Source organism: Scyliorhinus canicula, chromosome 15 (assembly GCF_902713615.1).
Source record: "Scyliorhinus canicula chromosome 15, sScyCan1.1, whole genome shotgun sequence".
In the NCBI taxonomy this organism is placed as follows: Eukaryota; Metazoa; Chordata; class Chondrichthyes; order Carcharhiniformes; family Scyliorhinidae; genus Scyliorhinus; species Scyliorhinus canicula.
The window spans coordinates 75,941,855-76,013,943 of record NC_052160.1 but is presented as its reverse complement, the minus strand read 5'-3'; positions in this window follow the sequence as shown (position 1 = coordinate 76,013,943).

Genomic DNA, 72,089 nt, shown 5'->3' with positions numbered 1-72,089 from the left:
GTTCTGAGCCGAGGAAGATGGCAGCGCCCACGGGCCGCACGTGGTCTGAGGCGAGGAAGATGGCGGCGCCCATGGGCCGCACGAGGTCTGGGGCGAGAAAGATGGCGGCGCCCACGGGTCGCATGTGTGGAGTGCAGGGACTATGGGTCTGGTTACAGCGGCGATCGAGGGGGCCTGGCGCACAACAGCAAAATGTCCTTTCTTCTCTCAAGCCTTGCAGAGCGTGCTCCGTGCTGGGCAGCGCTGCCGGGGGTGCTTTGTCTGTCCACAGAAGTAGCACTTGGGTCCCATCAGGTTGGTTGGCGGCCGTGTGGCACAGGCCTGTGGTTGGCTGGGGGCGGTCGCTGGTGGGGTCCACGATGGAGTGTTCGCTGGCGGGGTTCATGATGTCCAGGAGGGGGCGCCGTGCGGTCGGGGGCGCACACCTGTACATTGCGGGAGGCGACTGTGAGTGAGATCGCCAGTTTCTTGGTTGCCGCGAGTCGAGGGTCGCCCCTTCTAAGAGGCTCTGGCGGATGTACGTTGACTCTATGCCCGTAACAAAAGCATCCCTAATTAGGAGTTCAGAATGTTCAACGGCCGAAACTGCCTGCCAATCGGAGTCCCTTGCCAGGGCATGCAGGACATGCCAAAAATCTTTCACAGACTCACCGGAGAGTTGATGCCGCGTGGACAGGAGGTGCCTGGCATAGATTTTGTTGGTCTGCTGAGTGTAGTTCTCCTTCAGTAGCACCAATGCCTCAGCATAGATTGGCGCGTCCCGGATGAGTCGAAAGATATCGGAGCTCAGACGCGTATACAGGATCTGGAACTTCTGTGCCTCTGAGGGTGGTTCTGTTGCAGATCCGATGTAGGCTTCAAAGCAAGCTAGCCAATGTGCAAAGGCCGCCTTGGCATTGTCTGCTTGAGGGTGCAGCTGCAGGTGATCAGGCTTGATGCAGAGATCCATCGTTGTAAAATCTCTGCTTAATAAATTGATGCACTATCAATTACGACGAGACGAGAGTTGAGTGTAATCGAGGCTTTATTACGCTGAGATGTGTAGCCTCCCGCAGCTGCTGCCGAAATGGCTGCAGCTCGGAGAGCCCACACATTTATACTCCACCTACTGGGCGGAGCCAGCAGGCAGGGATTAACCCCCTACCTGTAGTACACCTCATATGCGATACATATACAACAGTGGTGACAACCACAATACGCTAACCACTCTATGAGTAAAGAACCTACCTCGCCCCTGCGCCGCAGCCCCCATCCCAGCAGCATCCGTCCCCTCACTGGATCCATTGCTGGGTGATGAACGAGATGACAACACGCTCCCGGAGTCGCAGGTGACCACATCGGCTCCCACACCACCACCAGGACTGAGGCGATCGCGGCGGAAGGTCAAAGCCCCCGACAGACTCAATCTGTAACGTTGTTCTTCACCCCCGCTGGACTTTTTTTTAAACAAGGGGTGAATGTGGTAAACACCACTGGTAACACACTACGCGTATTACAGTACTGCCACTGTACTACAGGTAACACAGTAAATCCCAGCCTGCTGGCTCCTCCCAGCAGGCGCTGTATAAAAGTGTATACTCTCCTGAGCTGCTTCCATTCTGGTTCCAGCTGCAGGAGGCTCAACATCTAGTGCAATAAACCCTCAATAGTTTCACCATTTACGTCTCGTGGTCATTGATGGCACATCAGTTATGCAGCCTGCTGCTGAAGCAGGAGACTGGGACCCGACCTGTAATGCTTCCTGTTTGCTGACAGCTCACGCCAAACCCTAAACCCAACCCGGCATACTTAGCTGTTTTGTCCTGTCCGGGACTCCTCGCTGTCCCTCTGATGGCTGACTATGACCTGCTCATCCTCAGACATAAACGATATTGGGAAGCAGTAGATCTAAAGTGCTCTTTCCAAGCTCCTGCCTTGGGAGATCAGGAAAATTGGATTTCCAGGAAGAATACAAATGGGGAGTAGGACAGCAGGGCAAATTCTGGGAAATTCTGCGATGGTCTGTGTCAGGGGCTGTACAGTGGCTCGGCCCCAGACCTAGGAACAGACACAGGGCTGTGGGGCCTAGGCTCATGCAGCTGCCCCACCCCAAGCCCCCGGACCTGTCCATGGCGAAGTGTCCAATATTGGTCACCCTGATGCCACCACTCCAGTCATTGGGCCTTTGGAGTGGGGGGCGACTTTCCTGTGATTAGTTGACCCTGTGATTGATTTTTCAAGTCTTTTTTTGGGAGCTGTTTTGAACATTGAACTAAATTTAAAACATGGAAAATGTTCACTTAAGTAACTCCACGTGCATCATTACTTTAGCTGCAGTGCAGTTTCTCTGTGTAGAATGGAATGAGAAATTCTAAGCTGCTTCTACATTTTTCTGATTCAGTTACAGATGTGGGTGTTTCTGGCTCGACCACTCACTCACACATAGGAATTGGAAAATGACTTTACACTACATACCGGATTATTTTTCTTATTTGTGGAGATATTAACTGGCTCCATATCCACTGCAGCACCATCTTTCTGTAAAGATAAAAAATGTTGTTATGGCCTGAATGTTAACATGCAGTAAATCCCTCCTGAAGTAAGGAGACCAAAACACCGCACAGAACTGTAGTTTTTTTCTTCATTCATTTTTACAGGATGTAGGCATGGCTGGTTAGGGCAGCATTTATTGCCCATATCTAATTGCCCTTGAGAAGGTGATGGTGAGCTGCCTTCTTGAGCTGCTACAGACCCTGTGGTGTAGGTACACCCACAGTGCTGTTAGGGAGGAAATTCCAGGACATTCATCAAGCAGCAATGAAGGAACATCTTGGGATATCTTTGTACAGAATTCCTTATTAGTGAGGAGAGCTGCATCCAGCCTCCATGGGGGCTGTGTTGGGGCTTCCCCTTCTCCATGCGAGTCGGCTGTGTGCACGTGAGAGAAGAAGGAGAATTATTTTCCGCTCAAGTGATTGAACCTACAAGGGTCTACCTACCCCCATCAGCTCCATAAAGGCGCATCCATTTCTCATGGCATGCCTGACACGGCTCCTGTGCTGGGGTTAGATCAGTCCATTGTCCATTGTGAAGGACCACCCCTCCATGATAGTTTGGTGGGTGACCAGATCCGGGATTTCAGCAACCTTTTTTGTGACAAATTCAGCATTTTCCCAGTTCGTATACATATTTACCTAGACAACCAGTATCCAACTGACCAAAATGTATCATCTCCACATGTTGTCTGCTGCAACCAGTACTCTACCCTCCCTGCTCTTCCCTCCCTTCCCCCTATGGTTCACCTCCTGTACCCCCTACCCTTGTGCACCCGACTTGTATTGTCCCCCTCCTCCCTTGGCTTAATCTGCTCCTCTACCTCCCCTGACATCACACCCTTTTTCGGCCTCTGTTTTCCCTTGAAGTTTTGACTTTCCCTTCCTCATGGGAGGCTCCCGTGGCCTCTCCCTTCGCTGTACTTCAGTACACGAGCCTATTCACTAGTGTAGCGGCTCTCCTAATATTAGATTCCACTATTTAACCGCTATCTACCTCTCTCCCCCCCCCCCCCCCCCAACTTACATATCTCTGCCTGTGGTGGCCCCTGCGCCTCTCAAACTCTTGCAGCCCGCATTCTGGCCGTTGCCGTCTGTTGTTGGTTGCCCAGTCCATTTTTCTGGATCTATCTGTTGGCCTCCTCAGGAGTGTCGAAGTAGTGATCTTTACCCTGCTACGTGTCCCATAGATTGGTAGGGTAGAGCATGCCAAACTATACCACACTTTTGTACAGCGCCGATCTGGCACCGTTGAATTCTACCCAGCCCTTGGCCAGGTCGGCACTAATGTCTGCACCCTCTTGCGCTCTTCGCCCACATCAGGATACGCTCTTCGTCCTGGTATCTGTGGAGCATCACGATTATCATCTGTGGTGGTTCCCCAGCCCTGAACCACTGCCAAAGCAACCTGTGGGTGTGGTCTACCCCCAGGGGCTTGACAAAGCCTTCCTCACTGCCCTTTATCGCTGCTACATTTTGTGTAGGGTTTCACCCCTCCTTTCCTTCCGGCAACCCCGCAATTCTTAAGTTTTGCCGTCGCGATCGGTTCTCCTGGTCGTTGACTTTATACTTCAACCCCTTCTGGGCCTTGCCCAGGCTCTGTACCTCGGCCTCATGTGCCGTAATCCGGTCCCCTTGCTTTTTGGCGGCTTTTTCGAGGTCTTATGTTGTATTTTCCTGTGACGTTTAAGGGGCTTCATGAATAGAATGGGATTAACATAGAACATAGAACAGTACAGCACAGAACAGGCCCTTCGGCCCTCAATGTTGTGCCGAGCAATGATCACCCAACTCAAACCCAAGTAACCCGTATACCCGTAACCCAACAATCCCCCCATTAACCTTACACTACGGGCAATTTAGCATGGCCAATCCACCTAACCCGCACATCTTTGGACTGTGGGAGGAAACCGGAGCACCCGGAGGAAACCCACGCACACACGGGGAGGACGTGCAGACTCCACACAGACAGTGACCCAGCCGGGAATCGAACCTGGGACCACTGGAGCTGTGAAGCATTGATGCTAACCACCATGCTACCGTGATTAGAGAGATACTGAACCCGGAAATGCAGAAGGTTTTAGGTTAGACGGGGAGCATGGTTGGCGCAGGCTTGGAGAGCCAATGTGCTATACTTCTCCTTGTTCTTTGTTCTCTAACCTCCACTCCACATTTTCCATTGCCTCCCTCATGGGGGCGGTCGCAGCTTCCACTGCTGCCTTGACGACTGCCAGGAGGTTTTTTCTCATCGACCCCCTATGTCTCTGGAGTTTGCCAATTTGTTCATCAGCACTTGGGTCTGTGCTGGGTGCTCTGCAGGATCTTCACTGGTTCTGTGCCTCTACATGTGGATCACTACTCTGGGGCTAAGGTTTCCCTCCCCTTGTCCTTACTGGCTTTTTGGCTGGGCAGCTGATTCTTTACCATCCTGCTTAGCAGTGCAGTCGTGGGGGGTTAGTCTGGGGGATTATGAGTACTTTTGGTGCCTGGTTGTTGGAGTTAAAAGGCCTTGGTCAAGGTTCTTAGAGGAGAGCCACCATTCATGCGACCGCTCCTGGTCATGGCTGCCATCGGAAGTCATCCTGGTTTTATTTACACGGTGTTTAAGGGGGGCATACTAAAGTTGCACTGGGGAACCCTCCCCTCCTTATGTTTCCAGGTGAGCTTTGCATGGTCATTCTCTCGCAAATGCAATCTTCCAATGGGTAATAGACCAGAACAAAGAACAAAGACCAAACCCTTCAGCCCTCCAAGCCTGTGCCGACCATGCTGCCCATCTGAACTAAAATCTTCTACACTTCTGAGGTTCGTATCCCTCTATTCCCATCCTATTCATGTATTTGTCAAGCCGCCCCTTAAACGTCACTATCGTTCCTGCTTCCACCACCTCCTCCATGAGTGAGTTCCAAGCACCCACTACCCTCTGTGTAAAAACATTGCTCGCACATCTCCTCTAAACTTTGCCCCTCGCACCTTAAACTTGTGCCCCCTAGTAATTGACCCCTCTACCCTGGGAAAAAGCTTCTGACTTTAGGGCAACACGGTAGCACAGTGATTAGCACTGTGGCTTCACAGTGCCAGGATCCCAGGTTCGATTCCCCGCTGGTCACTGTCTGTGCGGAGTCTGCACGTTCTCACCGTGTCTGCATGGGCTTCCTTTGGGTGCTCCGGTTTCCTCCCAAAGTCCAAAGACGTGCAGGTTAGGTGGATTGGCCGTGCTAAATTGCACTTAGTGTCCAAAGAGAGTAGATGGAGTTATTAGGTTACGGGGATCGGGTGGAAGTGACAGCTTAAGTGGGTCGGTGCAGACTCGATGGGCCAAATGGCCTCCTTCTGCACTGTATGTTCTATGTTCTATCAACTCTGTCCATGTCCCTCATAATTTTGTAGACTTCTATCGGGTCGCCGCTGAACCTCCATGTTCCTGTGAGAACAAACCGAGTTTAACCAACCTCTCCTCATATCTGATGCCCTTCATAACAGGCAACATCCCGTGTGGCCAGCACCGGCCCTAGGGTTGCTGGCGCCCCGGGCAAGCTGAACATCGGCGCCCTTCGGGGGGGCGGGGCCGGGGGGGGTGGGGGCGGAGCCGTGGGGGCGGGGCCGGGGGGGCCGGAGGGGGGGAGGCCAGGGGGGAGGGGGCCCGAGGGGGGGGGGTCGGAGTGACCACCGGCGAGCCTGGATCCATCCGCCATATTTGTGCGGGGCGGCCTGAGGGAGGGCGGCCATGCACTGGTTGGCACCGGCCCAACTGCGCATGCGCGGGACCCGCACTCCTTGATGGCGCCCCCTAGCACTTGGCGCCCCGGGCGACTGCCCGAGTTGCCGGTACCTTGAGCCGGCCCTGCGTGTGGCGACCAGAATTGAACACTATATTCTAAGCGTAGCCTAACTAAAGTTCTATACAGGTGCAGCACGACTTGCCAATTTTTATACTCAGTGCCCTGGCCGATGAATCAAGCATGCCGTATGCCTTCTTGGCAACCTTCTCTACCTGCATAGCCACTTTCAGTGACCTGTGGCCCTGTACACCCAGATCTTATTCTTAAGGGTTCAGCCAATTACTGTATATTTCCCCCATCTGTATTGGACCTTCCAAAATGCATTACCTATATTCTATAATAGTGTAGGTCAGATAGGCTTCAGCTGGTTTCACGGGTCGGCGCAACATCGAGGGCCGAAGGGCCCGTACTGCGCTGTAATGTTCTATCTTCTACCTCACATTTGTCTGGATTAAACTCCATCTGCCATCTCACCGCCCAAGTCCAAACGATCTAAATCCTGCTGTATCCTCTGACAGTCCTCATCGCTATCCGCAATTCCACTAACCTTTGGAGGTGTCAATTACAAGGGGTCACGATTTCAAGGTGAGAGCGGGGAAAGTTTAAGGGAGATGTGCGTGGAAAGTTTTTTAAGCAGAGGGTGGTGGGTGCCTGGAATGCTTTGACAGCGGAGGTGGTAGAGGTGGGTACGATAGCATCATTTAAGATGCATCTGGACAGATATATGAACGGGTGGGGAACAGAGAGAAGTAGACCTTGGAAAATAGGCAACAGGTTTAGATAAAGGATCTGGATCAGCGCAGGCTGGGAGGGCCGAAGGGCCTGTTCCTGTGCTGTAATTTTCTTTGTTCTTTTGTGTCATCTGCAAACTTACTAATCAGACCTGTTACATTTTCCTCCAAATCATTTATATATACCTGCACTGGGAACCATCCGAAAATGTGATTTAAATTTTTGATGGTTCTGGGAACCCCTTCCTGTTGATGAAGGGTACTCCCTGATACCCCGGTGCATGCAAGGAGCCATGCGTGCCATCTATTATCCCCTGGACCTGGGGCATCCAGGCAATGGCGAAGAATCCTGCTGCCCCAGTATCTTGATGGGCTCTGTCCAGCTTAAAGTTGATACAGTCAGCTGCAAACAGGTCTGGTCTGCAGTGTGTGCGGTAGCCCCTGCACATGGGGTGCCGCCTCGAGCCTGCGCAGAAGCTATTTCCTTCTCCAGCATCTAACTGCCTGAGGTGCCATCACCATCGTGAAGGCTGCTGATGTGGCATCAACAATACCATCCATAGTTTATCTGTAAGGAATTGGAGAAAGAGAGAGAGCGACAATCAGTTAGTGATTCCACCCCGGGGCTCCCATGTTCCCCAAGCCTCTCCCACCCTTGCGTGTCCCCTTTCTCTCAGCGTGCCATTCACCAAAACAGTTGTCCTGGAAAACCTCACTTTGCAAACTCAATCACAGCTGCAGCAGGGGCCCCTAGACCCCAGACCCCTGCCGGGAACATTAGGGAGATCATGCTCAGGTGCCTTCCCGTGATCCACACACTTACACTATGGTCATGTGGATATCCCGTGTTGAAGTTGAGCTCCTGAGTGTCTGACTGTTGACCACTGCCTCTGTGATGCTGGTGCCTCCAATATTCAGCAAAGATTCTCAACCTCACAGTTTGATTAGAATGCTCAGCAATAACACTCGTCTGACACATGACACGTACCAACGAGAACGCACTTGGGTATATTTTAGTTTAATAGTAGTTTACATATCATAATAGCCATAAAAGTACAAAGAAACGGCACCATGCTATATACATAGACACCCATGCATAACAAAACATCAGTAAGGGTGCAAAACCTTAACAGTGTAATTACTAAAAAAAACAAATACACATTAAACAAGAACCAAACAACAGTACAAAAAAGATACCGGCATCCGAATCAGTGTGCCGGTCCTTCCCCCTACCGCAGCTCCCAGCAGCAGAGCAGACGGAAAGTCACACTGACACGGAGCATGGTGGAAGAAAGGGAGAGGACCCCATTCCAGTAAGCCGCAAAGCAAACTGCATATCTTCAGCAAGTCACTCAGGTCAAACGGCTGCCACCCTTTCCCCTTCCTTCCTCACTTCAGGCAACAAAAGTAAAGAGGTGACAGCAAACAGACTCACAGCAACCAGCAGTAGTCCTCCAAGCAAACAGGCAGCGAGGGAGGCTGTTTTTAAATCCAGCCTCAGGCTGAGGCCCAGGCCTTACCTGCGGAATGTCCTGTTCCCTCCTTTCTCTCTCCTATAGATCACCGAAGAAGTCTCTCAGCTGGAACTGAGAGCAAGGAGAAAGGATTGGCTCACTCAAAGACAAAAGAGGGAATTTATGCGTGGAGTCAGAGGAAATGAGTGAGCTTCTTAATGAGTACTTTGCATCGATATTCACCAAGGAGAGGGACATGGTGGATGTTGAGGCTAGGGATGGATGTTTAAATACTCTAGGTCATGTCGGCATAAGGAAGGGGGAGGTTTTGGGTATTCTAAAAGATATTAAGGTAGACAAGTCCCCAGGACCGGATGCGATCTATCCCAGGTTTCTGAGGGAAGCGAGGGACGAAATAGCTGGGGCATTAACAGATATCTTTGCAGCATCCTTGAGCACGGGTGAGGTCCCGGAGGACTGGAGAATTGCTAATGTTGTCCCTTTGTTTAAGAAGGGTAGCAGGGATAATCCAGGGAATTATACACCTGTGAGCTTGACGTCAGTGGTAGGTAAACTGTTGGAGAAGATACTGAGGGATAGGATCTATTCACATCTGGAAGAAAATAGACTTATCAGTGATAGGCAGCATGGTTCTGTGCAGGGAAGGTCATGTCATAAGAACATAAGAACATAAGAACTAGGAGCAGGAGTAGGCCATCTGGCCCCTTGAGCCTGCTCCGCCATTCAATGAGATCATGGCTGATCTTTTGTGGACTCAGCTCCACTTTCTGGCCCGAACACCATAACCCTTAATCCCTTTATTCTTCAAAAAACTATCTATCTTTACCTTAAAAACATGTAATGAAGGAGCCTCAACTGCTTCACTGGGCAAGGAATTCCATAGATTCACAACCCTTTGGGTGAAGAAGTTCCTCCTAAACTCAGTTCTAAATCTACTTCCCCTTATTTTGAGGCTATGTCCCCTAGTTCTGCTTTCACCCGCCAGTGGAAACAACCTGCCCGCATCTATCCTATCTATTCCCTTCATAATTTTAAATGTTTCTATACATATGTCTTACAAACCTAATACAATTCTTTGAGGAAGTGACAAAGTTCATTGATGAGGGAAGGGCTATTGATTTCATATACATGGACTTCAGTAAAGCATTTGATAAAGTTTCCCATGGCATTTTGATGGAAAAAGTGAAGTTGTATGTGGTTCAGGGGGTACTAGCTAGATGGATAAAGAACTGGCTGGACAACAGGAAACAGAGAGTAGTGGTAGAAGGGAGTGTCTCAAAATGGAGAAAGGTGACTAGTGGTGTTCCACAGGGATCCGTGCTCGGACCACTGTTGTTTATGATATACATAAATGATCTGGACGAAGGTATAAGTGGTCTGATGAGCAAGTTTGCAGATGATACTAAGATTGGTGGAGTTGCAGATAGCAAGGCGGACTTTCAGAGAATACAGCAAAATATAGATAGATTGGAGAGTTGGGCAGAGAAATGGCAGATGGAGTTCAATCCAGGCAAATGCGAGGTGATGCATTTTGGAAGATCTAACTCAAGAGCAGACTATATGGTCAATGCAAGAGTCCTGGGGAAAATTGATGTCCAGAGAGATCTGGGAGTTCAGGTCCATTGTACCCTGAAAGTGGCAACGCAGGTCGATAGAGTGGTCAAGAAGGCATACAGCATGCTTGCCTTCATCGGACGGGGTATTGAGTACAAGAGTCGGCAGGTCATGTTACAGTTGTATCGGACTTTGGTTAGGCCACATTTGGAATACTGCGTGCAGTTCTGGTCGCCACATTACCAGAAGGATGTGGATGCTTTAGAGAGGGTGCAGAGGAGGTTCACCAGGATGTTACCTGGTATGGAGGGTGCTAGATATGGAGAAAGGTTGAGTAGATTAGGATTGGTTTCGTTGGAAAGACGGAGGTTGAGGGGAGACCTGATTGAGGTCTACAAAATTATGAGAGGTATGGACAGGGTGGATAGCAACAAGCTTTTTCCAAGAGTGGGGGTGTTAATTACAAGGGGTAACGATTTCAAGGTGAGAGGGGGAAAGTTTAAGGGAGATAGAACATAGAACAGTACAGCACAGAACAGGCCCTTCAGCCCTCGATGTTGTGCCGAACAATGATCACCCTACTTAAACCCACGTAACCCGTAGACCCATAACCCAACAATCCCCCCATTAACCTTACACTACGGTAAGATGTGCGTGGAAAGTTTTTTACGCAGAGGGTGGTGGGTGCCTGGAATGCTTTTCCAGCGGAGGTGGTAGAGGCGGGTACGATAGCATCATTTAAGATGCATCTGGACAGATATATGAACGAGTGGGGAACAGAGAGAAGTAGACCTTCGTAAATAGGCAACAGGTTTAGATAAAGGATCTGGATCGGCGCAGGCTGGGAGGGCCGAAGGGCCTGTTCCTGTGCTGTAATTTTCTTTGTTCTTTGTTGTTCTCCTTGTTCAAAAAAACGCAGCAGAAAATCTCTCCTTTCTTCCCCATCTGTTTTCCAGGCCGTAGAAAACAGCAGCCTGCAAACAGTTTGCAATCCACAGGCAGGGGCTATCAGGAATTACACCCTAAACAGCCACTTAGGAGTTGAGGTGACCTTCAGCATATAACCAAGAACAAGGCTCTATCCTGTAAGTATTTGGTAGGACAGACAGGCAGCAGCTGTAGTTGCCCCTGTTAAATGAAATGAAAATTGCTTATTGTCACGGGTAGGCTTCAATGAAGTTACTGTGAAAAGCTCCTAGTTGCCACATTCCGGCGTCTGTCCGGCGAGGCTGGTACGGGAATCGAACCGTGCTGTTGGCCTGCTTGGTCTGTTTTAAAAGCCAGCTATTTAGCCCAGTGAGCTAAACCATCCCCTTATGGGGATACGCAATATTAGAGGATGGTTTGCAGGCTCCGCGGACACTAAGCCCCTGAACCCCCAGCCCAGGGTCAACCCCCACTTACATTGCCCAGCAATTGACCAGGCCCATGACCCAGGGGGGCCGTTTCTTCCTCCCGCCCTCCGAGCACTGGGCAGCAGCTGTGGGGTGCATGCCATAAAATGGAAATGGCTACTCACCTATTCAGATCCTCTGAGCAGCCATTGTGCAGCCTCATGTTTTTAAATAGAAGTGCTAAATGATGCTCAAGTGATCTCCTGCTGGGGAGTTGGCTAGTTCCCCAGAGGCTATTTCACTGGACTTCCATCTCGCTAATGAGATGGACATTGGTCTTAATTGGTGTCAATGATCTTCTTGCCACGTTTGGGTGGGATCCGGAACCCACCACTGGGAGCGGGTCAGTTAGATAGCGAAGCAATTCGCACATGACATGGACCCAATTTTTGCCCCTCCCACTAGTTTTTTTTTTTTTTTATAAATTTAGATTACCCAATTATTTTTTCCAATTAAGGGGCAATTTAGCGTGGCCAATCCACCTACTCTGCACATTTTTGGGTTGTGGGGGCGAAACCCACGCAGACACGGGGAGAATGTGCAAACTCCACACGGACAGTGACCCAGAGCCGGGATCGAACCTGGGACCTCAGCGCCGTGAGGCGGTTGTGCTAACCACTAGGCCACCGTGCTGCCCTACCCCTCCCACTAGTTAACCGCCGCAGTTGGATTTGCGCCAGGCGCAACTCGGTGATTAAATCATACCTACATCTCTTTATACTCCCCCCATGGTGTTGTGATCAGTTACATGATCCTCCCTGCAATCTCTTAAAACGATACTGGACCAGACCCCAACAGTTGCTAGGATACCAGACAGAAACTCCAATACCCTGTATTTTATTTAATTTGTAAAACTTTGAGGAAAGGATACTTCACTCTGGGAGTGATTCCAAGGACAAATAGGGATATGTTTTATTAAAACTAACTTTATATTTATAACTACACAGTATTATGAACTTTAATATCCTAAAGATAATAACTCACAATTACCCATTAAACAATACTTAATAATGACAATGAAACATTCATTCCGAACTGCTATCTTTATCTCCACTCAAAAAAAACCCATCTCAGGTCAAAATCCACTTTTAAATACAGTTAGCAGACCCAGGAATACTTGTTGTAAAGAGATGTATTGGATAAACCACTTTGAGGGAGAGATCCTTCAGGAAACCAGTTTGCAGAATTTTGCCTCTGTCAAGCTACTGTTTAGCCTGCCAGCTTTTTCAGAAACCTGTATTCTGTTCACAAGTAAAATCTTTTCAACTAAACCGCTTTGAGAAAAGCTGCTGGTCTGTACACAGTCAAATCTTTAACTGAACTGCAATCCAAAACTTAAGCTCAACACCTGACCACTTCAATCCCTTGCCCCTCCCATTAACGACATCAGCTTACTAAGGCTAAGCAAAAAAGTCTAATTATCTACTCCCCAGGGAACCTTCCTCAAATAAACAAAATTCCATTCGACAAACTTTCACGATGCTTTAGTTATCACTTGCAGCCAAAGTCTATGTCTTTTAAACCAGGACTATTAAAAAGATTACTGCGGCACTCGTACATTCACTAACCCAGGCTTTTAACTCTTATTGCACCAAATACCTAGAATACAATCCAGCTGAAATTCCTATATTTATCACACTCTGCTCTTGCCCACACAAGCTGCAAGAACATTGGGCTGGATTTTCCGATTCTGAGGCTGTGTCCCCAAGCCGGCGTGGGAATGGAGTGTTACATGGCACTGGCCGCTCATGGACCGACCCCGCAAAACAGCTTGCGTGCCCCGAACCACCCACCTCACAGTGCCTCCGGCGCCAGATAATGTCCCCCCCTGCCCGCGGATGTGGCACTGCTGGACTGAGTCTGCAGCCACCACGCCGAGTTCCTGACGACTGACACCATACGTGTCCCACTCTGTCGGGAACTCGGCCGGTCGGGGTGGAGCATCGGGAGCTTGGCCTCAGGCATCGCAAAAGCAGCGCTGTCCCTATTTGGTCGGCAACTCGGATTCTCCGGCTGGTCGCCGAACGCGATTTTGGCATCGGCGACCGGAGAATCTAGTCCATCAAATCTGTTAGACAATTGTAAGAGCTGAATCTCCTTCATTGCCGCACTTTGGATCTCAGATTGAGTCACACCTCCTGCTCTGACCTCTGGCCAAACCAGGAGTATGTAGGCTGAGGGATGTGACTACCTCCTGGAACTGATTGTTCCAGTGAATGTCCTTCTCTCTGTTGCACCACAGTGTTTGAAGCTTGGAGGCAAAGTTCATCGAGTTCAACTTACTGTAGATGTGGTTTCCATGGATCACATTGGTACCTCGAAGCCCCCACAATGCTTCAGCTGAAACACATTACCTGCCCTGCCATCTGCCATCTTTATTTTGTTGAGTTGAACTAACTGGATTTCAAGTATAAAAATACCACTCAACTGGTGTCTAGAACATAGAACATAGAACGATACAGCGCAGTACAGGCCCTTCGGCCCTCGATGTTGCACCGACATGGAAAAAAAAAACTAAAGGCCATCTAACCTACACTATGCCCTTATCATCCATATGCTTATCCAATAAATTTTTAAATGCCCTCAATGTTGGCGAGTTCACTACTGTTGCAGGTAGGGCATTCCACGGCCTCACCACTCTTTGCGTAAAAAACCCACCTCTGACCTCTGTCCTATATCTATTACCCCTCAATTTAAGGCTATGTCCCCTCGTGCTAGCCACCTCCATCCGCGGGAGAAGGCTCTCGCTGTCCACCCTATCTAACCCTCTGATCATTTTGTATGCCTCTATTAAGTCACCTCTTAACCTTCTTCTCTCTAACGAAAACAACCTCAAGTCCATCAGCCTTTCCTCATAAGATTTTCCCTCCATACCAGGCAACATCCTGGTAAATCTCCTCTGCACCCGTTCCAAAGCTTGTCTAGTTGTACCAAGTTGTTTAACTAGTTAAGCTGTAAACCTAATGCAATACTTATATCTCCCCAGTCCCCAGTTTAAGCCCCATTTTGAGGAATCAGATAGAACAAACAAAAGAACAAAGAACAAAGAATAGTACAGCCTCTCCAAGCCCGTGGTGACCATGCTGCCCGACTAAACTAAAATCTTCAACAGTTCCTGGGTCCGCATCCCTCTATTCCCATCCTATTCATGTATTTGTCAAGATGCCCCTTAAATGTCACTATCGTCCCAGCTTCCACCACTTCCTCCGGCAGCGGGTTCCAGGCACCCACTACCCTCTGTGTAAAAAGCTTGCCTCGTACATCTCCTCTAAACCTTGCCCCTCGCACCTTAAACCTATGCCCCCCAGTAATTGAGCCCTCTACCCTGGGGAAAAGCCTCTGACTACCCACTCTGTCTATGCCACTCATAATTTTGGAGACCTCCATCAGGTCGCCCCTCAATCTCCGTCATTCCAGTGAGAACAAACCAAGTTTATTCAACCGCTCCTCATATCTAATGCCCTCCATACCAGGCAACAGCCTGGTAAATCTCTTCTGCACCCTCTCTAAAGCCTCCACATCCTTCTGGTAGTATGGCGACCAGAATTGGACACTATACTCCAAGTGTGGCCGAACTAAGGTTCTATACAGTTGCAACATGACTTGCCAATTCTTATACTCAATGCCCCGGCCAATGAAGGCAAGCATGCCGTATGCCTTCTTAGTAAGAAGTCTTACAACACCAGGTTAAAGTCCAACAGGTTTGTTTCAAACACGAGCTTTCGGAGCACGGCTCCTTCTTCAGGTGAATTCACCATTCACCTGAAGAAGGAGCCGTGCTCCGAAAGCTCGTGTTTGAAACAAACCTGTTGGACTTTAACCTGGTGTTGTAAGACTTCTTACTGTGCTCACCCCAGTCCAACGCCGGCATCTCCACATCATGTATGCCTTCTTGACTACCTTCTCCACCTGTGTTGCCCCTTTCAGTGACCTGTGGACCTGGATCTCTCTGACTTTCAATACTCTTGAGGGTTCTACCATTCACTGTATATTCCCTACCGACATTAGACCTTCCAAAATGCATTACCTTACATTTGTCCGGATTAAACTCCATCTGCCATCTCTCCACCCAAGTCTCCAAACGATCTAAATCCTGCTGTATCCTCTGACAGTCCTCATCGCTATCCGCAATTCCACTAACCTTGGTGTCGTCTGCAAACTTACTAATCAGACCAGTTACATTTTCCTCCAAATCATTTATATATACTACGAACAGCAAAGGTCCCAGCACTGATCCCTGCGGAACACGAGTCAGAGTCCTCCAATTAGAAAAGCAACCTTCGAATGCTACTCTCTGCCTTCTATGACCTAGCCAGTTCTGTATCCACCTTGCCAGTTCCCCCCCATGATCCCGTGTGACTTCACCTTTGTACCAGTCTACCATGAGGGACATTGTCAAAGGCCTTACTGAAGTCCACATAGACAACATCCACTGCCCTACTTGCATCAATCATCTTTGTGACCTCTTCGAAAAACTCTATCAAGTTAGTGAGACACGACCTCCCCTTCACAAAACCATGCTGCCTCTCACTAATATGTTCATTTGCTTCCAAATGGGAGTAGATTCTGTCTCGAAGAATTCTCTCCAGTAATTTCCCTACCACTGACGTAAGGCTCAATGGCCTGTAGTTCCCTGGATTATCCTTGCTACCCTTCTTAAACAAAGGAACAACATTGGCTATTCTCCAGTCCTCCGGGACATCACCTGAAGACAGTGAGGATCTAAAGAGATCTTGAAACTCACCTACCTGCTCACCTAATTAATATTTTTGAACATTCGCTGGGCATTGAACACCAGGTAAAGAGAGAGAACTGCTGGCTGACTTGCCCCAGATCATGACTGCATGGGAGGGATTTGTTGAAGATAAAGAGAGTTTCACTTTCCTTGACCGTAAGCAATGAAGTAAGCCAAGTCTCCCACAATTAAATACTAATTGATGAAACACTCGATCATATTGACTTCATTTCATAGTGAAACATTAGCATCTTCAATTGCAACATTCTTACCTCGTTAAGGCAAATTCATCATCACTTTGGTTTCTTGACAGGCTCTGTGCATACAATAGCAGTCAGTGGAGTTTGCTGATGGCAGTTCCTCAGAGGAGTTTCTGAGTGTGCGGCATTACAGGACATCCTTCGAAGCCCTCATTTATTAAAATGACAAACAGCAGTGGCCCCAAAACAGATCCTTGTGGTACACCACTAGTAACTGAACTCCAGGCTGAACATTTGCCATCAACCACCACCCTCTGTCTTCTTACAGCAAGCCAATTTCTGATCCAAGCTGCTAAATCACCCTGTTCCCTCCCTATTTTCTGCAATAGACTACCGTGGGGAACCTTATAAAAACGCTTTATTGAAATCCATATACACCACATCAACTGCTTTACCCACGTCCACCTGTTTGGTCACCTTCTCAAAGAACTCAATAAGGTTTGTGAGGCACGACCTACCCTTCACAAAACCGTGTTGACTACCCCTAATCAAATTATCCCTTTCTAGATGATTATAAATCCTATCTCTTATAAACCTTTCCAAGACTTTGCCCGCAACAAAAGTAAGGCTCACTGGTCTATATTTACCGGGGTTGTCTCTACTACCCTTCTTGAACAAGGGGACAACATTTGTCTCCTGGCACTATTCCTGCAGACAATGACAACATAAAGATCAAAGCCAAATGTTCTGCAATCTCCGCCCTAGCTTCCCAGAGAATCTTAGGATAAATCCCATCCGGCCCAGGGGATTTGTCTATTTTCAGACTTTCCAGAATTGCTGACACCTCCTCCTTATGAACCTCAAGCCCTTCTAGTCTAGTAGCCTGTACCTCAATATTCTCCTCGATAACATTGTCTTTTTCCTGTGTGAATACTGATGAAAAATATTCATTTAGCAACTCTCCTATCTCCTCGGACTCCATGCACAACTTCACACTACTGTCCTTGACTGGCCCTCCTCTTACCCTGGTCATTCTTTTATTCCTGTCATACCTAACGAAAGTTTTAGGGTTATCCTTGATCCTACTTGCCAAAGACTTCTCATGTCCCCCTTTGGCTCTTCTTAGCTCTCTCTTTAGGTCCTTCTTGGCTAACCTGTAACTCTCGAGCGCCCCAACTGAACCTTCACGTCTCATCTTTACATAAGCCTCCTTATTCTCTTGACAAGTGATTCAACTAATTTAGTAAACCACGGTTCCCTCGCTCGACCACTTCCTCCCTGCCTGACAGGTACTTACTTATCAAGGACACGCAGTAGCTGTTCCTTGAACGAGCTCCAGATTTCAATTGTGCCCATCCCCTGCAGTTTCCTTCCCCATCCTATGCATCCTATGTCTTGCCTCATCGCATCATAATTGCCTTTCCCCCAGCTATAACTCTTGCCCTGCGGTATATACCTATCCCTTTCCATCGCTAAAGTAAACGTAACTGAATTCTGGTCACTATCACCAAAGTGCTCACCTACGTCCAAATCTAACACCTGTCCTGGTTCATTACCCAGTACCAAATATAATGTGGCCTCGCCTCTTGTTGGCCTATCTACATACTGTGTCAGGAAACCCTCCTGCACACATTGGACCAAAACGGACCCATCTAAAGTACTCGATCTATAGCATTTCCAGTCAATATTTGGAAAGTTAAAGTCCCCCATAACAACTACCCTGTTTCTTTCGCTCTTATCCAGAATCATCTTTGCAATCCTTTCCTCTAGATCTCTGGAACATTTCGGAGGCCTATAGAAAACTCCCAACAGGGTGACCTCTCCTTTCCTGTCAGTAGACAAGTCCTCATCAAACGTCCTTTCTGCCACCGTAATACTACCCTTGACTAACAATGCCACCCCTCCACCTCTTTTACCACCTTCCCTGAGCTTACTGAAATATCTAAACCCCGGAACCTGCAACAACCATTCCTGTCCCTGCTCTAGCCATGTCTCCGAAATGGCCACAACATCGAAGTCCCAGGTCCCAACCCATGCTGCAAGTTCACCCACCTTATTCCGGAAGCTTCTGGCGTTGAAGTAGACACACTTTAAACCACCTTCCTGCCTGCCGATACACTCCTGCAACCATGAAACCTTACTCATGACCTCACTACTCTCAACCTCCTGTATACTGGAGCTAGAATTCAGATTCCCAACCCCCTGCTGAATTAGTTTAAACCCTCCTGAAGAGCATTAGCAAATTTCCCCCCCAGGATATTGGTACCCCTCTGGTCCAGGAGTAGATCATCCCGTTTGTAGAGGTCCCATCTATCCCAGAATGAGCCCCAATTATCCAGGTATCAGAAACCCTCTCTTCTGCACCATCCCTGTAGCCACGTGTCCAACTGCTCTCTCTCCCTATTCCTCGTCTCACTAGCACGTGGCACGGGTAACAATCCAGAGATAATAACTCTTTTTGTTCTAGCTCTAAGTTTCCACCATAGCTCCCTGAATTCCTGCCTTACATCCCTATCCCTTTTCCTATCTATGTCGTTGGTGCCTATGTGGACCACGACTTGGGGCTGCTCCCCCTCCGCTTAAGGATCACAAAAACACGATCCGAGACAAAAATCCGAGATCTGTGCCAAACAGGTACGGCACAGGACAAATGAAGGTGAAAGTGCATATAATAACAATCTTTATTAGTGTCACAAGAAGGCTGGTTAACACTGCAATGAAGTTACTGTGAAAATCCACTCGTCGCCACATTCCAGAGCCTGTTCGGGTACACGGAGGGAGAATTCAGAATGTCCAATTCACCGAATAAGCATGTCTTTCAGGATTTGTGGGAGGAAACCAGAGCTCCCGGAGGAAACACACGCAGTCATGGGGAGAACGTACAGACTCCGCACAGACAGTGACCCAAACGGGAATCGTACCTGGGACCCTACCGTACCACCCTAAAAAGGTAGATATCTCTGGAAAAAGACTTTTATCTTGTTTTGAAGAAAACCCAAGTGTGTGGGACACCAATATCTTTTCTCTTTGTGGCAAGTTCAGAAGATAACCAGCTTCAAAACACAATGGACCTGACTACAGAAATAATAAATTAGCTCACTTCAAGCAGGAGTGAGTTGATTTTTCAGACCTATCTATCCTGAGATAATCAGGCAGCAGATAAACGGAGCAGGAAATTAGGCAGAAAAGCAGGCAGCAGACAATCAGGGATCAGGTAACCAGAGAGTAGACAACCAGGCAACAGTTAACCAGGGAGCATATAACCAGGTAAACGATGACAAGCAGCAGATAATCAGGGAGCAAGTAAAAACACAGCAGGTAGCCAGGGAGCAGAAAAGTAGGCAGAAGATAAACCAGGGAGCAGGTACCCAGGAATCAGATATCTAGGGAGCAGGTAACCAGGGAGCAAGTAGCCTGGCACATATAACCAGGGGTCAGATACACATGGAGTAGATAACAAGGGAGTGATCAGATATATAGGGAGCAGATAACCAGGGAGGAGATAACTAGGGAGCAGAGAACCAGTGAGCAGATAATCATGGAAACGATAACCAGGGAGCAGGTAACCTGGTAGCAGGCAACCAGGGTGCAGATAATCATGGAACAGATAAACAGGGAGCAGATAACCAGGGAGCTGATAACCGGGAAGCAGATAATCATGGAACAGATAAACATGGAACAGATAAACAGGGAACAGATAACCAGAGAGCAGGTAACCAGGGTGCGGTTAAACATGGAGCAGATAAACATGGAATAGGTAATCAGGGAGCATACATCAAAATGGAGCAGGTAAACATGGAATAGGTAACCAGGGAGCGTACATAAACATGGAGCAGAGAAACATGAACGAAATAAGCAGGGATCAGAGCAGCATGGTACAGATAACCAGGGAGCAGGTAAACTGGGAGTAGGTAACCAGATAACCAGGAACAGGATAACCAGGCAGCAGGTAACCAAGCTCAATGTAACCAGGCAACAGGTAACCTGGCACCAGGGAACAGGTAACCATGGAGCATTTAACCAGGTAGCAGATGAGCAGGGGGCACACAGCCAGACAGCAGATAAACATGGAGCAGATAACCACAGAGCAGAGAGAACCATGGAGCAGATACGCAGGGAACAGATGATCATTGAGCAGATAACAGTGGAGCAGATAATCATGGAAGAGAGAACCAGGGAGCAGAGAACCATGGAGTAGATAATCTGGGTGTAGGTAACCTGGGAGCAGATAACCACAGAGCAGATAACCTGGGAGCAGATAACCATGGAGCATATAACCACAGAGCAGATAAACATGCAGCAGATAACCTGGGAGCAGATAACCTGGGAGCAGATAACCATGGAGCATATTACCACAGAGCAGATAACCATGGAGCAGATAACCATGGAGCAGATAACCATGGAGCAGATAACCATGGAGCAGATAACCATGGAGCAGATAAACATAGAGCAGATAACCATGGAGCAGATAACCATGGAGCAGATAACCATGGAGCAGATAACCATGGAGCAGATAAACATAGAGCAGATAACCATGGAGCAGATAACCATGGAGCAGATAACCATGGAGCAGAGAACCATGGAGCAGAGAACCATGGAGCAGATAAACATAGAGCAGATAACCATGGAGCAGAGAACCATGGAGCAGATAACCATGGAGCAGATAAACATAGAGCAGATAAACATAGAGCAGATAACCATGGAGCAGATAACCACGGAGCAGATAACCATGGAGCAGATAACCATGGAGCAGATAACCACGGAGCAGATAACCATGGAGCAGATAACCATGGAGCAGATAACCATGGAGGAGATAACCATGGAGCAGATAAACATAGAGCAGATAAACATAGAGCAGATAACCATGGAGCAGATAACCATGGAGCAGATAAACATAGAGCAGATAAACATAGAGCAGATAACCATGGAGCAGATAACCATGGAGCAGATAAACATAGAGCAGATAAACATAGAGCAGATAACCATGGAGCAGATACCCATGGAGCAGATAAACATAGAGCAGATAAACATAGAGCAGATAACCATGGAGCAGATAACCATGGAGCAGATAACCATGGAGCAGATAACCATGGAGCAGATAACCATGGAGCAGATAAACATAGAGCAGATAAACATGGAGCAGAGAACCATGGAGTGGATAACCTAGGAGCAGATTATCAGGGAGCAGACAAGAGGCTGCAGGTAACATGTAACCAGGCAGCAGGTACTCAAGGAGCAGGCAATCAGTCAGGAGGTAACCAGGCAGCAGGCAATCAAGGGGCAGGTAACCGGGCAGCAGGTAACCAGGCAGCAGGTCATCTAGGAGCAGTTAACCAGGCAGCAGGTAATCAAGGAGCAGGTAACCAGTCAGCAGGTAACCAGGTTGTAGGTAATCAAGGGCAGCAGGTAACCAGGCAGAAGGTAATCAAGGGGCAGGTAACCAGGCAGCAGGTAACCAGGCAGCAGGTAACCAGTCAGCAGGTAAACAAGAAGCAGGTAACTGGGCAGCAGGTAGCAGGTAATCAGGGAGCCTATTCTCAGGTTAACCTGGGAATAGACAACCAGGGAGCAGTTAGCCAGGGAGCAGGTAAGCAGGTACGATGTAACCAGGCAGCAGATGAACCAGTGAGCAGGTAATGAGGGAGCAGGTAAGCAGCGAACAGTAACCTTGGAGCTTATAAAGAGGGCTCTAATATACAAGGAGCAGATAACTATGGAGCAGATAAACATGGATGAGATGAGCATGGAGCAGATAATCAGGGAGCAGGGAACCAGGCAGCAGGTAAACATGGAGCAAATAATAATAGAAGAGATAACCAGGGAGCAGGTTAACATGGAACAGTTAACCAGGGAGTGGGTAAACATAGAGTGAGAAACCATGGAGCAGGTAATCAGGGAGCAGGTAAACATGGAGCAGGTAAACATAGAGCGGGTAACCAGGGAGCAGGTAAAAATAGAGCAAGTAAACTTTGAACAGATAAACATGGGGCAGATAAACATGGAACAGTTAACCAGGGAGTGGGTAAACATAGAGTGAGAAACCATGGAGCAGGTAAACATGGAGCAGGTAAACATAGAGCGGGTAACCAGGGAGCAGGTAAACATAGAGCAAGTAAACTTTGAACAGATAAACATGGGGCAGATAAACATGGAACAGTTAACCAGGGAGTGGGTAAACATAGAGTGAGAAACCATGGAGCAGGTAAACATGGAGCAGGTAAACATAGAGCGGGTAACCAGGGAGCAGGTACACATAGAGCAAGTAAACTTTGAACAGATAAACATGGGGCAGATAAACATGGAACAGTTAACCAGGGAGTGGGTAAACATAGAGTGGGAAACCATGGAGCAGGTAATCAGGGAGCAGGTAAACATGGAGCAGGTAAACATAGAGCGGGTAACCAGGGAGCAGGTAAACATAGAGCAAGTAAACTTTGAACAGATAAACATGGGGCAGATAAACATGGAACAGTTAACCAGGGAGTGGGTAAACATAGAGTGAGAAACCATGGAGCAGGTAATCAGGGAGCAGGTAAACATGGAGCAGGTAAACATAGAGCGGGTAACCAGGGAGCAGGTAAACATAGAGCAAGTAAACTTTGAACAGATAAACATGGGGCAGATAAACATGGAACAGTTAACCAGGGAGTGGGTAAACATAGAGTGAGAAACCATGGAGCAGGTAATCAGGGAGCAGGTAAACATGGAGCAGGTAAACATAGAGCGGGTAACCAGGGAGCAGGTAAACATAGAGCAAGTAAACTTTGAACAGATAAACATGGGGCAGATAAACATGGAACAGTTAACCAGGGAGTGGGTAAACATAGAGCGGGTAACCAGGGAGCAGATAACCAGGGAGCAGGTAAACATACAGCGGGTAACCAGGAAGTAGGTAAATATTGAGCAAGTAAACGTGGAGCAGGTAAACATGGAGCAGGTAAACATGGAGCAAAAATCAGGGAGCAGATACCCATGGAGCAGATAAACATGGAGCAGATAACCAGGGAGCAGATAACCATGGAGCAGATAAACATGGAGCAGATAAACATGGAGCAGGTAAACATGGAGCAGATAAACATGGAGCAGATAAACATGGAGCAGATAACCATGGAGCAGATAACCATGGAGCAGATAACCATGGAGCAGATAAACATGGAGCAGATAAACATGGAGCAGGTAAACATGGAGCAAAAATCAGGGAGCAGATACCCATGGAGCAGATAAACATGGAGCAGATAACCATGGAGCAGATAACCATGGAGCAGATAAACATGGAGCAGATAAACATGGAGCAGGTAAACATGGAGCAGGTAACCATTGAGCAGATAAACATGGAGCAGATAAATATGGAGCAGAAAAACACGGAGCAGATAAACATGGAGCAGATAATCATGGAGCAGATACACATGGAGCAGGTAAACATGGAGCAGGTAACCATTGAGCAGATAAACATGGAAGCAGAAAAACACGGAGCAGATAAACATGGAGCAGATACACCTGGAGCAGGTAAACACGGAGCAGATAAACATGGAGCAGGTATATTTAAGGTATATAAGTCACCAGGGCCTGATAGGATCTACCCCAGAATACTGGAGGAGGCTAGAGAACATAAGAACATAAGAACTAGGAGCAGAAGTAGGCCACCTGGCCCCTCGAGCCTGCTCCGCCATTCAATGCGATCATGGCTGATCTTTTTTGGACTCAGTTCCACTTTCTGGCTCAAACACCATAACCCTTAATCCCTTTATGGTTCAAAAAACTATCCATCTTTATCTGAAAATCATTTAATGAAGGAGCCTCAACTGCTTCACTGGGCAAGGAATTCCATAGATTGACAACCCTTTGTGTGAAGAAGTTCCTCCTAAACTCAGTCCTAAATCTACTTCCCCTTATTTTGAGGCTATGCCCCCTTTTTGTGACTCATGCACTAGCACACCCAAGTCTCTCTGCACAGCAGCATGTTTTAATATTTTATCATTTAAATAATAATCCCTTTTGCTGTTATTCCTACCAAAATGGATAACCTCACATTTGTCAACATTGTATTCCATCTGCCAGACCCTAACCCATTCACTTAACCTATCCAAATCCCTCTGCAGACTTCCAGTAACCTCTGCACTTTTTGCTTTATCACTCACCTTAGTGTCGTCTGCAAACTTGGACACATTGCCCTTGGTCCCCAACTCCAAATCATCTGTGTAAATTGTGAACAATTGTGGGTCCAACACTGATCTCTGAGGGACACCACTATCTACTGATTGCCAACCAGAGAAACACTCATTAATCCCCACTCTTTGCTTTCTATTAATTAACCAATCCTCTATCCATGCTACTACTTTACACTTAATTCCATGCATCTTTATCTTATAGAACATAGAACATAGAACGATACAGCGCAGTACAGGCCCTTCGGCCCTCGATGTTGCACCGACATGGAAAAAAACTAAAGGCCATCTAACCTACACTATGCGCTTATCATCCATATGCTTATCCAATAAACTTTTAAATGCCCTCAATGTTGGCGAGTTCACTACTGTTGCAGGTAGGGCATTCCACGGCCTCACCACTCTTTGCATAAAAAACCCACCTCTGACCTCTGTCCTATATCTATTACCCCTCAATTTAAGGCTATGTCCCCTCATGCTAGCCACCTCCATCTGCGGGAGAAGGCTCTCGCTGTCCACCCTATCTAACCCTCTGATCATTTTGTATGCCTCTATTAAGTCACCTCTTAACCTTCTTCTCTCTAACGAAAACAACCTCAAGTCCATCAGCCTTTCCTCATAAGATTTTCCCTCCATACCAGGCAACATCCTGGTAAATCTCCTCTGCACCCGTTCCAAAGCTTCCACGTCCTTCCTATAATGAGGCGACCAGAACTGTACGCAATACTCCAAATGCGGCCGTACTAGAGGTTTGTACAACTGCAACATGACCTCATGGCTCCGGAACTCAATCCCTCTACCAATAAAGGCCAACACACCATAGGCCTTCTTCACAACCCTATCAACCTGGGTGGCAACTTTCAGGGATCTATGTACATGGACACCGAGATCCCTCTTCTCATCCACACTACCAAGGATTTTACCATTAGCCAAATATTCTGCATTCCTGTTATTCTTTCCAAAGTGAATCACCTCACACTTCTCCACATTAAACTCCATTTGCCACCTCTCAGCCCAGCTCTGCAGCTTATCTATGTCCCTCTGTAACCTGCAACATCCTTCCGCAGTCTACAACTCCACCGACTTTAGTGTCGTCTGCAAATTTACTCACCCATCCTTCTGCGCCCTCCTCTAGGTCATTTATAAAAATGACAAACAGCAACGGCCCCAGAACAGATCCTTGTGGTACGCCACTCGTAACTGAACTCCATTCTGAACATTTCCCATCAACTACCACTCTCTGTCTTCTTTCAACTAGCCAATTTCTGATCCACATCTCTAAATCAGCAACCTCTTATGCAGCAACCTTTTGTGTGGCACCTTGTCAAAGGCTTTCTGGAAATCTAGATAGGGTTAGGATTGGTGTCCATTCACTCCCCATTATCTACAGCACTGGTAATGACCTCAAAAAATTCCACTAAAGTAGTTAGGTATGACCTTCCCTTTATGAACCCATGCTGCATCTGCCCAATGGGACAATTTCCATCCAGATGCTTCGCTATTTCTTCAGCCATGTGTCTCTCAGTGGGTGGGGCAGCGGGGAGGAGACAGAGCGCCATTGGTTGGGGGTGGGATTCTCTGCTCCAACCATTGTCAATGGGATTTCCCATTCAAGCCACCCCATGCCACCGGAAAACCAGGAAGTTGGATTTGATGTAAAGTCCTAATTGAGTGAAAGAAATTCTCAGTGAGCAGCAAGACCTCCTGATACTGCTAATTCATATACCAGTTATTAAAAACGCGAAACATTTATTCATTTCAAACAGATCCATAGAATCCTAACAGTGCAGAAGGAGGCCATTCACCCCATCGACTCTGCACCGACCCTCTGAAAGAGCCCCGCCCTATTCCCAGAACCACACATAACCTTAACATTTTTGGACATGAAGGGCCAATTTGGCATGCCTCATCCATCTAACCTGCACATCTTTGGACTTATTGTAAACTTATTATTGGAAAAACTCAAGGATGAAATTCTCTTTCAATGAGAAAATGCCAGTTGTCCCTGTAATTAATAATCCACAAATGAACCAAAGTTAAGCAATTTCTGAGACTGTGACTTTGTCAGCAGATTTTCAATTAAGGAGAAAAAGGAGGCATTCTATTTTTAGCTTTGGTTGTATGTATCAACATTGATTCCTGTTTGTTCTTGAAATGGAAGATTAACAAAACAGATAAGTGGAAGATGATTAAGGTGCATAGAACATAGAAAATAGAAAATACAGCACAGAACAGGCCCTTCAGCCCACGATGTTGTGCAGAACTTTTGTCCAAGATTAAGAACAAATTAATCTACACCCCATCATTCTACCGTAATCCATGTACCTATCCAATAGCCACTTGAAGGTACCTAATGTTTCCGACTCAACTACTTCCAGAGGCAGTGCATTCCATGCCCCCACTATTCTCTGGGTAAAGAACTGACATCCCCCTATATATTTCACCATTCACCTTAAATTTATGTCCCCTTGTAATGGTTTGTTCCACCCGGGGAAAAAGTCTCTGACTGTCTACTCTATCTATTCCCCTGATCATCTTATAAACCTCTATCAAGTCGCCCCTTATCCCTCTCCATTCTAATGAGAAAAGACCTAGCACCCTCAACTTTTCCTCATAAGACCTACTCTCCATTCCAGACAACATCCTGGTAAATATCCTTTGCACCTTTTCCAAAGCTTCCACATCCATCCTAAAATGAGGCGACCAGAACTGCACACAGTACTCCAAACGAAATGAAAATCGCTTATTGTCACGAGTAGGCTTCAATGAAGTTACTGTGAAAAGCCCCTAGTCGCCACATTCCGGCGCCTGTCCGGGGAGGCTGGTACAGGAATCGAACCATGCTGCTGGCCTGCTTGGTCTGCTTTAAAAGCCAGCGATTTAGCTGCGTGAGCTAAACCAGCCCCTACCAAGGTTTTGTACAGCTGCATCATCACCTCACGGCTCTGAAATTCAATCCCCACTGAGCATTTCCAGTACTATTGTTCTAATGTAGAATAAAGTTTGAAAAGACACTGCAACCACAGGATTTCTCACTGTATCCAAATCTTGCTTGGAAAATCTTGTCCCTTTCTGAGTGTTGTCCTATTTTTCTTTTTGATGAAACAATCAGAGGAGACTCAGGTACAGAATGATCATTTATTAGCCATGCTCGAAGAAGGATCTTTGGAGCTGACTCTGACCAACTTCAGAAATTAAGTAACATTTATATATTACAGGTTACGTGGGCAAAGATATGTTTACATTTGAACATTGTCTGGTTCAAACTTTACATTAAACAGGTTGCAGGTGTGAATCCAGGCAGAGTGAATATTATCTATCTTTAACTATCCTTCAACTTTCTGTGGACCTCTCTAACCTCCTTCCTTGATATATGTGTCAGTCCACAGGTTGATTTCAGACAGCATGTTGTTAATCTTCACCCTGAATCCTTGCAGATGGTGTCTCAAAAAACAAGTTGTTCAGGTCACTACAGACTGAAAACATGTTGTTGACCCTTATCTTGACTCTGCAGGTGGTGCTGTGTCATAATTCAGTTAGTATCTTTTGTGCCAATTTTGTCACATCAGCATATTAATACTTGACATCTTTGTGGAATTATCCTTTCCAACTCTTCTATATGGTACCAAACTATATAAGTTCAAAAGCACGTTGAATAATTGTTCATTGCCCTAATAAATTGTTGTTAGAAAATAATATAGAACATAAGAACATAAGAACTAGGAGCAGGAGCAGGCCGTCTGGCCCCTCGAGCCTGCTCCGCCATTCAATTAGATCATGGCTGATCTTTTGTGGACTCAGCTCCACTTTCCGGCCCGAACACCATAACCCTTAATCCCTTTATTCTTCAAAAAACTATCTATCTTTAACTTAAAAACATGTAATGAAGGAGCCTCAACTGCTTCACTGGGCAAGGAATTCCATAGATTCACAACCCTTTGGGTGAAGAAGTTCCTCCTAAACTCAGTCCTAAATCTACTTCCCCTTATTTTGAGGCTATGCCCCCTAGTTCTGCTGTCACCTGTCAAGGGTTTATTAACTGCCAAACTGAAATACAAGTAAAAATAAAACACTTAACCAACAACCACTGCACCCCGCAGAAGAACAGCAATCAGCTGTTATGGGTCTGCGCAAACAATTTAAATCTTTACTATTTACCCAGCAGTCACTCTGTCCTCACTCCGACCGGATTCAGCTGGAAACTCCCAACAGTAAGTTTTTTTTAAATTTACTCTCCTCAGCAAGCACTCACTCAGCAACCACTGCGCCCCGCACGATAACACCTCAGCGAAAAGAAAAACTACTTACCAGTCACCAGCCAGTAAACCCTATATATTTTCCCTATATATTAGTAAACCCTATATATTTTCCTCCCCACAACATGGGTTAACAAGCTATAGATCTGAATAAAGCTGACCACTCCATCTGGTATTAACGACAGGACAAATAGTTAATCACAAAAAACATTTCCTTTTTACATGCAAATCAGAAATGGAGCTGATCAATATATTTTATTTATGCCTGTGTGTTATATTGCTGGCGTGCTGATATTGAAACTAAACCTCTCTTCACAAAATTGCCGTGTTTTTGTTTTACAGTGTAAAATTACTTTCCTTCAGCCATTATTCACTTTGTTCAATCTTTATGAATCATGCCTCAACAAAACTGTTATTTCTTGTGTGCTGATGCAGAGTTCATTTTTGTTGGGCAGTCCAATGGAAATTTGAATCATAACATAATGTGAACATCTCAGTATTGAAGGAATTGTACATTGATTTTTCCATTTCGTTATCACCCTTTTCAGAAGTGATGGAATGTGTTGTAACAATGTTTGTCAGGCAGAAAGGATTTATAAAAAATGTTTCTCACCTTGTAACAGTTAAGGCCCTTGCTCTGCATTTTTAATGATTCCCCACCCGGGTTCAATTCCGGCCTTGGGTGATTGCTTGGTGTTTGCACGTTCTCCCCATGTCTGCGTGGGTTTCCTCCCACAGTCCAAAGATCTGCAGGTTAGGTGGATTGGCCATGCTAAAAAAATGCTCTTTAATAGGGCAGCACGGTAGCATTGTGGATAGCACAAATGCTTCACAGCTCCAGGGTCCCAGATTCGATTCCGGCATGGGTCACTGTCTGTTTGGAGTCTGCACATCCTCCCCGTGTGTGCGTGGGTTTCCTCCGGGTGCTCCGGTTTCCTCCCACAGTCCAAAGATGTGCGGGTTAGGTGGATTGGCCATGATATATTGCCCTTAGTGTCCAAAATTGCCCTTAGTGTTGGGTGGGGTTACTGGGTTATGGGGATAGGGTGGAGGTGTTGATCTTGGGTAGGGTGCTCTTTCCAAGAGCCAGTGCAGACTTGATGGGCTGAATGGCCTCCTTCTGCACTGTAAATTCTATGTAAATGTACAGGAATGTGCGGGTTAGGTGGGATTATGGGGTTAGGACAGGGGAGTGGGGGTCGGTAGAGTGCTTTTTCAGAAGGGTGGTGCAGACTCGATGGCCCAAATGGCCTCCTTTTACACTGTAGGGATTCTATGATTCTCAATGATTCTCACTCTCTATGAAAGCCACAGATATGAATACATGCACAGAAAATAAAAGCAGGAGGAGCCCATTCGACCCTTCGAGCCTGCTCCGCCATTCATGATGATCATAGCTGATCATCAAGTTCAATACCCTGATCCTGCCTTCCCCCCATATCCCTTGATCCCTTTGGACCCAAAAGCTATACCTAATTTGTTTTTGTAATTCCACAATGTTTTCGCTTCAACTACTTTCTGTGGTTACGAATTCCCCAGATTCACCATTCTCTGGGTGAAGAAATTTCTCCTCACCTCAGTCCCAAAAGGTTTACCCTTTATCCTCAAACTATGAGCCCTAGTTCTGGATTCCCCCACCATCGGAAACATGCTTTCTGAATCTACCCTGTCTAATCCTGATGGGATTTTATATGTTTCTATGAGGTCCCCTCTCACTCTTCTAAACTCCAATGAATATAATCCTAGGGTCACGACGTCAAGGTGATAGGGGAAAAGTTTAAGGGAGATATTAGAATTAGAATTAGAACAGTACAGCACAGAACAGGCCCTTCGGCCCTCAATGTTGTGCCGAGCAATGATCACCCTACTCAAGCCCACGTATCCACCCTATACCAGTAAGCCAACAACCCCCATTAACATTATTTTTTTAGGACACTAAGGGCAATTTAGCCTGGCCAATCCACCTAACCCGCACATCTTTGGACTGTGGGAGGAAACCGGAGCACCCGGAGGAAACCCACGCACACACGGGGAGAACGTGCAGGCTCCACATAGACAATGACCCAGCCGGGAATCGAACCTGGGACCCTGGAGCTATGCGTGGAAAGTTCTTTACTCAGAGGGGTGGGTGCCTGGAACGCATTGCCGGCGGAGGTGGTAGAGGTGGGCACGATAGCGTCATTTAAGATGTATCTTGACAGATACATGAATTGTCAGGGAGCAGAGGGATGCAGATCTTTAGAAAATAGGCGATTGTTGTAGATAGAGGAGCTGGATCGGCACAGGCTTGGAGGGCCGAAGGGCCTGTTCCTGTGCTGTAATTTTTCTTTGTTCTTTGCTTTTCTAACCGATTTAGTATCTCCTCATATGGCAGTCCTGTCATCCGAGGAATCAGCCTGGTAAACCTTTGCTGCACTTCCTCCAGAACAAGAACATCCTTCCTCAGATAAGGATACCAAAACTGCACACAATACTCCAGGTGTGGCCTCACCCATGCCCAATACATTTGCAGGAAAACATCTCAATTCCTTTCCTCAATCCTCTCGCTATGAAGGTCAACATAGCATTTGCCTTCTTTACTGCCTGCTGTATCTGCATGCTTACTTTCAGCGACTGATGGACAAGGGCACCGGGGTCTCACTGAGTATCCCTCTCTCTCAATTTAAACCCATTCAAATAATAATCTGCCTTTCTATTTTTGCTACTGATGTGGAATACATTTATATTTTTTAATATTATTTTTAGAAATTGTTTATTTGAAATTTATTCTCCGGATATGAATGTTTACTGCCCATTCCTAGCTGCAGGAACAGCTTCTTGAACAGCTGCAGTCAATGTAGTGTTAGGGAGGGAGTTCCAGGATTTTGAGGAGATAAACAATTAGGGAGTGATTGAAATAGATAGAAGCACAGGTTTAAATGTGTACAGCACAAGAATTTGTCAGTGTTGCAAGGTGCATATGGAAATGCAAGGAGTAAAGCAAATAAGGCTGATGAACTGAGGGCATAAGTGAACTCCTAAAGGTGTTCTTTATTATGGTTTCTATTTTTTCTATGGTTATGTAACTTAAAATTGTGTTAATTTAAGTTGTTGTTAATATGTTTTGTCGTTCATTGAGGATGGGCGAATGTTTATGATTGCTATCATTATTGTTATCGTTAGTATTTTATTGCGGTTTGTTGTTATATAAATACAAAATTTTTCAATAAAAATTATTTAAAAAAAATAAAAATAAGTGAACTCCTGATATTACCGCTGTAAGGAAATTGGTTCAAAGGGGCAAAATGGCAGCTCAACATTCCTGTTTATAAAGGTTACAGGCAGGATAGGAAGTGGGATAAAGAAGGTAGAGTTGCAGCATAAACATTCAAGTTTTTTCTTCTAATTGCTACTAGCGGCCTATAATAAGTTTCAACCAAGAATGTTGGTAAACCATATACAGAATTGTGAAATTTTTCTAAGCCATCAATCAGACCTAAACATTTTTTCTCTATCTGAGCATATCTACGTTCTGTGTCAGTCATTGAGTGAGAAGCATAGGCAATTGGAAGCCAAGTTTCATCACTGTCTTGCTGCAATAACACTGCTCCCAACCCATCTTTCAACCCATCTGTCGATATTTTTGTCTTCCTTGTAGGGTCAAAAAATGTCAGCACTGGAGCTGTTGTCAATCCTTCCTGTAAAATTCACCACTCTTGCTCATGTCTTTCAGACCAATCAGACCTTTTTGCTTTTTGATTATTGCCCGCAAGCATGTCGTTTTTGCTGATAAATTAGGAATGAATTTATCTATGAAATTTATCATACTTGATGCACAATCAATGAACATGAAACATAGATGAAGTCTGAACAATAGGCTTTAATGCACAAGAAGTGTGCCCATCAACAGACGTACAGAAGAAAGGCCGACTGCTGGGAAGTGCGGGTTCTTATATCCCGCTTCATAGGCGGAGCTACCGACCTCTCAGCCAATCGGCTGAGAGGCACACAACTTACCCGGGCCAATGGACAGCAAGTACTCTGCACCAATAGCAGCTCACTTCCACGTACCGTAATACCCTTAGTCAGACTACCACATTCACCCCTTGTTGAAAAAGAACCGGGGGGGGATGGTACGGGAAACGCAGACATGAGGGGGGGGGGGCGTGTCCCGTGAGTACGTAAGAGACTGGTAGTATGACTAGAGATGTTTAGGTTGTACCATTGCATTGATGGCCGCCCACTGGCCCGCAATTATGTGCAAAGTACAACAACTATGTACAGTGTATAAAATTGGGGGGGGGGGGGGAAACAAAAAAATGGAGAACAGACAAGGAAAACAAGAGTCCATTCGCAGGCAAGAGTCCACCAGTAGGTCACATCAATTCAATTAGTCGATTGGGCGCCTTTGATGTCCTGCTTGACCTGCGTAGCAGTGCCGGCAACGTTGGAGCGGAGGTCGTCCGTGACTTCGGGAGCGATGATCCTGTTCCTGTGTCCATAACCCTGGTCGGAGCTAGCGGGGGCCAGGCCGGGGGAGGGGCATCTGCTGGGCTTTGGGAGGGTCGGGGGTGGGGGGGGGTTTCTGGGGGCAGTTGGGGTTGGGCAGGGGGTGCTGGCGCTGGGGGGTGTGGCCGAGATCCGGCGGGTGCCAGGTCCCGAAGGGAGACCGGGTCCTGTCGGCCGTTGGGATAGTCCACATACGCGTATTGCGGATTTGCGTGGCGTAGCAGGACTCTTTCGACCAACGGGTCCGACTTGTGCACCCGCACGTGTTTCCGGAGCAGATGGACCCGGGGGTAGCCAGCCAGGTCGAGAGCGAGGTCCCTGAGGAAGACATCCTGGGAAAAACAAGAAGGCGTTTGTGAGGCGTTTCGTTAGTGGAGGTACAGAGAAGTGACCAGATAGAATGGAGGGCGTCTGGGAGGACCTCTTGCCAGTGGGAGACTGGGAGATTTCTGGACCGTAGGGCCAGAAGGACGGTCTTCCAGACCGTACCGTTCTCCCTCTTGACCTGTCCGTTACCCCAGGGGTTGTAACTGGTCGTCCTGCTGGAAGCTATGCCCCTGCTGAGCAGGAATTGACGCAGCTCGTCACTCATAAATGAGGACCCCCGATCACTATGGATGTAAGCGGGGTAACCAAACAGGGAGAAGATGGTGTGTAGGGCTTTGATAATGGTTTTATGAAGGGTAGGTCATGCCTCACAAACCTTATCGAGTTCTTTGAGAAGGTGACTGAACAGGTAGACGAGGGTAGAGCAGTTGATGTGGTGTATATGGATTTCAGTAAAGCGTTTGATAAGGTTCCCCACGGTCGGCTATTGCAGAAAATACGGAGGCTGGGGATTGAGGGTGATTTAGAGATGTGGATCAGAAATTGGCTAGTTGAAAGAAGACAGAGAGTGGTGGTTGATGGGAAATGTTCAGACTGGTGTCCAGTTACAAGTGGCATACCACAAGGATCTGTTCTGGGGCCGTTGCTGTTTGTCATTTTTATAAATGACCTAGAGGAGGGCGCAGAAGGATGGGTGAGTAAATTTGCAGACGACACTAAAGTCGGTGGAGTTGTAGACAGTGCGGAAGGATGTTGCAGGTTACAAAGGGACATAGATAAGCTGCAGAGCTGGGCTGAGAGGTGGCAAATGGAGTTTAATGTGGAGAAGTGTGAGGTGATTCACTTTGGAAAGAATAACAGGAATGCGGAATATTTGGCTGATGGTAAAATTCTTGGTAGTGTGGATGAGCAGATGGATCTCGGTGTCCATGTTCATAGATCCCTGAAAGTTGCCACCCAGGTTGATAGGGTTGTGAAGAAGGCCTATGGTGTGTTGGCCTTTATTAGTAGAGGGATTGAGTTCCGGAGCCATGAGGTCATGTTGCAGTTGTACAAAACTCTAGTACGGCCGCTTTGGAGTATTGCGTACAGTTCTGGTCGCCTCATTATAGGAAGGACGTGGAAGCTTTGAAGCGGGTGCAGAGGATGTTTACCAGGATGTTGCCTGGTATGGAGGGAAAATCTTATGAGGAAAGGCTGATGGACTTGAGGTTGTTTTCGTTAGAGAGAAGAAGGTTAAGAGGTGACTTAATAGAGGCATACAAAATGATCAGAGGGTTAGATAGGGTGGACAGTGAGAGCCTTCTCCCGCGGATGGAGGTGGCTAGCACGAGGGGACATAGCCTTAAATTGAGGGGTAATAGATATAGGACAGAGGTCAGAGGTGGGTTTTTTACACAAAGAGTGGTGAGGCCGTGGAATGCCCTACCTGCAACAGTAGTGAACTCGCCAACATTGTGGGCATTTAAAAGTTTATTGGATAAGCATATGGATGATAATGGCATAGTGTAGGTTAGATGGCCTTTAGTTTTTGGACTTCCCATGTCGGTGCAACATCGAGGGCCGAAGGGCCTGTACTGCGCTGTATCGTTCTTTGTTCTATGTTCTATGTTCTAATGGTGGTCGTGGTCATGTTGGGGCAGGGTATGGTGAAAGGGAAGCGGGAGTACTCGTCAATCACGTTGAGGAAGTACGTGTTGCGGTTGTTGGAGGGGAGGGGACCTTTGAAGTCCATGCTGAGACGTTCAAATGAGCGGGAAGCCTTTATCAGATGCACTTGTTCAGGGCGGTAGAAGTGCGGCCTGCTCTCCGCGCAGATGTGGCATTCCCTGGTCACTGTCCTGACTTCCTCGATGGTCTTTATGAAGTGGAAAAAGCGGGTGGCCCCCCGGTGACAGAGGTCCGCGTGGAGGGTTCGGAGGCGGTCCACTTGTGCGTTGGCACAGGTGCCGCGGGACAGGGCATCGGGAGGCTCATTTAGCTTCCCAGGACGATACAAGATGTCATAGTTGTACGTGGACAACTCGATCCTCCACCGCAAGATCTTATCGTTCTTTATCTTGCCCCTCTGTGCGTTACCGAACATGAAAGCCACTGACCGTTGGTCTGTGAGGAGGGTAAACCTCCTGCCGGCCAGATAGTGCCTCCAATGGTGCACAGCTTCGACTATGGCCTGTGCTTCCTTCTCGACCGAGGAATGGCGGATTTCGGAAGCATGGAGGGTACGGGAGAAGAAGGCCATGGGTCTGCCCGCTTGATTGAGGGTGGCTGCCAGAGCTACATCGGACGCGTCGCTCTCGACTTGGAAGGGGAGGGACTTGTCGATAGCGTGCATCGTGGCCTTTGCAATGTCTGCTTTGATGTGGCTAAAGGCCTGGCGGGCCTCCATCGACAGGGGAAAGTGGTGGACTGGATGAGTGGGTGGGCTTTTTCGGCGTAATTGGGGACCACTGGGCGTAATATGAAAAGAAGTCCAAACAGCGCTTGAGGGCTTTGAGGGAGTGGGGAAGGGGAAGCTCCATCAGGGGGAGCATGCGTTCGGGGTCGGGGCCTATCGCTCCATTACGCACTACGTAGCCGAGGATGGCTAGACGGTCGGTGCTAAACACACATTTATCCTTGTTGTAGGTCAGATTAAGGAGTTTTGCGGTACGGAGGAGTTTTCGGAGGTTGGTGTCGTGGTCCTGCTGGTCGTGGCCGCAGATGGTGACATTATCGAGATACGGGAAGGTTGCCCGTAAACCGTATTGGTCGACCATTTGGTCCACCTCCCTTTGGAAGACTGAGACCCCGTTTGTGACACCGAAAGGAACCCTTAAAAAGTGGTAGAGTCGCCCATCCGCTTCGAACGCAGTGTACTTTCGGTCACTCGTGCGGATGGGGAGCTGATGGTAGGCGGACTTGAGGTCCACCGTGGAAAAGACCTTGTACTGCGCGATCCTGTTGACCAGGTCGGAGATACGTGGGAGAGGATACGCGTCCAGCTGCGTAAACCTGTTGATAGTCTGACTGTAGTCTATGACCATCCTATTTTTCTCCCCGGTCTTCACCACCAGCACTTGTGCTCGCCAGGGGCTGTTGCCAGCGTCGATAACCCCTTCCTTCAGAAGCCTTTGGACTTCGGACCTGATAAAGGTCCGGTCCTGGGCACTGTACCCATCTGCTCCTGGTGGCGACGGGTTTGCAATCCGGGGTGAGGTTTGCAAACAAGGATGGGGGATCGACCTTGAGGGACACGAGGCTGCAGACAGTAAGGGCCGCCGAATTTGAACGTTAAACTCTGGAGGTTGCACTCAAAATCTAACCCCAGGAGTGCTGCTGCGCAAAGGTGGGGAAGGACGAAGAGCTTGTAGTTTTTAAACTCCCTTCCCTGGACCATGAGGTCCGCTATGCAGCACCCTGTGATCTGGACCGAGTGCGAACCGGAGGCCAGAGCGATTTTTTTGTTTTACCGGGTAAACGGGAAGGGCGCAGCATCTTACCGTGGCAGGGTGGACAAAACTCTCTGTGCACCCGGAGTCCAGCAGGCAGCTTGTCTCGTGGCCATTGAGTAGGATCTTCGTGGTTGCCGTGGAAAGTGTGCGGGGCCGTGACTGATCCAACGTTACTGAGGCGAGTCGAGGCAGGAACTCTGAATCGTCCTCTGGCAGAGAGCAGTCACCTGCGGGGTCCTCGGTGCCGATCCAAGATGGCGACGCCCGTCGGCCGCGCGTGGTGGGGAGTGAACAAAATGGCGGTGCCCGGGCATCACACATGGAGTTGGGGGCCCAAAATGGCGGCGCCCGGGGGTCGCATGTGGCGTCAGGGGCCCAAAATGGCGGCGCCCGGGGATCACTCATGGTGATGGGGGGTGGGGGCAGCGAGGTCCGCGGGCCACACGGGGCCCCTGAGGAGAACCGGGGGGGAGGACCCGCGGTCGCTGCTCGGGACCGCAGCGACCGGTTTGGACTGACAGACGGCCGCAAAGTGGCCCTTCTTGCTGCAGCCTTTTAGCCTTTACAGGTTGCGGTGCGGGCCGGGCAGCGCTGGCGGGGGTGCTTGGCCTGGCCGCAAAAGTAACAGCGGGGCCCTGTGGGTTTATCGGGGCGCCCTGAGGCACAGGCCTGGGGGGGGGGGGGGGGGGGGGGGGGGGGGGGGTCCGAGTCTGCGGAGGTGAGGGGATCGCGTTCCATGCTGCCCAGGGGGCCGCCGTGCGGTCGGGAGCGTACGTGCGGGCGTTGCGATTAGCGACATCTAGAGAGGTGGTGAGGCTCAGTGAAGCTTAATGTTTCTTTCTCTAAAAGTTTCTGGTGGATCTGCGAAGATTGCATACCCGGAACGAAAGCGTCTCTGATTAAAAGTTCGGTGTGCTCGGCAGCAGAAACTTTTGGGCAGCCGCAGTTCCTCCCCAGAACAAGGAGGGCCCGGTAAACTTTGTCTAAAGACTCACCAGGGAATTGCTGTCCCGTGACCAGTAAGTGCCGAGCGTAGACCTGGTTCACTGGCCGGATGAAATGTCCTTTAAGCAAGTCCATGGCCGCTTCGTAGTCTGTCGTGTCCTCTATGAGCGTGTACATGGCGTTGCCGACGAACGAATGGAGGATGTGCAATTTCTGTTCCCTCGTCGGGACGTTTTCGGCTGTGCTCAGGTAGCTATTGAAGCAAGCCCGCCAGTGTTTAAATGCTGCTGTTGCATTTTCTGTGTGCGGGCTGATATGAAGCTCCATCCTTTAAAATCTTGTGCATTAAATTGATGCACAATCAATGGACACGAAACGTAGATGAAGTCCGAACAATAGGCTTTAATGCACAAGAAGTGTGCCCGGCAGCAGACGTACAGAAGAAAGGCCGACTGCCGGGAAGCACGGGTTAGCACATAAGAACTAGGAGCAGGAGTAGGCCATCTGGCCCCTCGAGCCTCCTCCGCCATTCAATGAGATCATGGCTGATCTTTTGTGGACTCAGCTCCACTTTCCGGCCCGAACACCATAACCCTTAATCCCTTTATTCTTCAAAAAACTATCTATTTTTACCTTAAAAACATTTAATGAAGGAGCCTCAACTGCTTGACTGGGCAAGGAATTCCATAGATTCACAACCCTTTGGGTGAAGAAGTTCCTCCTAAACTTAGTCCCAAATCTACTTCCTGCCTCGTAGGCTGAGCTACCTACCTCTCAGCCAATCGGCTGAGAGGCACATGACTTACCCGGGCCAATGGGCAGCGAGTCCTCTGCACCAATAGCAGCTCACTTCCAGGTACCGTAATACCTCTAGTCATACAACACCACACATACCCAACATCCTGAGGACACTATTTTTGTCTGTTGGACGGGGCATGTTTAATATCACCGTTATCTTCTCCTGGTCTAGTTGTACACCTCGAGCAGACAGTCTGCCTCCCAAGAATGTAATTTCTTCAACACCAAACCGGCATTTGGCTTTATTTAACCGGAGACCATAATTTTTTATGCTTCTCAACATCTTCAGACCTTCCATCATTGGCTGCGATGCTTAGTAGCGCGTTGAGTGATATTCTGCTAATGCTCTTTGTGGTTAGTAAAAATTTTCTTTTTTTCTTCTTTTTTTGTTACCTTGGTCTTTGGTCATTTTAGATCTTCAGAACCAAACCTGGTACCATGTTACATTCTGATGCTTGGCCAGACGGAATTAGTGCACTAGAGAATGTCTAGATCGTGACTAGTTCAATGTTTATTATTAAACAATAATGAAATGAAATGAAATGAAAATCGCTTATTGTCACGAGTAGGCTTCAATGAAGTTACTGTGAAAAGCCCATAGTCGCCACATTCCGGCGCCTGTCCGGGGAGGCCGTTACGGGAATCGAACCGTGCTGCTGGCCTGCCCTGGTGTGCTTTCAAAAGCCAGCGATTTAGCCCAGTGTGCTAACGTGGGTTAGATAACAATGTGAAAACTACTAAAATCTACTACCTAGTATCCAAGAGCCACTACAAATGCGACACTAAGGTGACTATCTCCAGACTCCCCAAGGTAACAGTGTCACATGGTTGTTGTTTACTGCCACCTGCTGGTTGGAGGTCATATCTGTTAATATTTGCATGACAGCTTATGCATATCATCGCAGGGTACGCGCCATGCTAACATGTCTGTCATTCACCTCCTGCAGACAATGGGTATTAGAATTCAACCAGCAATGTTGGCCTTTCTGCTAGTCGCTTAACCCCTGGGGGATTCCTTACACTTGTACCAGCTGGAGCTGCTCGAGGAGGAGCAGGAAGCTGCAGCAGCAGAATGGGTAGGCAGCAACAGAGTGTGCAGCAGTGGAACAGAAGGCAGCCACTGAAGATGGAGAGTCGGCCACCCAACAGACTGAAGAAGAAATGGGCGACACGGTATCACAATGGTTAGCACTGTTGTTTCACAGTGCCAGGGTCACAGGTTCGATCCCCGGCTTGTGTCACTCTCTGTGCGGCGTCTGCACGTTCTCCCCGTGTCTGCGTGGGTTTCCTCCGGGTGCTCCAGTTTCCTCCCTCAGGTCCCGAAAGATGTGCTTGTTAGGTAATTTGGACATTCTGAATCTCCGTCTGTTTACTCAAACAGGCGCTGGAGTGTGGCACATGGGGGCATTTCACAGTAACTTCATTGCAGTGTTAATGTAAGCCTACTTGTGACATTAATAATGATTATTATAGGACAAGGTGCAAAGGAGGCATCGCATGAGGCCTCGTGTGTACCGGCAGCCCCTATCATTCGAGGACCTGCTGGGCCAGGCATGCTGTCGAGGACTCTGGCTGATCAAGGGGACAGCGCAACATATCTGCCAGATAATGGCATACCTGGCACGGCGGGGTATGAGGGAGGACACCCGCTCCCAATGACTGTCAAGGTGATGGTCGTCCTTAACTTTTACACCACGGGAGGCCTTCCAGGATCTCACGAGCTTAGTGCACAGGTGCATATGTGCTGTCAAGGAAGCCCTATATGCTTAGTCGGCACAATATATCCATTTCAACATGGACCAAGCCCACCAGGATGCCCGGGCAGCGGGGTTTGCCGCCATCGCTGACATGCCCCGGGTCTAGGGGTTGATAGACGGGATTAATGTCACCCTGCGAGCACCTGATGAACGTGTAGTTGGTATGTGACCATCAGATGCGCATCATGCACATCTGTACCTGATGCCCGGGCAACGTGCATGATGCCTTCATTCTGGCACACTCGACCATTCCCAGCCTCTTCGAGGCACCAACCCGGCTGAGGGGTTGGCTCCTGGACAACAGGGTTTATTCGCTGCGTTCATGGCTGATAACGCCTATCCGGAGGCTACAGACCGATGCGGAGACCCGCTGCAATGATGCCCATGCTGCGACCAGGGGTGTGATCGAGCAGTGCTTCAGCCTCCTGAAGGTGCGGTTCAGGTGCCTGGACCGCTCTGGAGGGGCCCTCCAGTAAGACACTGGAAGGGTCGCTGGACCCGTGATGGCCTGCTCACTCTCCACAACATTGCACAACAGTGGAGTCTGGGTGATCCCTGCATGTGAGCTGGTTATTCCATCACACAGTCCCTTCGATTCCATAAGACCATAAGACATAGGGGCAGAATTAAGCCACTCGGCCTATCGAGTCTGCTCCACCATTCAATCATGGCTGATATTTTCTCATCCCCATTCCTCTGCCTCCTCCCCATAATCCCCAATCCCCTTATTAATCAAGAACCTTTCTATCTCTGTCTTAACTGATCCTCACTGTCTTCAGGTGATGTCCCGGAGGACTGGAGAATAGCCAACAGAACATAGAACATAGAACAGTACAGCACAGAACAGGCCCTTCGGCCCTCGATGTTGTGCCCAGCCTTGTCCAAAACCAAGATCAAACTATCCCACTCCCTGTCATTCTGGTGTGCTCCATGTGCCTGTCCAATAACAGCTTGAAAGTTCCGAAAGTGTCCGACACCACTATCACAGCAGGCAGTCCATTCCACACCCTAACCACTCTCTGAGTAAAGAACCTACCTTGGACATCGCTCCTATATTTCCCACCCTCCTCCCATCCTCCTTCCCGTACCAGCCTCCCCAAACAGGCGCCGGAATGTGGCGACTAAGGGCTTTTCACAGTAAATTCATTGAAGCCTACTCGTGACAATAAATGATTTTCATTTCATTTCACCCTGAACCTTATAGTTATGCCCACTTGTAACAGCTACATCCACCTGAGGAAATGGCCAATGTTGTTCCTTTGTTTAAGAAGGGTAGCCAGGATAATCCAGGAAACTACAGGCCGGTGAGCCAGTGGTAGGTAAATTACTGGAGAGAATTCTTCAAGACAAGATCTACTCCCATTTGGAAGCAAGTAGACGTTTTAGCGAGAGGGAGCATGGTTTTGTGAAGGGGAGGTCGTGTCTCACTAACTTGATAGAGTTTTTTAAGGAGGTCACAAAGATGATGCAGGTAGGACAGTGGATATTGTCTATATGGACTTCAGTAAGGCCTTTGACAAGGTCTCTCATGAAATGAAATGAAAATTGCTTATTGTCACGAGTAGGCTTCAATGAAGTTACTGTGAAAAGCCCTTAGTCGCCACATTCCGGCGCCTGTCCGGGGAGGCTGGCACGGGAATAGAACCGTGCTGCTGGCCTGCTTAGTCTGCTTTAAAAGCCAGCGATTTAGCCCAGTGAGCTAAACCAGCCCCTGGCAGACTGGTACAAAAAGTGAAGTCACACGGGATCAGAGGTGAACTGGCTAGGTCATAGATGGCAGAGAGTAGCAATGGAAGGGTGCTTTTCTGATTGGAGGGCTGTGACTAGTTGTGTTCCGTAGGGATCAGTGCTGGGACCTTTGCTGTTCGTAGTAAATATAAATGATTTGGAGGAAAATGTAACTGGTCTGATTAGTAAGTTTGCAGACGACACGAAGGTTAGTGGAATTGCAGATACGTAGGCGTACTGACAATCCTTGTCAGAGGATACAGCAGGATTTTGATCATTTGTAGACTTGGGCGGAGAGATGGCAGATGTAGTTTAATCCGGACAAATGTAAGGTAATGCATTTTGGAAGGTCTAATGTCAGTAGGGAATATACAGTGAATGGTAGAACCCTCAAGAGTATTGAAAGTCAGAGAGATCCAGGTCCACAGGTCACTGAAAGGGGCAACACAGGTGGAGAAGGTAGTCAAGAAGGGATATGGCATGCTTGCTTTCATTGGCTGGGGCATTGAGTATAAGAATTGGCAAACTATGTTGCAGCTGTATAGAACCTTAGTTCGGCCACACTTGGAGTATAGTGTTCAATTCTGGTCGCCACACTACCAGGAGGATGTGGAGGCTTTAGAGAGGGTGCAGAAGAGATTTACCAGGATGTTGCCTGGAATGGAGGGCGTTAGCTATGAGGAGCGGTTGAATAAACTCGGTTTGTTCTCGCTGGAGTGAAGGAGGTTGAGGGGCGACCTGATAGAGGTCTACAAAATTATGAAGGGCATAGACAGAGTGGATAGACAGAGACTTTCCCCCAGGGTAGAGGAGTCAATTACTAGAGGGCATAGGTTTAAGGTGCAAGGAGCAAGGTTTAGAGTAGATGTATGAGGCACGTTTTTTACACAGAGGTTAGTGGGCGCCTGGAACTCGCTGCTGGAGGAGGTGGTGGAAGCAGGGACGATAGTGATATTTAAGGGACATCTTGACAAATACATGAATAGGATGGGAATAGGGGGATACGGACCCCGGAAGTGTTGAAGATTTTAGTTTAGACAGGCAGCATAGTCGGCGCAGGATTGGAGGGCCGAGGGCCTGTTCCTGTGCTGTACTTGATGCAGTATCAATTACGACTAGACGAGAGTAGAATGTCATCGAGGCTTTATTCCACAGAGTTGTGTGGCCTCCTAGAGCAGCTGGTGAAATGGCTGCTGTTCAGAGAGCTCACACATTTATACTCTGCCTACTGGGTGGAGCCAGCAGGTAGGGATCTACCCCCATACCTGGAGTACAGGAGCTTTACCGTAATACCCATATATATAATATAATACAACAGTGGTGACTACCGCATTCACCCCCTGTCATGAATGAATCCAGCGGGGGTGGTGGGCAACTATATACATACAGGTTGGTTTTAAAATTACAGAGAAGGTTACAAATTTAGACGATCAGGCGCCTTGATCTGTCGTTGAGAGCGCTGCAGTGCTGGTGGCGACTCAGGCGTAGGCTTGGTCTTCGGTGACTCCGGGAGCGTGTCGAAATCCTCTTCATTCCCGGGTGGGAGCAAGGGGAGGACGGATTGTCCTGGAGCGGGGGCTGCGGTGGGGTGCACCAGGGGAAGGGAGGCTGACGCCAGGGCAGGGGAGGGGGTGTGTGGGGACCCAGCTGGTGCCAAGTTCCGTCAGGGAGACTGTCTTGGCGGCCATTGGGGTACGCTAAGTAGGCGTACTGCAGGTTAGCGTGGAGTAGCTGGACCCTCTCCACCAACGGGTCCGCCTTGTGGAGCCGCATGTGTTTACGGAGGAGAACGGGTCCTGGAGCTGCCAGCCACGTTGGGAGCAAAACCCCGGAGGTGGACTTCCTGGGGAAGGCAAAGAGACGTTTATGGGGGGTTTCGTTGTTCGCGGTGCACAGGAGCGACCGAATGGAGTGAAGTGCGTCGGGGAGGATCTGTCAGTGGGAGGCCGGGAGATTTCTGGACCGTAGGGCCAGCTGGACAGCCCTCCAGACCGTCCCATTCTCCTGCTCCACCTTCCCGTTTCCCCTGGAGCTGGTCGTCCTGCTCAAGGCAATGCCCCTGTTGAGCAGGTATTGGTGTAGCTCATCGCTCATAAATGAGGATTCCTGGTCGCTGTGGACATAGGTGGGGAAACTGAACAGAGCGAAGATGGTGTTGAGGGCTTTGATGATGGTGGCAGACGTTGATGTGTTGGGCATGCTGGGTCGATGTGGACTGCACTTGATGCAGTGTAGCGAGAGACAGACCTCCAACACTTGATAAGATGCAACACGATTTTATTTAACGTTTTAACTATTATACATGTTCAACTGTGGGCTGACACTATGCTGACTTGGCTGGAGACCGAGTACTAGCCTGACCAGACTTACTAGCTACCGCATGGTGTTTGCACTGGCTAGCTCACGAACTCTGACTGTCTCAGTGGCTGGGTCCCGAGAGAGCGGGAAACCTAGTGCCCTCTGGCTTTATAGTGGTGGTGTCCTGTCTGGTGATTGGCTGCTCTGTGCTGTGTGCTTACTGGTCATCCTGTGTGTCAATCACTGCCTGTCTGCACTCCATTATATACATAGATTAATATTATGACAGACGTCATATCGGGGCATCGGACGCGAAGAGGAATCAGAAATACTCGTCGACCAAACTAAGAAAGTATGTGTTGCGGTCGGTGGAGGGGAGGGGCCATTTGAAGTCCAACCTGAGGCGTTCAAAGGGGCGGGAGGCCTTCACTAGGCACGCATGGTCTGGCCGGTAGAAGTGCGGTTTATACTCCGCGCAGACCTGGCAGTCTCTGGTGATAGCCCTGACTTCCTCGATGGAGTAGGGTTAATTGCGGGTCTTAATAAAATGGTAAAAGCAGGTGACTCCTGGGTGACAGAGATTGTCGTGCAGGGTCCGGAGTCGGTCCACTTGTGCGCTGGCACATGTACCTCGGGACAGGGCATTGGGGGGCTCATTGAGCTTACCGGGGCGATACAAAATCTCGTAGTTGTTGGTGGGGAGCTCGATCCTCCACCTCAAGATTTTATCATTTTTGATCTTAGCCCTCTGTGTGTTGTTGAACATGAAGGTAACCGACTGTTGGTCAGTGACGAGAGTGAATCTCCTGCCTGCCAGGTAATGCCTCCAATGTCGCACAGCTTCAACGATCGCTTGGGCCTCCTTTCCGACGGAAGAGTGCCACATTTCGGAGGCATGGTGGGTGCGGGAAAAGAATGCCACGGGTCTGCCTGCCTGGTTGAGGGGCACGGTCAGAGTGACATCTGATGCATCGCTCTTGACTTGGAAGGGGAGTGTCTCGTCGACCGCGTGAATCGTGGCCTTGGCGATGTTGGCCTTGATATGGTTGAAGGCCTAATGAGCCTCGGCCGTCAGTGGGAAAACGGTGGATTGAATGAGTGAGCGGGCCTTGTCCGCATAGTTTGGGACCCACTGGGCGTACATAGAACATAGAACGATACAGCGCAGTACAGGCCCTTCGGCCCACGATGTTGCACCGACATGGGAAGTCAAAAACTAAAGGCCATCTAACCTACACTATGACATTATCATCCATATGCTTATCCAATAAACTTTTAAATGCCCACAATGTTGGCGAGTTCACTACTGTTGCAGGTAGGGCATTCCACGGCCTCACCACTCTTTGCGTAAAAAACCTACCTCTGACCTCTGTCCTATATCTATTACCCCTCAATTTAAGGCTATGTCCCCTCGTGCTAGCCACCTCCATCCACAGGAGAAGGCTCTCACTGTCCACCCTATCTAACCCTCTGATCATTTTGTATGCCTCTATTAAGTTACCTCTTAACCTTCTTCTCTCTAACGAAAACAACCTCAAGTCCATCAGCCTTTCCTCATATGATTTTCCCTCCATACCAGGCAACATCCTGATAAATCTCCTCTGCACCCGTTCCAAAGCTTCCACGTCCTTCCTATAATGAGGCAACCAGAACTGTACGCAATACTCCAAATGCGGCCGTACCAGAGTTTTGTACAGCTGCAACATGACGTCATGGCTCCGGACCTCAATCTACCAATAAAGGCCAACACACCATAGGCCTTCTTCACAACCCTATCAACCTGGGTGGCAACTTACAGGGATCTATTTACATGGACACCGAGATCCCTCTGCTCATCCACACTACCAAGAGTTTTACCATCAGCCAAATATTCCGCATTCCTGTTATTCTTTCCAAAGTGAATCACCTCACACTTCTCCACATTAAACTCCATTTGCCACCTCTCAGCCCAGCTCTGCAGCTTATCTATGTCCCTCTGTAACCTGCAACATCCTTCCGCACTGTCTACAACTCCACCGACTTTAGTGTCGTCTGCAAATTTACTCACCCAACCTTCGTAGTACGACAAGAACCCCAGGCATCGTTTGAGGGCCTTGGGGCAATGGGGGAGGGGGAGTTCCATGATCTGGGGGTCGGGCCCTAGAACTCCTTTTTGAACCACATAGCCGAGGATGGATAATCGGTTCATGCTGAACACACTTCTTGTTATAAGTTAGGTTGAGGAGAGTGGCGGTGTGGAGAAATTTGGAAAGGTTAGCGTTGTGGTCCTGCTGGTCGTGGCCGCAGATGGCGACGTTGTCCAGGTACGGGAAGTGTCCCGCAGTCCGTATCAGTCAACCAATCGGTCCAACTTCCGTTGGAAGACCGAGACCCCGTTGGTGACGCCAAAGGGAACCCTAAGGAAATGGTAACGGCAGCCGTTTGCTTCAAACGCAGTGTACGGGTGGTCCGCCTTACGGATGGTGAGCTGGTGGTAGGCAGATTTAAGGTCCACTGTCGAGAAGACCCGGGACTGTGCAATCTGATTGACCATATCAGATATGCGTGGGAGGGGGTACGCGTCGACTGCATGTACCGGTTGATGGTCTGACTGTAGTCAACGACCATTCTGTTTTTCGACCTGGTTTTCACCACTACCAATTGGGCTCGCCAGGGGTTGGTGCTGGCCTCGATAATACCTTTCCGCAGCAGCCGCTGGACCTCAGACCTGATGAAGGTCCTGTTCCTAGCGTAGATCTTGTTGGTCCGCTGAGCATAATTCTCCTTCAGTAGTGCCATGGCTTCTGCGTAGGTCGGCGCGTCCTGGACAAGGGGAAAAACATTGGAGCTCAGCCGCATGCACAGAATCTGGAGCTTCTGTGCTTCTGGGATTGGGTCTGGCGCAGACACGATGTAAGCTTCAAAACTTGCTAGCCAATGTTCAAAGTCTTTTTTGGCATTATCTGCTTGACGATGCAGCTGCAGGCGATCCGGCTTGATGCACAGGTCCATCTCTGAAAAATCTCTGTGTAATAAATTGATGCACTATCAATTACGACTAGACGAGAGTAGAATGTAATTGAGGCTTTATTAACCAGAGATGTGTGGCCTCCTACAGCAGCTGTCAAAATGGTTGCTGTTCGGAGAGCTCACACATTTATGCTCCGCCTACTGGGCAGAGCCAGCAGGCAGGGATCTACCCCCGTACCTGTAGTACAGGGGCCTTAACGTAACACCATATATACAATATAATACAACAGTGGTGACTACCACAGTACTTTGCTTTGTTCTTTGTTTTGTGATTTGGCCTCCACAGCCTGGGTCCGGAGTCACCCAGGAGTCACCCGGTTTTTACCGGGCAAACAGTTCCACAGATTCACCACCCTCTGGCTGAAGAAATTCCTCCTCATCTCTGTTTTAGTCTTTAGTCTGAGATGGTGTCTTCTGGTTCTAGTTTTTCCTACAAGTGCAAACATCCACTTCACATCCACTCTAACCGGCCTCCAGTCTCCTGTAAGTTTCAATACGATCTCCCATCATCCTTCTAAACTCCAACGAGTACAGACCAAGAGTCCTGAACCATTCCTCATACGACAAGTTCTTCATTCCATGGATCTTTCTTGTGAACGTCCTCTGGACCCTTTCCAAGGCCAGGACGTCCTTCCCTAGATACAGGTCCTGAAACTGCTCTCAATACTCCAAATGGGATCTGACCAGAGCCTTATACAACCTCAGAAATACATTCCTGGTCTTGTATTTTAGCCCTCTTGACATGAATCCCTGGGGTGGCAGTGGTGGGAACAGTGGGGGGGGGGGGGGGGGGGGGGGGAACGTGTTGGGACACAGGAGCGGTGAGAGCTGAATCATCTGTGGTTCCTGAGCCAATCCCACCCTCAAGGTCCGTCCATTCCCCCAACCTCCTGCGCCCACTCTATGGCCGGCCCAGATCAGCCCACCCTCACAGCCATCTGACAGAGCACTGAGGCAGGTTCTCACAGTGTGAATATGTGTTTAATGTGACAGCATATATAGACATGTGCCCTTGTCCCCATTACTGAACTGTGCCCTGCACCCGAACCAACTTAACTGGTGTCTAATTTTCTGGCCCTAACGCAATGTCTTGGTGGATCCTCAGATGGTACACCTGGAGTGGTGGCGGCCTTCTGTGATTCCCGCCCTGCGACCTGGGTCCCCGTTGGCAGCCGTCCTCTGGGGCGACCGGGCCTGGATGGGCCCGGCTCGTGCCCAGGTGTCGCAGGTGGCGTGGTGCCACCCTGTTCTGCCCGAGGCTGACCAGATGCACCAGGAACTGGAGGGGGAGTCCAAGGTGCTAGTGTTTCGGCACCTCCCCTGCGAGAGACACCGGCACGGGCCCCACCACCTCGTCCTCCCTCGGGGTGCCCGGTAGCCCCCGAGCTACTCCGGGGTGGAGGGTGTGGGGAGAGTGGAGGTATCCCTTGATGCTCCCCTGCCACCTGCTGCTGCTAATCCTGGAGGCCCACCTTCCTCTTGGCCGGGGTATGCATGCTCGTGACCATGGAGCACAGTAAGTGGACCACCTCTGTCTGAGACTGCGCCACATCACGCTGCGACTGTGCCACCACCCTGAGGGTCTGTGCCACATCAGCCAATGATTGTGCCAGCACCCTCTGGGACTGGGCCACCTCCCTCTGTGCCTGGGCAATGCCTCTGCTATTCTCAGCCATGGACTGCTGTGACTGGGCCACGCTGAGGAGCGCCGCTGCAATCTCCAGATGGTGCATGGTTGCGTGTGAGAGAGCAGCCCTGTCCTGGGCCTCGGCACCCGCCTACACAGAATACCCCAGGCATTGGACATGCTGAACCGAAGCCGCAATCCTCGCCCGAGGACTCCACCGCGGACATCTCCCGTGCAATAGTTGGCACGCATGCACGCATGTTTGGCATAATCTACTGCTCCTGCATGTGTGGACTCCTCCACCTCTGCCTGCAGCTACTGGATGCTCGCCGATAACCACTCATGTTGTTCCTGGCTCTCTGACTGCATTTTCACAATCGATGGGCAAGTCCATTCCATAAGCCCAAAACCCATCTGGATGGTAGCTAGTTCCTGGGATTGGCCTACCCTCTGGGAATTCCTACCTCCACCTGCTGTGCAGGAGCATGTGTCTGGTGCACACCAGATAGCATCCCAGGAACCTCTTCACTAAAGTGGACAACAGAGGTGAGTGTCTCTTGGATGGTGGAGGGTGTTGGAGATAGCTGTGACAGGAAATCTGTGTCATCCTCGGACTCGAGCTCCAGAGTGCCCTGGCGTTCTGCCTGTGGCACTGGCTGGGGGCGGGTAACACCAGTAGGGTCTGCCCCATCACAACGGGAGCTGCAAAACACAAGGCAGGATGTATGATTAGACCGCAGACCAGGGGGTAGTGGGGTGGTATAGAGTTGAGGGTGGTGGGAGTCAGGATGGTGTGGGGGTGGTGGTGGTATGGGATGAGGGTAGGGGGTGAGGGTGTGGTGGGGCTGAGGGTGGGAGTAAGGGTGGTGTGGGGGTGAGGGTGGTGTGAGGGTAGTATGGGGCTGAGGGTGGGAGTGAGGGTGGTGTGGGGTGAGAGTGCTATGAGGGTAGTATGGGGGTGAGGGTGCTATGGGGCTGAGAGTGGGAGTGAGGATGGTGTGGGGGTGAGGATGGGGTTGGTGTTGGGGGTGGTTGACACACATGGCACAGGGAACCAGAAGTCAGCTGGGTCTCACTTCCTCACCCGAGGCCTATCTCCATCCCGGTGACTGACCTTTCCTCGGGTCTATCGACCATGCCCAGGGCCCTCTGCTCTGCCGCGATGAGGGTCTGCAGGTCCGGCGAACTCCCTCCATTACCAATAGGACTTCTGGCTATTGCTCTCCAAGCATCTTGGGAACATAAGAACATAAGAACTAGGAGCAGGAGTAGGTCATCTGGCCCCTCGAGCCTGCTCCGCCATTCAATGAGATCATGGCTGATCTTTTGTGGACTCAGCTCCACTTTCTGGCCCGAACACCATAACCCTTAATCCCTTTATTCTACAAAAAAACTATCTATCTTTACCTTAAAAACATTTAATGAAGGAGCCTCAACTGCTTCACTGGGCAAGGAATTCCATAGATTCACAACCCTTTGGGTGAAGAAGTTCCTCCTAAACTCAGTCCTAAATCTACTTCCCTTTATTTTGAGGCTATGTCCGCTAGTTCTGCTTTCACCCGCCAGTGGAAACAACCTGCCCGCATCTATCCTATCTATTCCCTTCATAATTTTAAATGTTTCTATAAGATCCCCCCTCATCCTTCTAAATTCTAACAAGTACAGTCCCAGTCTACTCAACCTCTCCTCATAATCCAACCCCTTCAGCTCTGGGATTAACCTAGTGAATCTCCTCTGCACACCCTCCAGTGCCAGTACGTCCTTTCTCAAGTAAGGAGACCAAAACTGAACACAATACTCCAGGTGTGGCCTCACTAACACAATATACAATTGCAACATAACCTCCGAATGGTCAGGTATTGTTAGAGGGAATAGAGAACGTGGACTTTTGCTATGTGCGGACAATTTATTATATATATCTAACCCATTGAAGTCAATGGATAAGATTATGAATATATTGAAAAGACTTGGAACCTTCTCAGCCTACAAATTGGATTTAAAAAAATGTAAAATATTTCCAATAAATAGGAGGATCAAATTTAAGTACCCTTCCATTTAAAATAACCCAAAATAAATTTAAATACTTAGGTATTTAGGTGGCTCATGACTGGGTCACAATGTATAAATGGAATCTGACAGAGCTTGGGGAGGGGGTAAAAGAAGATTTAAAAAGGTGGAATACCATTCCACTTTCATTAGCTGGGCGGGTACAAACGAGCAAAACGAATATCTTTACAAAATATTTATTTGTGTTTCAATCCCTTCCGATATTTCTACCTAAGACATTTTTCTATGAAATGGATTAAATAATTTCAGATTTTATATTGGCTAATAAAGTTCCACAGATATTTTTACTAAGGAATTGGCAGGTGGGAGGGTTGGTGCTGCCCAATCTTTTGTATTATTGTTGGGCGACTAATATAAGAAAGATTCGGCAATTAACAGATATCTTTGCAGCATCCTTGAGCACGGGTGAGGTCCCGGAGGACTGGAGAATTGCTAATGTTGTCCCTTTGTTTAAGAAGGGTAGTAGGGATAATCCAGGGAATTACAGACCTGTGACCTTGACGTCAGTGGTAGGCAAACTGTTGGAGAAGATACTAAGGGATAGGATCTATTCACATTTGGAAGAAAATAGACTTCTTAGTGATAGGCAGCATGGTTTTGTGCAGGGAAGGTCATGTCTTACAAACCTAATAGAATTCTTTGAGGAAGTGACAAAGTTAATTGATGAGGGAAGGGCTGTAGATGTCATACATGGACTTCAGTAAGGTGTTTGATAAAGTTTCCCATGGCAGGTTGATGGAAAAAGTGAAGTTGTATGGGGTCCAGTGTGTACTAGCTAGATGGGTAAAGAACTGGCTGGGCAACAGGAGACAGAGAGTAGTGGTGGAAGGGATGTGTCTCAAAATGGAGGGATCCGTGCTCGGACCACTGTTGTTTGTGATATACATAAATGATCTGGAGGAAGGTATAGGTGGTCTGATTAGCAAGTTTGCAGATGATACTAAGAATGGTGGAGTTGCAGATAGCGAGGAGGACTGTCAGAGAATACAGCAAAATATAGATAGATTGGGGAGTTGGGCAGAGAAATGGCAGATGGAGTTCAATCCAGGAAAATGTGAGGTGATGCATTTTGGAAGATCAATTTCAAGAAGATCTATATGGTCAATGGAAGAGTCCTGGGGAAAATTGATGTACAGAGAGATCTGGGAGTTCAGGTCCAAAGACTGGAGATAGATGGGTAACTGTAAGAGGGACTGGGAAGAAGCAGTCAGTGCAGGGACCCCCTGCGGTCGTTCCCCTGAGTAACAAGTATACCGTTTTGGATACTTGTGGGGGGGACGACTTACCAGGGGTAAGCCATGGGGTACGGGCCTCTGGCACGGAGTCTGTCCCTGTTGCTCAGAAGGGAAGGGGGGAAAGGAGTAGAACATTAGTAATTGGGGACTCAATAGTCAGGGGCACAGATAGGAGATTTTGTGGGAGCGAGAGAGACTCACGTTTGGTATGTTGCCTCCCAGGTGCAAGGGTACGTGATGTCTCGGATCGTGTTTTCCGGGTCCTTAAGGGGGAGGGGGAGCAGCCCCAAGTCGTAGTCCACATTGGCACTAACGACATAGGTAGGAAAGGGGACAAGGATGTCAGGCAGGCCTTTAGGGAGCTAGGATGGAAGCTCAGAGCGAGAACAAACAGAGTTGTTATCTCTGGGTTGTTGCCCGTGCCACGTGATAGTGAGATGAGGAATAGGGAGAGAGAGCAATTAAACACGTGGCTACAGGGATGGTGCAGGCGGGAGGGATTCAGATTTCTGGATAACTGGGGCTCTTTCTGGGGAAGGTGGGACCTCTATAGACAGGATGGTCTACATCTGAACCTGAGGGGCACCAATATCCTGGGGGGGAGATTTGTTAGTACTCTTTGGGGGGGTTTAAACTAATTCAGCAGGGGCATGGGAACCTGGATTGTAGTTTTGGGGTGCGAGAGATTGAGAGTAGAGAGGTCAGGAGCACAGTTTTGACTTCGCAGGAGGGCGGCAGTGTTCAGGTCTGTGGTTTGAAGTGTGTTTATTTCAATGCCAGGAGTATACGAAATAAGGTAGGGGAACTGGCAGCATGGGTTGGTACCTGGGACTTCGATGTTGTGGCCATTTCAGAGACATGGATAGAGCAGGGACAGGAATGGTTGTTGCAGGTTCCGGGGTTTAGGGGCTTTAGTAAGGTCAGAGAAGGGGGCAAAAGAGGGGGAGGTGTGGCGCTGCTAGTCAAGGACAGTATTACGGTGGTAGAAAGGATGCAAGATGGGGACTCTTCTTCCGAGGTAGTATGGGCTGAGGTTAGAAACAGGAAAGGAGAGGTCACCCTGTTGGGAGTTTTCTATAGGCCACCTAATAGTTCTAGGGATGTAGAGGAAAGGATGGCGAAGATGATTCTGGAAAAGAGCGAAAGTAACAGGGTAGTTGTTATGGGAGACTTTAACTTTCCTAATATTGACTGGAAAAGATATAGTTCGAGTACATTGGATGGGTCGTTCTTTGTACAATGTGTGCAGGAGGGTTTTCTGACACAATATGTTGACAGGCCAACAAGAGGTGAGGCCACTTTGGATTTGGTTTTGGGTAATGAACCAGGCCAGGTGTTAGATCTGGAGGTAGGTGAACACTTTGGAGACAGTGACCACAATTCGGTGACCTTTACGTTAGTGATGGAAAGGGATAAGTATACCCCGCAGAGCAAGAGTTATAGCTGGGGGAAGGGCAATTATGATGCCATTAGACATGACTTAGGATGTGTTGGTTGGAGAAGTAGGCTGCAAGGGTTGGGCACACTGGATATGTGGAGCTTGTTCAAGGAACAGCTATTGCATGTTCTTGATAAGTACGTACCAGTCAGGCAGGGAGGAAGGGGTCGAGCGAGGGAACCGTGGTTTACCAAAGAAGTGGAATCTCTTGTTAAGAGGAAGAAGGAGGCCTATGTGAAGATGAGGCGTGAAGTTTCAGTTGGGGCGCTTGATAGTTACAAGGAAGCGAGGAAGGATCTAAAGAGAGAGCTGAGACGAGCAAGGAGGGGACATGAGAAGTCTTTGGCAGGTAGGATCAAGGAAAACCCAAAAGCTTTCTATAGGTATGTCAGGAATAAAAGAATGACTAGGGTAAGAGTAGGACAGTCAAGGACAGTGGTGGGAAGTTGTGTGTGGAGGCTGAGGAGATAAGCGAGATACTAAATGAATACTTCTCGTCAGTATTCACTCAAGAAAAAGATAATATTGAGGAGGAGAATGCTGAGACCCAGGCTATTAGAATAGATGGCATTGAGGTGCGTAGGGAAGAAGTGTTGGCAATTCTGGACAAGGTGAAAATAGATAAGTCCCCGGGGCCGGATGGGATTTATCCTAGGATTCTCTGGGAAGCCAGGGAAGAGATTGCTGAGCCTTTGGCTTTGATTTTTAGGTCATCATTGGCTACAGGAATAGTGCCAGAGGACTGGACGATAGCAAATGTGGTCCCTTTGTTCAAGAAGGGGAGTAGAGATAACCCCGGTAACTATAGGCCGGTGAGCCTAACGTCTGTGGTGGGTAAAGTCTTGGAGAGGATTATAAAAGATACGATTTATAATCATCTAGATAGGAATAATATGATTAGGGATAGTCAGCATGGTTTTGTGAAGGGTAGGTCATGCCTCACAAACCTTATCGAGTTCTTTGAGAAGGTGACTGAACAGGTAGACGAGGGTAGAGCAGTTGATGTGGTGTATATGGATTTCAGTAAAGCGTTTGATAAGGTTCCCCACGGTCGGCTATTGCAGAAAATACGGAGGCTGGGGATTGAGGGTGATTTAGAGATGTGGATCAGAAATTGGCTAGTTGAAAGAAGACAGAGAGTGGTAGTTGATGGGAAATGTTCAGAATGGAGTTCAGTTACGAGTGGCGTACCACAAGGATCTGTTCTGGGGCCGTTGCTGTTTGTCATTTTTATAAATGACCTAGAGGAGGGCGCAGAAGGATGGGTGAGTAAATTTGCAGACGACACTAAAGTCGGTGGAGTTGTAGACAGTGCGGAAGGATGTTGCAGGTTACAGAGGGACATAGATAAGCTGCAGAGCTGGGCTGAGAGGTGGCAAATGGAGTTTAATGTGGAGAAGTGTGAGGTGATTCACTTTGGAAAGAATAACAGGAATGCGGAATATTTGGCTAATGGTAAAATTCTTGGTAGTGTGGATGAGCAGAGGGATCTCGGTGTCCATGTACATAGATCCCTGAAAGTTGCCACCCAGGTTGATAGGGTTGTGAAGAAGGCCTATGGTGTGTTGGCCTTTATTGGTAGAGGGATTGAGTTCCGGAGCCATGAGGTCATGATGCAGCTGTACCAAACTCTGGTACGGCCGCATTTGGAGTATTGCGTACAGTTCTGGTCGCCTCATTATAGGAAGGACGTGGAAGCTTTGGAACGGGTGCAGAGGAGATTTACCAGGATGTTGCCTGGTATGGATGGAAAATCTTATGAGGAAAGGCTGATGGACTTGAGGTTGTTTTCGTTAGAGAGAAGAAGGTTAAGAGGTGACTTAATAGAGGCATACAAAATGATCAGAGGGTTAGATAGGGTGGACAGCGAGAGCCTTCTCCCGCGGATGGAGGTGGCTAGCACGAGGGGACATAGCCTTAAATTGAGGGGTAATAGATATAGGACAGAGGTCAGAGGTGGGTTTTTTACGCAAAGAGTGGTGAGGCCGTGGAATGCCCTACCTGCAACAGTAGGGGCAGCAGGGTAGCATGGTGGTTAGCATAAATGCTTCACAGCTCCAGGGTCCCAGGTTCGATTCCCGGCTGGGTCACTGTCTGTGTGGAGTCTGCACGTCCTCCCCCTGTGTGCGTGGGTTTCCTCCGGGTGCTCCGGTTTCCTCCCACAGTCCAAAGATGTGCGGGTTAGGTGGATTGGCCATGCTAAATTGCCCGTAGTGTGCTAATAAAAGTAAGGTTAAGGGGGGGTTGTTAGGTTACGGGTATAGGGTGGATACGTGGGTTTGAGTAGGGTGATCATGGCTCGGCACAACATTGAGGGCCGAAGGGCCTGTTCTGTGCTGTACTGTTCTATGTCTATGTCTATGTCTAGTAGTGAACTCGCCAACATTGAGGGCATTTAAAAATTTATTGGATAAGCATATGGATGATAAGGGCATAGTGTAGGTTAGATGGCCTTTAGTTTTTTTTTTCCATGTCGGTGCAACATCGAGGGCCGAAGGGCCTGTACTGCGCTGTATCGTTCTATGTACCCTGGAGGTGGCTACACAGGTTGATAGAGTGATCAAGAAGGCATACAGCATGCTTTCCTTCATCAGACAGGATATTGAGTACAAGAGTTGGCAGGTCATGTTACAGCTGTATAGGACTTTGGTTAGGCCACATTTGGATTACTGCGTGCAGTTCTGGTAGCCACATTACCAGAATGATGTGGATGCTTTAGAGAGGGTGCAGAGGAGGTTCACCAGGATGTTGCCTGGTATGGAGGGTGCTAGCTATGAAGAAAGGTTGAGAAGATTAGGATTGTTTTCGTTGGAAAGACGGAGGTTGAGGGGGGACCTGATTGAGGTCGACAAAATTATGAGAGGTATGGACAGGGTGGATAGCAATAAGCTTTTTCCAAGATTGGGGGTGTCAATTACAAGGGGTTATGATTTCAAAGTGAGAGCGGGAAAGTTTAAGGGAGATGTGTGTGGAAAGTTTTTTATGCAGAGGGTGGTGGGTGCCTGGAACGCTTTGCCAGCGGAGGTGGTAGAGGCGGGCACGATAGCATCATTTAAGATGCATCTAGACAGATATATGAACGGGCAGGGAACAGAGGGAAGTAGACCTTGGAAAATAGACGACAGGTTTAGATAAAGGATCTGGATCGGTGCAGGCTGGGAAGGCCGAAGGGCCTGTTCCTGTGCTGTAATTTTCTTTGTTCTTTGTTCAATGGCGAAAAGAGGAAGAAACGGAATGGTTGCAGGTGGAAGACACATCGTGCAAGGGGCTTTAGCTGCTGCCTCAATGCCATTTATCCCAGGGAAGTTTGCAGAAAGTCCAGTCATATTTACAACATCCACAGCATACTGCTTTGATTCGAAAATCTGGACTGGTTAGAGGAGTTATTAACACAGCAGCAACAGTCTGGTTCAGTGCTGGCTGTAATAATAGTTAATCTAACCACTGCAATCCCTATGCATACACTGCTGCATTAGCAGATATGATGAACAAATGAATCCCTTCCCACACACAGAGCACTTAAACAGCCTCTCATCAGAGTGAATACGCTAGTGATTCATGATCCTTGAAAATCTGGAGCCAATTGATACTGCATTTTGGTTTGGGAATCATGTCCGTGCTGGCCCCCATTTATGGAAACCACCGATTCACCATGACAAGATTGAATATAACATTTAAACAGTGGCATAAAGAGGGATTGAGGCAAGTAAAAGACTTGTTCCTAGAAGGTAGATCTGCAAAGTTTGAAGAATTGAGGGAAAAACACAAAATGCAGGAGGAGAAATTTAAATATCTTCAATTATGGAATTTGGTGAAAATGAGTTGTTCTCATTCACTCGACTACAAGATAACAAATAAAATTGCTGTGACCAGATGATTTTGGAGATGGAAAAATTTTGAACATTTATAGATGGCTGATGGACACTAAGTAAACACTGATTGAAGAAATAAAACAAAAGTGGGAGAAAGAGTTGGATATGGAATTGGAATGGGGACTATGGAGTGAAATTATGCACAGGGTCAATGCTTCAACTTCATTTGCAAGAATAAGCTTAATACAATTCAAGATAGCATATAGGCCCCATGTGACATAGGAAAGAATGAGTAGATTCTTCACAGAAGTAGAAGATAAATGTGAAAGGTGTAAAGGAGGACTAGCTAACCACGTCCACAAGTTCTGCTCATGTCCGCGCTTAATGGGGTTATGTACCTCGGTGTTTAAAATATCAAAACTTGAGGAGGTGGAAACATTACCAGGACCTCTTGAGGAAATTTTTGAAGTGTCAGAAATACCAAGACTAATATGAGAGAAAAGAGCCAATGTGATAGCCTTTGCCACATTGATCAGCCAAAGGCGAATTTTGTTAGAATGGAAATCTGAAGATCCACCAAAAATATCAACATGGTTGGGGGACCATGTGGAATTCATTGGACTTGAGAAAATTAAGTTTTCCCTTCAATGGCTCAGATAGGGAATTTTGGATAAGATGGAAGCTATTCTTTGCTCTATTTACAGATCTATTTGTTGCTAGCGGGTAAAGAGAGGGTGGTAGAGGAGATAGGATTGGAGGGAGGAAGAAAGAGAATGGTTTCATCGAAATAAGAGAAAAAAATTCAAATTAGAATGTTTGTATTTTGTGTATTTTGTTATTGATTGATAGTTTATATGTTGTTATGTATGTTCCTTATTTGAATAAAAATCTATATTTTTTAAAGTTGTGATAGGGTTGACCTGCCAACATTGCAGCTTATGGTAAAGCCACAATACATCACTTAAAATATAAACAGGCACCTAATTTCATCATAGGACCCTGGGTTACATGGTGTTGAGCCTCCTGCCTCTTCATAATGGGAAAGGTACTGACCGCTATACTCCTCTCTGTTAATATGGGGTCAGTCGGAAACATAGAACATAGAACAGTACAGCACAGAACAGGCCCTTCGGCCCTCAATGTTGTGCCGAACAATGATCACCCTACTCAAACCCACGTATCCACCCTATACCCGTAACCCAACAACCCCCCCTTAACCTTACTTTTTTTTAGGACACTACGGGCAATTTAGCATGGCCAATCCACCTAACCCGCACATCTTTGGACTGTGGGAGGAAACCGGAGCACCCGGAGGAAACCCACGCACACACGGGGAGGACGTGCAGACTCCGCACAGACAGTGACCCAGCCGGGAATCGAACCTGGGACCCTGGAGCTGTGAAGCATTTATGCTAACCACCATGCTACCGTGCTGCCCAAACGCAGTGGGATTGTGCCCATTTTAGCCACTGGGCTGATGGGTTCCTGCTAGTTGGTTGGGACACGAGGAGAGTACCATTATCTCTTTCGAGGTCACAGTGAGATCTGGAGATACAGCAGCTGTGAATTTGTATGACTGAATGGATTCACAAAACTCTGATCCCAGGTGTCTAATATTAATGTCAGGGAAAGGAGGAAGGAATGCATGTTTTATTGCGTTAAAAAATCTGCCATAAAAATTGTTAAGTATTCCCAGAAGCCACTTTTAAAATGCAACCGTGTTATTGAGTCACATTGCAGCTGGTGTAAACTCAAACAATACGTGACTACTGGGGTCTTAGAGTATGTTTTATTGAACTTGAATGTCAGATTAGGATACGACAAATTGGTTATATTGTTACTTCTGCATGTATGGAAAATAATACTTGCTGCAGGGACACAGGGAGGAGCAGTCCTTATTCTGCACTCAGTTTTGTCCTGATTTTAACCAATTGGCTCCGAAGAGTGTTTGTTTTCCAGAAAAAAGTTCACAGAAATTGCTTTTACATTTTAATCTCAAACAATTGTCTTCAAACCTTCCACCTACATATCAGTAAAATAACAAAATAGAGTACTATCTTCAAGAACACAAAAGTAATTCTTGATATAATTTTAATTGTAGTTGCAATTGTAGTATCACAGTACGTCTGCAACACTCTAGCCTTTGAGTTTCCTTCCCTCTACATTTTGATCTTGTTTCGCTTAAGATCTCTTCAAATTCAGATGTAAGATTAAACAAAACGTTTGTACTATTTGACACTATGATATATGTAATAAAGTACTTTCCAGTGACAGAAAAAATTAACGGAACCATTTGATCTGTATTCAAACTCCCAAGTAGAATGTCTAAACTGATAGACATCAGGGGCGAAATTCCCCTACCCCCAGCAGGGTCGGAGAATCGCCTGGGGCTGCCGAAAATCCCGCCCCCGCCGTAGCAGAGATTCTCCGCCACCTGGGAAGTGGCGGTGGCGGGAATCTCGCTACTCAGATCGGCGAGGCCCTGCGGTGATTCTCCAGCCCGGATGGGCCGAAGTCCCGCCGCTGGGAGGCCTCTCCCGCCGCCGAGGTTTGAACCACCTCTGGTGCGGCGGGATTGGCGGCGCGAGCAGGCCCCGGGGTCCTGGGAAGGGCGGGGGGCGATCAGACCCCGGGGGATGCCCCCACGGTGGCCTGGCCCGCGATCGGGGCCCCCCGTTCAGACTCCGGGCCAGTGCCCTCGGTGCACTCTTTCTCTCCTGCGGCCGCCACGGCCTCCACCATGGCGGAAGCGGAAGAGAAACCCACATCGCGCATGCGCCGGTGGTGACGTCAGCGGCAGCTGGCCGCTGACATCATCACCGGCGCATGCGCCGACCGGCGAAAGCCTTTCGGCCAGCCCCGCTGCTGGGGGCGCTGGTTTTTTGCGCCAGTCTTCTGGTGCCAACCGCTCCGGCGCGGGGCTAGACCCCAAAGGTGGGGAGAATTCCCCACCTTTGGGGAGACCCGACCCCGGAGTGGTTGGCGCCACTCCCCTATGCCGGGACCCCCGTCATGCCGGGTAGGGGAGAATCCCGCCCCTGAACCTAAACACTGGCCAGAATTCTCCGGCCGTTACCATTCACTTCTCCTGCCAGCAGGGCAACCCCGCTCGCATGTTTCCCGGCGGTGTGGTGTGGTTACAATGGGAAATTCCATTGACAAGCGGCAGGGAGATAGAATCCCACCGCCAGTGAATGGAACATCGCCGAGAAACACTCAGCTGTCAGACCAGAGAATTCAGCCCACCAGGTGGGAGGTTACTAAATACCCAGTATTGGGGTTACAATAGGTGCTTGTATTTCAGACCAGAAGTAAATTGGGTGTGATTGTCCCATCCGCCAGCCGTGTTTTTCTGTGCAGCGGGAGATTCACCATTTCAACAGCCGGCCGGTGGGATTTCCCATTGTGGCCACCCCCATGCCGTCGGGAAACCCACGGACGTGGGTGCGCTGCCGGTGGAGTGCAAGATTCCGCTGATGGAGAATTACGCTGATTGTTCTAAATATCTAATACATCTAGTAATATTTTAGAGGTTACCTTAATTCTGGAAAGATTTAAATTTAGTTGTATGTAGAAAATTGATTAAACGCAACCAAAGCAATTTGAAGACAATGAAAAGATTGAGGCCATATTGGCCTCCGGAGTTACCAGCTAGAAAACTGAGATCATTAAGTAGCAGGCGGACTGACTGAAATGGAGATTTGGGCTGAGGGGCACAAATTTCTGTTCTGGAGATGAAGGCATGAATTCTCCTCTCCCGCCAGTAGCGCACCTCCCTCCACGGGTTTCCCAGCGGTTTGGATGACTTCAATGGGAAATCCCATTGATAGCGGTAGGAGCAGAGAATCTGCCACCAGCAAACAGCGTGCTGCCTGCTGCCATCGAGAAACAGGTGGTTGGGAGAACAGAGAATCCCACCCTAAGTGTGGTGACGGGCGGTAATAATGGCAAGTTTCCCGCTAAATGGCAGCCCAAAACGCACATTACCCTCTGCAGACCAACTATGTGGATGGCCCAGGCTGAGATGGCTCAAAGGAAAAATAAGACGCCTCTAAGTTACAGCAATAATACCTTTTAAGGCTCTTATTCATGATGTGCTGGGATGCCCTTTACCCAAGGGACAGGTCCAGTGAGTGAACCAACCTCACCCCACCGGTCTGGGAGATGGTGGGAAGGGAGATCAGCTTGTTGGGCACTCGCTCAAGAGACATCATCCAGTGCAGAAAGAAGATGAATGATATGGTACACTCCGCCAGGGTAAGTAATTACAAACAGATAGGGTTGGGGCTCGATTTGAGGCTCTATCCAAAGGAAGTGTCCAGTTTTGCAATGACAAAGTCGGCGCTGCCCCCGTACTGATGTTCCGCCTGGTGGGGGACTATCAGCCGGGCTACATAAAACCCCCAGCGTTCCCGACAGAAATGGCTGGAGAATTGCCAGGTCCATGGCCGCGCGTTCTCATGGCAATGACCTGCAGCGGTTGTACCGTACAACATGGCCGGCTGCGAGTGCACCCGGCCTGCCAGATAATGCCCTCCTGTAAACCCCCTCGCCACCCCTGGACGACTTCCCATTGTCCTCCCAGCTCCCACCGAAGCTCCCCCCGGCCAGCGGAATGGCTCCCCCACCCCCCGCCTTTGGCGGCGCTGGACACAGTCCACAGCCGCCATGCGAGATGGACGTAAACTCAGAGCACAAGTGATCCACGCTGTTGGGAAGTCAACCCATCAGGAGCATCGGGGGAGGGCCTTTAGGTGACACCCTGAGGCCGTCCCAACGGCGTGCGGCGTACTCTCCGATTATGCTGTTTTGGAGGGGGCGGAGCATCTGAAAACAGGTTTTCGGCATCAATAAGGACTCTCCGCCCGATTGCCGAGTGCGATTTCAGCGTCGGCAAGTGGGGAATCCGGCCCATACTCTCATAATGGCACCATGCACTTAGAGCATCACACAGCAAAATATTAGCAGGGGAGATATTCACCAGCATCTCTCCTGTGTGGGTTAGGCCAGCACTTGTTGCCCATCCCGAATTGCCCCTGGGAAGATGGTGGTGAGTTGTCTGCGTGAACCACTGTAGTCCCTGCTTCTTCCCTGCTGCTACCAGACTCCTGAATGACCCTACTGTGGGCTCAACTGATCTCTTCACATATCTTTTCTACTGAGTAGCGCTGCACTCCCTATGCTCACCTGACGCCTGTATTTGTGCACTGCTCCTTCACCTGAGGAGGGAGCAGTGCTCCGAAAGCTAGTGTTTGAAACAAACATGTTGGACTTTAACCTGGTGTTGCAAGACTTCTTACTGTATTTGTGTATTTACATATGTCCTATGTTTTTCATATATGGAACGATCTGTTTGGACTGTACGCAGAACAATACTTTTCACTGTACCTCGGTACATGTGACAGGAAATCAAATCCACACAGACTATTTATTGTTCATGCCTTACTGCATTTGGACATGGACTGCTTCAGCCCTCTCGAGTTCAGTTCTGTCCACATTTGGGCCAAGACTGTAAAGAGGTCAGTTGCTGAGGAACCCTGGTGGAACCCAAACTGAATGTCAGAGTGCAGGTTATTGCTGAGTGTTATTTGATAGCACTGTTGATGACCCCTTCCATTACTTTACTGATGATCGAGAGTAGACTGATAGGGCGCTAATTGGCCAAGTTGGATTTCATAGAATCATAGAATCCCGACAGTGCAGAAGGAGACCATTCGGCCCATCAAGTCTGCACTGACCCTCTGAAAGAGTACTCCACCCAAGCTCACATCTAAGCCCTTTCGCAATAACCAGGTTCGGACTGAGGCATCTTTTTTGCACACTAAGGGGAATTTAGCATAGCCAACCCACCATCCTGCACATCTATGGAATGTGAGACGAAACCAGAGCACTGAGAGGAAATCCACACAGACATCGGGAGAGTGTGAAACCTCCGCACAGACAGTGACCCAAAGCTGAAATGGAGACTGGGTCCCTTGCGCTGTCAGGCAGCAGTGCTAACTACTGTTGCTGTGCTGCAGGATTTGTCCTGCTTTTTGTGTACATGACATACTTGGGCAATTTTCCACATTGCTGGATTGATGCCAGTGTTGTAGATCTACTGGAACAGTTTGGCTAGGGACACATGAAGGCCTTTCTCAACCGCAGGAAGAAAATGGCAACTCATACCCACATCTTACATTCCAATTTTACAGCTCCCTCATTCCCCAGAGTGGAATTAAATGTCACCCACTGCCTAACTATTTTGTCTGCAGACGATTCTCCAGGTCGACCCTGGCGACCTACTGCTCCCCAGACCTGGAATACCTGACCGTGAAGTACCACCCATACAATCTTCCACGTGAGTTCACTTCAGCCATTATCACAGCGGTCTACATCCCACCCCAGACAGAAGTGAAGAAGGCGCTGGATGAACTGTACACAGTTAAAAACAACAACAAAACAGAACACCTTGGTGATCGTGGCCGGGGACTTCAACAAGGCCAGCCTCAAGAGTGTACTGCCAAAATTCCACCAACCTGTCTCCTGTCCCACCAGGAGCGACAACACTCTTGACCACTGCTACTCAAAAATCAGGGGTGACTACCGTTCCATACCCCGACCGCACTTTGGGAAATCAGACCATAATCAGTCCTTCTCCCGGCATACAAGCAGAAACTCAAGCGGGAGAATCCAGCTAAGAAGGTCGTGCAGCGCTGGTCCGAGGAAACAGAAGAGCTCCTACGAGACTGCTTGGAGACAGTGGACTGGTCCATATTTAAGAACTCAGCGACCGACTTAAATGAGTATGCCACCACCGTCACAGACTTCATTAGCAAATGTGAAGGGTCCGGTCGTGTACTGAGAGGCTGTGCAGATATGTTCGCAGACGTCATACCGGTGCCAAAGGTGAACCAGGCAACATGCCTCAATGACTACCGACCGGTGGCCTTGACATCAGTCGAAATGAAGTGCTTTGAGAGGTTGGTCATGAAGCACATCACCTCCATACTCCCAAAATGCCTTGATCCACTGCAACTCGCATACCGCCGCAACCGGTCCACAGCAGACGCCATCTCGCTGGCCCAACACTCATCCCTACAGCATCTCGACAACAAGGACTCCGACATCAGACTACAGCTCCGCCTTCAACAGCATAATCTCAGCCAAGCTCATATCGAAGCTCCAAAACCTAGGACTTGGCTCCTCACTCTGCAACTGGATCCTCGACTTTCTGACCCACAGACCACAATCAGTAAGAATAAACAACAGCACATCCTCCACAACAGTCCTCAATAGCGGGGCACTGCAAGGCTGCATACTTAGCCCCCTACTACACTTCCTGTACACACACGACTGCATGGCAAAATTTGGTTCCAACTCCATCTAAAAGTTTGCTGACGATATGACCATGGTGGGCCGGATCTCGAATAACGACGAGTCAGAATACAGGAGGGAGATGGAGAACTGTCATATGAGGAGCGTTTGACTAGGTTGGGATTGTTATCGCTGGAGTTCAGCAGAATGAGGGGTGATCTCATAGAAACTTATAAAATTTTAACGGGACTAGACAGTGCAGATGCAGGGAAGATGTTGCCAATGATGGGTGTGTCCAAAACCAGGGTCACAGTCTGAGGATTCAGGGTAAACCATTTTGGACAGATATAAGGAAACATTTCTTCACCCAAAGAGTGATGAGCCTATGGAATTCATTACCACAGGAAGTAGTTGATGCTAAAACGTTGAATATATTCAAGAGGCGGCAAGATATAGCACTTGGGGAGAATGGGATCAAAGGAGAAAGCAGGATTAGGCTATTGAGTTGGATGATCAGCCATGATCGTGATGAATGACGGAACAGGCTCGAAGGGCCAAAAGGCCTCCTCCTGTTCCTATCTTCTATGTATCGATGTATCTAACCTAACGGAGTGGCGCAATGACAATAATCTATCCCTCAATGCCAGAAAAACTAAAGAGCTGGTCATTGACTTCAGGAAGCAAAGTCCTGTACACACCCCTGTCAACATCAACGGGGCCGAGGTGGAGATGGCTAACAGCTTCAAATTCCGAGGGATGCACATCACCTAAAATCTGTCTGGGTCCACCCACGTCGATGCACCATAGAAAGCATCCCATCTGGCTGCATCACAGCCTGGTATGGCAACTGCTTGGCCCAGGACCGCAAGAAACTTCAGAGAGTCGTGAACACAGCCCACACCATCACAGGAACCGGCCTCCCCTCCATTGATTCTGTCTACACCTCCTGCTGCCTGGGGAAAGCGGGCAGCATAATCAAACACTCCTCCCACCCGGCTTACTCACTCTTCCAACTTCTTCCATCGGGTAGGAGATACAAAAGTCTGAGAACACACACTAACAGACTCAAAATCAGCTTCCTCCCAGCTGTTACCAGACTCCTAAATTACCCTCTTAGGAACTTGTTTTGTTATGCTCATGACGTAGCATAAGCTGCTTCCTTGATGTGCACTCTGACAAAGGAAGGTTCAGACTTGGAGATAGCTTTAACACATTTATTCAACTGTTAACGATTCTCCTACTTGGATTCGATTCTCCTGTTAATCCTGCTATACCTACTCAGACTGACGAACCAGTCTGCTACAATCCAGGTGGTGGGTGTGATGTGTATCAAATCAACCCTGTGTACTCACTAAGTGTCTCCACTGGAAAGAGGAAGATCATGTGTGCTGTGTCCTTTTATATGGGTTGGTGTAATTCCCCCTGTGGTAGTGTCACCTCTGTGTGTATCGTGAATGCCCATTGGTCATGTCCTATGTTACTGGCCTATTGGTTGAATGCCTGTGTGTCATGTCTCTGGTGCTCCCTCTAGTGTCTAGCTAGTCTACGTGTATTTACATTAACCCCTTGTGTATTTACAGTGATGAATATCACCACAGAACTGACCTGATTAACACCTGATGCCGGTGTCTATGTATTTACATTGTGCACCTTGTGTTTGACTATTATGTATTGTCTTTTATTCTCTTTTTTTTTCATGTACTTAATGATCTGTTGAGCTGCTCGCAGAAAAACCTCGGTACACGTGACAATAAAAAAAATCCAATCCATATTTAGTAAAAATTGTTATCATAGAATCAACGCATCCCTATCATTGTTTCTGCACTGACCCTCTCTGAAAGAGCACCCTATCTAGGCTCACGCCCCCCACCCTATCCCCATTACCCAACTATCCAGCACATCTCTGGACACTAAGCGGCAACTTAGCATTGCACATCTTTGGACTATAATTTTGAAATGCAAAATATTTTTTCCACGAGTTATTTTTGTGGTTGATTTTCTATTTCAAATTTTAAGCAATCACATTGTTGTGAAGTTCAATAAACCACAAGCATCCCCCGGCGGAATATCCAGCCCTTGATTTGTGAACTAAGTCCTCATTGTGAGTATATTTTCAATGGTATTCACTGTAGGTCAGATGTATTATTGTTTTTTTGAAAATGTTTTTATTGAGTTTCCATGTTTTATATCCAACAATTTATAAAAAACAAAACTATGCCAAAAACCAACACATGTATTCACAAGCAAAATCTTGACTACAACTGTGGCCATAACCCTCATTTAGTTGGTATACATTCCCCAATATAGCCAAAACACGCATTTCCAAGTGTTTATTTGCAGTTTGGTTTGGGCCTCAGCTTGCCCTCAGACAGGTCCCTTGTGGCTTTGTCCCTACTGCTTGGCCCTCACATTCCTCTTGCGTGCCTTCGCACATCCTCCCCCCCCCCCCCCCCCTCCCCCGCCTCCCCTTCCCTCTCTCACTCCCACAACCCTGGACATGGCCTCAAAGAAGGTCATCCAGTACCCAACAATAGGAAGTCTTACAACACCAGGTTAGAGTCCAAGAGGTTTGTTTCAAACACGAGCTTTCGGAGCACTGCTACTTCCTCAGGTGAAGGAGCAGTGCTCCGAAAGCTCGTGTTTGAAACAAACTTGTTGGACTTTAACCTGGTGTTGTAAGACTTCTTACTGTGCTCACCCCAGTCCAACGCCGGCTTCTCCACATCATGAGTACCCAACATGACTGGGGCATGCCCAGAACATGCGGGTGTGGTTGGCTGGGTCTCCCTGGCACCGTTCACATTTGCCCTTCACCTCCAGAAAGAACCCACTCACTAGAGTTCTGGTTAGGTGCACTCTGTGCACCACCTTAAGCTGTGTTCGTCTCAACCCTGCGTACGTGGAGGTGAAGTTTGCCCTGTGCAGTGCCTCGATCCTGAGTTCTGTCCCTATCTCTATGCCTAGCTCCTCCTCCCATTTTTCTCTTTAGTGTACCTCCTCCAACAGTCGCCCGTATAGGTCTGCACAGTTTCCCCTCCCTAGGTCGCCTGTGGCCAGCAGTTCTTCTACTAACGAGAAGTAGAAGTGGGGGGTATGGTGTTTCTTTGCGGAGGAAGTCCTTGATCTGAATGTAGCTCAGGTCGCTTCCTCTAGATAACTGGAACCTCTCCGTGCGTAACTCCAGTTTCACCATTCTATCGTCCGTGTCCCTAACTGTCAGAGTCCCCTCATCCTGTTTCCACACCTTTTGAAGATGGCGTCATTACGGGGTTGAGTCTGTGGTTGTTGCAGATGGGGGGCCATGGTGAACATTCCAGTTGCCTCATTTGGGACCACATCCGGAGCATGACTACTAGCACTGGGCTTTCTGAGTGCTTGGCCGGGGAGGGAGAGCTGTTGTGACTAGGGCTCGGAGGGATGTCCCTGTGCAGGAACTGTCCTCCAACTTCACCCATCTGCCTCCGGTTCCTTAATCCATTCCCGTGCCCTTTCTGTGATCGCTGCCCAATGGTAGAATTGTAGGTTCAGAAGGGCCAGGCCTCCCACGTTTCTTCTCCTTTGTAGGACCTTCTTTTGGATTCTTGCCCCCCCCCCCCCCCCCCCAACTACACACACACAGACAAACACCGACTATGTTGAAAAAGGCCTTGGGGATGTTGATCTGGAGGGATCTGAATAGGAGTAGAACCTGGGAAGCACGTTCATTTTGATCATCAATTGTCCCTGCCAGGGAGAGTGGGAATGGGCCCCGCCTCTGCAGGTCCTTTTTGTCTTCCTCCATCAGATTGGTACGGTTCCATTTGCGGATCTGTGTCCAGTTGTGAGCTGTTCGGATTTCCAGGTGGTGGAAGTTCGTCTGGGCTTGCTTAAACAGCAGTCCTCTCAGCACTCTCCCTTCCCCCTGCGGGTTCACAGGGTTGTTCTCGCTCTTGCTCAGATTAAGCTTGTAACCTGAGAAGGCTCCGAACTCCTTTAGGAGTTTAATTATCCTTTCCATGCTGATCCGGGACTTCACGATATAGAGCAGCAGGTCATCCGCATAGAATGAGACTATGCTCTCTGTCTCCCCTTTGGATACCTTTCCATCCTTTTGCCCCTCTGAGTGTGATCACCAGTGGCTCGATTGCCAGGGCAAACAGCAGCAGGGACAGTGGGCATCTCTGCCTGGTGTCTCTATGCAGTTGGAAGTATCTAGAGCTGGTGGTGTTTGTCCGTACCCTCGCCAAGGGTGCATTGGACAGTAGCTTAATCCAGGAGGGGAACCCTGGGCCAAACCCAAAATGTTCCAGCATCTCGATGAGATACTTCCATTCGACTCTGTCGAAAGCCTTTTTCTGCATTCAGGGAGATGATCACTTCTGGAGTTCTCTTCCCGGATAGGGTCTTGATCACGTTCAGCAGGCGTCCGATGTTCAATATTAGCTGCTGCCTTTGAAAAAGTCCATCTGGTCCTCCACGACCACCTCAGTCTCTCAACTCTCCAGCCGTCTCACTCAGGCCTTCGCCAGGATCTTTGCATCTATGTTGAGTAATGAGATGGGCCTATAGGACCTGCACTACATCGGGTCTTTATCCTTTTTGGGTACCAGCGATATTGAGGCTTGGGTCAGTGTTGGTGGCAGGGTTCCCCTTACTAGCCTGTCTGCGAACATCCCTCACAAGTGCAGGTGCAAATTTGTTGTGGACGGCTGCCGGGAATCCGTCTTGCCCAGCACCTTCCCCGCCTGCATGGAGTTGATGCTTTCCATGATTTCTCCCAGTTAATAATAATAATCTTTATTGTCACAAGTAGGCTGACAGTAACACTGCAATGAAGTTACTGTGAAAAAGCCCCGAGTCGCCACACTCCGATGCCTGTTTGGGTACGTAGAGGGAGAATTCAGAACGTCCAATTCACTTAACAGCATGTCTTTTGGGACATGGAGGAAACCCACGTAGACACAGGGAGTACGTGCAGACTCCGCACAGACAGTGACCCAAGCCGGGAATCGAACTTGGGACCCTGGCACTGTGAAACAACAGTGCTAACCACTATGCTACCATGCCACCCAGGTTAATGTATCCAGATTATGGGCGGGATTCTCTGTCTCGCCAGCCAGCCACTGGAGTTTCCCATTGTGGGACGCCCCACGCCATCGGGAAATCCCCAGGCTGCCAGAGAAACGGAGAATCTAGCCCTATATGATTGCTTAAGCTGTGATTAAGGGGTTAACAGCTAGACAGGCTGTGATGTCACTCATAGGAGGGGCTGAGTTTGTTTTGAGCTTCATCTTCAGCACTGCCCTGTGTCTGTGTTTTAGTTTCATTTTCAGAGTTCTGCTTTGGATTCTGAGGAAAGGTGATGTGTTTCTCAGACTGAAGTCTGAAAGCTTCTCTCCAAAGACTTTGTGAATAAATCCATAAGCCACTGGATGTTAACTTTTTCAATAAGTGGCATTTGACCTGTGTGTGGATGTTGCTGAATTAAAACTTCAGTAGATGGGGAAGTAACCTCAAAGACCTTTCTTTATTATTTTTAAGAGCTCTTTAACTGTTAATTGAAAAGCTGCTTTATCCTTGGATGTCAATGGGGTTACTGCTGTGTTAATATTAAAGTTTGTTTTAATGTAAAAGATCCGGAGGTGTCAGTGGAATCACTCCTGGACGAAGCATCCTTTCCTCAGTTTACAAATTGAAAGATTGTTGGGTTCTCAACCAGTTTCCGAATGTAACTTGGGGTACCGTAAGACAGAGTAAGCCTGAATTGTACACCAGATTCATGAGGATAGAATCAAAAGATAGTCACCCCCTGGTTTCTTGACTGGGTATGGTAGAGGAGGCGGCCACAGGAGGAAGGCGTCATGATTCATGTCAGGGCATTGAGTATCGGGTGTGTGATTCTCTGGGCGGGATTCTCATCTGGCGGGATTCTCCGTTTTGCCGGCGCCCGGGGGTTTCCCGACGGTATGGGGCTGCCCCACAATGGGAAACCACATTGACCAGCCGGCGTAACGGAGAATCCAATGGCAGGTCGGGGCAGAAATGTGGCGTGGCGGGGTGGAGAATCCAGCCTTCTGTCTATGGTTACAGACCAGCTGCAAATTGAGGGAGTGGATTCCCTTTCTGTATATCTCGGAGTTGGTAAGCGGTGGCTACAAACTAATTTGTATCCAGTCAATGACACCCTGCAGCAAGGAGAAGTCTGCAATTCAAACAAAATCACATGTTCACTCCACCTGCTTCTCTAATGAAATAATTCAGCTCTCTTAAGGAGCCTCAATGACCTCATTTGACAACAGTGGATGACAAACTGGCAGATGTTGTAAATCAGTTCATTCCATGCTTGCCTTCACAGCCCTACTCTCAGGTTTGAGTTGTGACTGCAGCAGGGAGCAGATTTCAGTCAGGGTATTTTTAGTGACGAGGTGATATTTGACACAGTTCCTCACTGAAGTTCAGTTTGGAGAATTGCTCCTTGTGCACGCAGGCGATCTTTTACTGAGAGCACTTTGCCGTCTCCATCTGCGCCTCCTTCCAGTAACCTCTGGTTATTCTTCCTGTCGTGCTGCAGGTCAATGGGGATGAAGGCTACAGAAATCATGTCTGGCAGCAAGTAATTTCTGCACAGCCCTAAATTCAGGATACAATTTTAGGAAACGCAGGTATTACGTCCAGTGCTGGGCACTGCATTTAGGAGGGATCACAGTAAGATGTCTGACAACACCAGGTTAAAGTCCAACAGGTTTGTTTCAAATCACTAGCTTTCGGAGCGCAGCTCCTTCCTCAGGTGAATGAAGAGATATGTTCCAGAAACATAGATATAGACAAAGTCAAAGATGGCAGACAATGCTTTGATTGCAAGCATTTGCAGATAATTAAGTCTTTACAGATTGAGAGAGCGGGGTAATCTCAGGTTAAAGAGGTGTGAATTGTCTCAAGCCAGGACAGTTGGTGGGATTTTGCAAGCCCAGGCCAGGTGGTTCGGGGTGAATGTAATGAGACATGAATCCAAGGTCCCGGTTGAAGCC